The following is a 60948-nucleotide window of genomic DNA, read 5'->3' as shown; positions in this document are numbered from 1 at the left end:
CCAACACTAACATAAAAAATGATCTAATAATTTCATGTTTTAATGTGTTATATATATATGTAATGATATTTTTGTAAATTAATTATGAGCGATGCGGGTTTGGGGGCAAGTTTGGGGCGGGTATTAATAATATCATCCCCGATCCCAAACCTGACTTTAGCTATAAGGAAAACCCGAGTTGACCTAACCTCGACCTCGACCCCGGTCAACTTGAATTTTCCCCATCAAAATCGAGGTAGACCCCGTTGCCATGCCTAGAGGTTTCCACCCACCCCTTAGGAGGACTTGATGAAAATTGACTTTTGTCATCGAACCCGTGAGGATATGATTTGCTTAACACAGTATTGGTTAATGTGATATAATATTCCATAATGTGTAGAAGTTGAACTTGAATTATTTCGACAATACTAAAATTTAATTTTTGATAAAAATAATATTTGTTAAACTTTACTTATTTTTTAGTCAAATTCCATAATAGTCATAATTTTTTTTTTCGATGAACCAAATAATTAAGAAGAAAAAAAGCTACAAGACAATGTAAACAATCCTTTACAGAGAACAAAATAAATTAGGATTAACTAGTTTCTAAATTTTTTTAATATTTATTTTTTAATCCTTAAATAAAAATTTGACGAGTCAAGATTTCTCAATTTTTTTATTAAGATTTTTAATTTTTATGCTTTTGTTTGACAGGTCAAGACTCCTAAACTTTTAAAAATTTGTATTTTTACTTTCTAAACAAAAGTTTAAATTCATTATTTTTATTTATTTTATGTTATATTGTAACCTATTGTTAAGATAGATTTATATTTATATTAATAATTTAATTGTTTTTTATTAACAATTGTCAATATAATATCGATATAGTAATTTAATTTTTATTAAAGAATATATACTAAAAACACAGACAAGTCTATGAACAACTTAGTAAATAGATTTTTTTTAATTTAATGTTTTTCTTTTAAAAAATATGGTAGTAATAATATAAGAGATGATACCTACCAAAAAAATAAAAAACAGATGAAGAGAAGAGTGTTAGCTAGCGACAAAAAAAAACTTTTTTTAACATACTACTTATTAATTAAAATTTATGTAGGATTTACTAATTTAAAAATGAGCCTATCAAATAGAAAATTGGACTCGTATATATTTAATATAAACTATCTAATTTCATCAATAAAAAAAGGCATCTAGAAAAAAAATATATAAGCGTATTACTGATATTTCTCTTAACAGAGATTGGAACAAAGCTCATGCGAGTTAGCACCTTGACACCAAAAATCAAGGAAGATATTTGCTGAACTCACCTTGCATTTTTGTTGCCTCCATGCAGCACGGTATGAACAAATCTAACTGACCAAGCACGTACCAATCTTGAGAGCGAGAATGCATGCCTTTGACTAGCATACAAGAACATGTATGTGTAGGAAAGAGTAGGAGTACTGATTCAACTGCGAGATTATATAACACATAAAGAGAGATATAGTTACACCCATGAACATAAAAAAACAACACTTCACTATCTTAAAAAGAAAACATGTGTTTGATGACTTTTTTAAACATATTCCATGAATAGCCAAGGTTGGTGAGGGACAATAAATCATATATATGTACTAAAACTAAAGCATTCTAAAAATTAAAATTACAAATATATATTATTAATGGATGACTCTCCTATTAATTGTTTTTCGGATGAAGGGATATATGCCCCGAGAAAAACTCGTCCTATTGCAATGTTCCACAAAATGGAAAACGTAAAACATCAACCTCCTAAACTAGCAACCTAGTAGAAACCTTGTGCTATATATATACACACCAAAGCTCCCATATTGGCTAACAAACCTGAAACTGCATGGCATGGCGTTCCCTTTGGGAGCCCTCATGACCACCACACTATTGCTCTTTCTTGTTGCATTTTCACTAATTCCTAATGTCCATGCAACGATTAGGTCCTCATGGGGACATGCTGCTCATAACATGGTTGGAAGAGATAACAAGATAGTTGACCTCCACAAGCATCACCCCGTTTTTGGGCCTGGCCCTTGGAGGCAAGCTTATGCTACTTTCTATGAGGGAGGCTCTGGAACATTTGGTACGAAATCAATGCACAATCTTTAATGAATATTATCTGAAATTTTAATGCATGCCACCAACCTTTAATGAATATTATCTGAAATTTGAATGCATGTATGATTCGTTAATGAAGAAATATAACTTGATTGCATGCATGCAGGAGGAGCTTGTGGGTATGATGATGTGGTTAAAGATGGTTATGGGCTTGACACGGCAGCATTGAGCTCAGTTTTGTTCAAGCACGGTGAGGCATGTGGGGCATGTTACGAGATCAAATGTGTAAACTCTACTCAATGGTGTAAGCCAAAACCCTCTGTTTTTGTGACAGCAACCAACCTTTGCCCCCCCAATTATTCTCAACCAGGTGACAATGGAGGATGGTGCAACCCTCCACGCCAGCACTTTGATTTAGCCAAACCTGCTTATCTCAAAATTGCACAGTACAAGGCTGGCATCGTCCCAGTCCAATATCGCAGGTTACATACATAATTACACATATCATATACCTGAATGTTCATACATACCTTATTTGCATGCTACAAGTTAAATGGAATGGAATTAATAGCTTCAAATCAAATTCGAACAGTAATAAAGAAAACCCCAATACATAACATAATAAATAAGGGAGATTTTTATTTTTTTTCTAATACATAAAAATTAAATATCGATATAAAAAAATTTAGAAAAACTCACACACCATTGAATCAATTGAATTAAATCCCTTGATACTCAGGAGGAATATGAAAATTTTAAAAAGATTAGACGGTATGACCTTAGCTATAAGAAAAATATTAACAATACATTTTTTGATATTGTTTTTCTAAAACACTATTATTACTTAATTTATATCAATCCCACTGAACCTCGTGTAATTAGTACAACTTGTATGAATTTTAAATCAATAAAATAGTGTGACAAAAGCAAGGACGGATCCAATGGGGCAAGCATGGGTCTTCCTCCCTCCCCTCTTTTACGATCCTTCATGTATATATGGAAAAAAAATTACAAAAATAAATATTAATGAAAATGTATAAAAAAATAGGTTTTTGGGTTGATAGTTGATTAAAAAATTTATATCACTAGATCATATCTCTAATTTTACCCATAAAATTAAAAATAAATATTTTTATTTATTCATAATTATTTATCGAAAGCTAGGTATTTAAATAATTGTGTAAAAAAAATTGGTCCCCTCTCCTTTGAAAGAATCCTGGGTCCGTCCAAGAAAAAAGTATTAAGAAAATGTTATTAGCATTTTTATACTATAATATTTCACACAAAATTAAAATAAAATACAAATTAATTTTTATGACTACTTTTGAAGTGTCCTGATTTTCCTTTGAAAACATGCAGGGTACCATGCAAGAAGCAAGGGGGTATTCGGTTCACAATCACTGGGAATCCTTACTTCAACCTAGTAAAAGTGTGGAATGTGGGAGGAGCTGGGGACATCACAGAAGTACAGGTGAAGGGTGACAAGAAGCTGATCAATTGGACAAATTTGAAGCGAAATTGGGGTGAGAAATGGGAGACTAATGCCATGTTAGTGGGAGAGACATTGACTTTTAGGGTTAAAGCCAGTGATGGCAGGTACTCTACCTCTTCCAGTGTTGCCCCCAAGAATTGGCAGTTTGGTCAAACCTTTGAAGGCAAAAACTTCCCATAAATGCTTCTCTCTCCACTTTCGACCTTTGCTGCATATTCTTCTTGGTTTAGGCATTAATTAAAAAAAAATATTACTCCTACATCACATTTTTTAAGACATGTATGATGTATGAATAATATTTTTTTTTAATTTAATTAGAACAATTGATGTAAAAAGAAATAAATTGAACTTTATTCTTTTTCTTGTCTCCGGCTCCTTATTACTCACTATTTAGTTTTTTTTCCCTCCTCACGTTAGCGTTGAAAATAATTCGCGATAAATTTATTTAAACTTGCGAAAATACTTTGTAACTCTTATAAGTTCCTTTTAACTTATTTAATAAGTTTCTCGATGTAACTTATCAAAATACTAGAAGACACCATGCTTAAAAACACATCGCATGGTTGTGTGACAGTGCCTAGTAATTTATTAATTTTATTGGTTTAATTGCAAAATTTGTTCCCTATTTTTTTTTTATTTCACCAAATTGATCTCCCTATTTTTTAATGTCAATAAATCACATATATAAATATTTTAAAAAATAAAATATTCTATCATTTTATTTAATTACATATCTTTATTATATAAATTAATTCCTTAAAAAATTTGCATTGATTAAATAAAATTAAATATAAATAAAAATACTGTTATAATAAATAAAAATAATATTTTAATATAAATAAAAAAATATTATCATCAAATCACATATATAAATATTTTAAAAAATAATAAACTACTGTCATTTTATAAAATTATAATTTATGTAAAAAATATATATTAGAAATAAAATTTATATTATATCTTTATAGTGTAAAATAAGTTTTGAATAATGTGATAAAACACATAATATTATAAAAATAAAGTTTATATAAATATACATATTTTATATGCGAAAATAAAATTTAATCTTGTATTATATTTTAAAAGATAATATATAAGATTATAAAAATTAAACAAATTAAAAAAATAATATTTTGAATTTTAAAATATTTTCGCATAAACTTATATTAATAATATATTTTACACTAAACATTCAAATGGTCATGTAAATATAATGATAAAGGAGTGTACACTCTGAAGATTATGATTTTACTCATTTCTTAAGTATTTTATTTAGTTTTTATTTTTTTTTAAATATTAATTAACTTTTTAATCTAATTAACGTTTAAAATTTAATTGTCATCAGTTAAAATCAACACTTAGATTAAGATAATAAATTTTAAAATATAAAAAGACTCAGATAATAAATTAAAAAATAAGAAAACGGATTTGATGAAATGAACAAAATAATAGGACAAATTTTACCATTAAATCAATTTTATTTATCTGCAATCATATTCTTCCTTATAGCCACCCTAGTATATTATTTATCAAATTCATCCATTAGGGGAGACAGAGGAGAAAACTTGAAATACGAGCATGCACTAACATTACATGGGGAGAATTTTACTCACCGACAAGGTGAATAAATTATGAGAGAAAGTTGTATAATGTATTAAACTTATGTAAAATTTCTAATGTTACACAGATTACAACATAAAAAAGTAAGGACCTTTTCTGATCTACCCACATCAGTAAAATCGTATACTGTGAAAAAGCTCACTTTTCAAATGATGTCATCTTGACATCAAAAGATATAATAAGCCGCAGATTAAAACAGCAAAATTATCTGGTAAAAGGAATCGCGTTGACAAGGTCATAAAGCCTTTTCTGGTGATCCAAACTCTACTCGTCATTTTCTATTCGTTGAAGGTGATATTATGACAACTTTGCTCTGATTCTGCAGTTGCTTCATCAATCACTTCCAGTCGAGGCAAATTTCTCCACCGTGATTGAATACTCATGTCATTAACATAATCTAGTTCATAACCACGTCCAAATATACACGATACTTTATGTCTTCTTCTTCTTCCGTTTCACTTCCCCAGTATCAGACCTTTCTTCTAAACGTTTGGATTGTCGAGCACGTATCTCTAGCAGTTTTGATCTTGCATCATGAAAAAGAGCATCTGATCTTGAAGCCATCATTTGCTGAAAGATCATTTCAAAATTGAATCAGTGTGTCTATCAATGGTTAGTAACAGTTCTGCAGAAACTTTGATACAAACCTGAATATGATCCATGGCGGCAAGGTTAAAACCAAAGATGTCTTTCCATCCCTGGCACAAGGTTCAGAAACCAAATTGTCAATATGATACAGTCAAGTTTATCAGTTATTTATACTGAAAATAATGGAATAACAAATATTTAATTTAAAAATATAAATCCTTTGAGTAGGACTAATTGCCTAATTGGAAGAAAATATTCTCAAGCACTAAAGTAAAAGCTGAATAGTAGTGACATGATATATTAAATTTAAAAATTATCCAGCAACCTACTAGTTCAAATTGATAACAAAGTAGCAACCAAAGAAAGTATCATCAATTTCTCCAGATAGACCACACTCACGAACATGTTACACCTAAATAATTTATTAATTAATCCAAGACACCAGGGATTTTAGGATAATTATATTAAACACCTATTTTAAGTCTAGAACCTGCTTTCTGGAGCAAAGTTTTAATGTACCAAACATGACAAAGCTTCATAATCATTTAGAAAAACATAAAAGAAACACTAGCATATTTACCTTGACCCTTTCATGAAAAATGTCACTGAAAACAGTCAAGATAGGTCGGGCAGCTGGCGTGGTAAGAAGCTGGTTGTAATGTGTCTGCAACAGCAGCGTACCTATTCTGCAAACAAGCTCAACCTGCAATTATCAGGAAAACATAAATACTCATATCTAGTGGAAAAATCTGACTTTTAAGTAAATTTCTATACATCTGTTACTGATAAGTTAATTATCATCATCATTATTATGTCTGATAATGTAATTTGTCATAAATATATCCTGCTTGGTAATTAGAATACAAAGGACATATAAATATATGTGGGATAAAGGGGTGATAATAAGGAAAAGGAGCCTACAAGAGATTAACAAATACAACTTACTTCAGTACATGAGAAATTATGTGCATACAACTTTTGTTTTTGAAACAACTTTTTATTAGAAGTAAAGGATTACAAAGAGAACGAGTATAAGATTTTTGCAGACCAAGCAGCAAAAGAAAAGGAGATATATTCACAACAATATTTTAAAAAACGATCAAATTTTTAGGAGGCAGACAGAGTAACCTTATCAGAGTATGAAGTCCAGTCTTTCAAGTACGACAGAAGCTTCAAAGCATCTGAAAATGGTAAAGCCTGCATAAAGGAATGGTACAAATTAGACATAATGTTTACAATTAAAAAAAAGTTAGCTACCATTTTCTAGTGGTCGTACTTTTGCCACTTCTACATGAAAATAGTCAAGTATAGCTAATCTTTCTTTATATCCTTGAATTTTACATTTTGGGTCTGAGCATAAAAAGGAAGACAAACTACTTACACCTATGGTCATTCCACTAACACCAGATGCACTGATGCTCTTCTGTAAGCCATACAAATTATAGCTCACAAAATATTATATAAACAAGTATTATTTTGATAGAATTCCTAACTTTTAATCACAGTGAGTTTTGTAATAAATGTTAAATATACTGTTTTTGTGTTGAACACTTTAACTTTCACAAAAAATAGTAAAAACAATAAACTAAAAGAACTACCATAAATTTATATCAATTTAATTTAATTTTTTAAAATAAAGAACCCGTGAACTTTGTTTTGTTATAATGGTGACAATGAGGTTTGAACCTATAACCTGATGCAAACTATCCCAAGACATGAACTAAAATGTATAACTAGTCACAAGTTTAATAATATGTTTAATATAATTTTGATTAGATGAAAGAAAATATATTTGGTATTTGTTTGAAAGAGCTTATTTGAACTTATCTTATGACAACTTATTTCAATAAACACTATAGGATAGCTTATGAAAATAGCTTATATCTTATATGAAAACAGTTTAAGCTTATTTCCTCAACGATTACAAAACAACATACACAAGTGCTTCCATAATATGTACTTATTCAATAAATCTTTAATCATGCTGTTTATTTTATCAAAACGGGCCCTCGAGCCACTTGTTTGCCTCTATACAATCTTATAACTTATAAGCCAGATATGAGAAGCAGAAATATCATTATGCTCCAGGAAAAAATATATTAAACCAACTAGAGTTGATGAGAAAATTTAATCAAGTCAAAGTACCATAGAAAAGGTCAAAATTTAATTAACTTTCTGCATAAATGGTTGCATATAAAGGTAAATGGAACTAAGAAGTAAAAACTAACAGATGATAAATGAGACATGAAAAACTAAATTAACTAACTTTCATCGTAGGTCAGTGCTTATTCATAGGAATGATTTAGAAATGAGATTAACTTGATAACAATGAAAAATAAACTGTGCCCAAAGTCTGAAGTGCCTTATTATGCATGAGAACATAGAATAAAATTGCAAGTCCCAGCCATACCAATAATGTTTGCTCCAAATCATTGGAGTGAACATCTGAAAATGCACTTAGAACATAGTCAGAAGGTGAAAGCCCATTCATAAGCGGATTTGCTTGGAAAACAGCAACATTTCTGTTATTTTTCTCCTCCTGAATGCAAAATCAAATAATTAGCAACAACATTAGGCATTATTAAATAAAAGCTACAGGTCAGTCTTCCTTATCACTTTCTGTTACCTGTCACACTCAAGATGAATTGAACATATTTGCTGTAATCATCAATATTAACTGGATTTATTGAAATTCTAGGTTTTGATAGAACCCAAGGGTGTAATGTCATCCATGTAACTGGCCCTACCTAGTGGGATAAGGCTTTTATTGGAGTTGTTGTATGTATATTTCCAAGGCTAAAGTTGTTTACTTGTACATATAATTTGATAATTACTTGTGGAAATCAAGAGAGGAGATTCTTGTCTGGAAAACTGATTGAGATTAACACAAATAACTTGGTAAAAGTCCACAGGCTTCACATTGCTTAACGGAACAATTTGCTTGGCATTCATGGATAAAAGCAAGTGCATTATATTATGGAACGACTTCTGGTGGTCAAGTTATTAAAGTTCAACCAGAGGCTAGCATACTTGTTTAAAAATACATGTGTTTATGCATGGGTACCCATCTATTGTATATATGTATCTAACTAAGCAAACAAGTTTTCCAGATTCACTTTTGAGATAAAGCATCAGTTCAGATGACAGTTGCCATCTAAGAGGGAAAAAAATTGTAAACCTGATGTTCTGCAATACGCTTTTCTTCAGCTTCTGCAATGTCTAATCTCTCAATAATTAAGTCAGTTGCAGAAAGGGTTTCCTGGGTTTGTTTCCCAGCTAAAGCCACAGCTCCCTCTTCTGGTATTTCTTCCTTTGACACATACTTGTTTTCAAATGCATTGTCAATATCAGCCTCAAACATTTCCTCCAACCTTTTCTCCTTTTCTTCCTGCAATTGAAATGGTCTATCTTATTTCAATGAAGTAAATTTAATCTACGAAGAACAACATCCTATCAAAAGTATTCCTGTTATAAATTTGTAATTAGAGGAATTGTTCCTTTGTCCTGCATTTAACAAGTGCAGCCATCTCATACATGTTGTGTATACCTCAATGAAAAACTGCTCTTCAGTGCGATCCCAGAGGCGGATAGAACGATCATGAGATCCAGTGACGATAAAATCACCACGATTACTGACTGCAAGACACCAAATATCAGCATGATGTCCTTCAAGTGTCAAGAGCAGCTCAAATTTATCGGCATCCCAATATTTTACTAGGCGATCTTTCCCAACACTGAACACATAATGTGTCTTGGGAACAAATTGCACTGCCATAACACTGCCACATAAATCGCATTAGATACTTCAAATACAGATTCATCCAAGTTCCCCAATGAAGAAAAGAAATAAAGAAAGTTACAACTATCAAGAGAAACAGATTATATACCTGTCAGCATGCGCAAAGATGGATTTATGACAGTCACCAAAGTCCAAACCCCAGATCTTTATATTTTTATCTGCAGAGCCGGTTACAATTAAATCTCCATCTGATGAGATATCCATACACAGAACAGGCAGCTTGTGGCCATATAATGAAAGGAAGAATTTGAATGTGTCTGCAAAGTGAACCTGAAAAATGAATGAAATTATAATGAAAAAAAATGCTTGAAATAGTAAAATAGGGCTAATGCATAAACATGAGTGACCACAAGCTCATAGTGCAAAATCGTCAATTCAAACACTTGAACTGACACCTCCATGTGGATGTACACAGGCTAATATTATTAAAAAAATACATTTTTTAATTTTTATAAAAGTCAGCTTCGAATATAAAATAAAGGCTTAAAAATGTTTTTAGCCCCTATAAAAATGAGTGTGTTTCATTTTGGTCCCTGTAATTTTTTTTTTTGGATTTAATCCCTCTAAAATTTAAAATTATTGTTTTCAGTCCCTATAAAATGAGCAAATTTTGGTTTTGGTCCCTGTAAAATATTTTTCTTTGGATTTAATCCCTCAAAAATCTGAAATAACTATTTAGTCCCTAAAGTCTATTTTAAGGTAGATACTAGATAAATAGCATTTATTTTAGAGATCTAGAAAGTTTTTGAGGCATCACATGTTGATTATAGACACTAGTGTTACCTAGGATGGTCACTTGACCTTCCGCTAAACACATAAGCAGTTAATGAGTGTCACATAATAGTAGGGACAAAAATAAAATTTCAACTTTTAGAGGAAACAAAATCAAAGAAATTTTTTAATGAGGACTAAAATCAAAAACTTGCTAATTTTACCGGGACTAAAAATATATTTAAGCCTAAAATAAAATATTGAAAAAAATGCCTCATTATATCCAGTAAATTAATGTCTTGATATTCTTTTATGAGGTTAATTATCATGGGGGGAAAAGTGAATATACAAGAATATTGATATGATTATCAATTTAGATCTTTTATGTTACTCCTTTTTCATGTCGAGTCTCTCTGTGTATATGTGTGTGTCCAGTCTCCCAATGTTTGTGGTCATATAGAAATAATGCTAAAGTTCCCAGATCGCCCAAGATATGGTAAAGAATTTATGCTCTGTGAATATGCATTTTTGAGGTGAAACGAAAAATGACAATAAACAAAGTGAAACTTGCAAGTTTATTTTTGTTTTTGGAAACCAAAGATTATGAACTCAGACAAAATTAAGGCATCTAACCTTCACAGTACTATCCAAGAGAGCAACAGCAATATATTTAGCATCAGGGCTAATTGCAACCACAAGAGCATCATCATTCATTTTCATGGTACTGACATTTGACACTGTGAGTTGCTTAGCAGCCTGAAACAGAACAAATAAAGTTATTAAATAAGATATTGATATAATCATTTCTCTGAGATGATTTGACAGGCACTAAATTGGAACTAATTAGAGGACATATAAATAAAGCAAAAGAGATTGCAAAAGAGGGTGGGGGAGTACATGCATATAAATTCAGGGAAAAAAGAAAAAAGAATTGGAGAAAGCAAGAACATTGCCAGTTTAAACATTAAAAAGAATGTTCTGTCACCTTTCTAATGTAGGACCCCCAAAAAAGAAATTTATTAGAGAGGAAGTAGGTTAAGTGCATTTAAGTAGAAGAAAAGAGAGAAATTTTGATTTAATTTCTCTACTAATTGTTATAATGTTAGTTCAAGCTAATTTAGTGATAAATTTAGTATGAGAGCCAAAATGTGAAATATTATTAGTTTAAATTTCTTATATTTGTTGTGATCTAATGTGTTCATCTCCATTGTTATTAGTGTTCAGTAGCTTCAAACTATATATGTACATGCAAACAGTTGTGTTTACTGTTTATAAATTGATTATATGAATTAAATATAAAACAGAAAGACTAATACAGATAAGTTTCTCAATGAAATATTGCATCATTATAAACAAAATGACTTTTTTCTATTCAAATAAACAAAATGACTTCTAGATTCTTACCTATGCTTTATGTGCAGTGTAAAAGAAAACAAAATGTTAAAAATTTGAGTATTTTCTAAAAACAAACAATTTTCTTCATTAAGAAAAAAAAAGTGAATGATACGAAGGACACACTTGACCGGGTTTTTGCTTAATTTGGTACTCCCAAAACTTCACATCATGATCTGCACTTCCTGTGACAAAACCATTTTTATGTGGAAGGGCAGCAATTGAGCGAACGGAACCACCATGAGCTTCCATTACTTCAACACAAGTACCACTTCCAATGTCAATAATTTCTATGGTTCCATCTTTAGTTCCAACAAGTCCATACTTGTTGGTGGGAAGAATTAAACTGCACAGTCCATACCCAGAATCAATGGTCCTTAGGCAAGAGCCAGTACTTGGGTTCCAAATCTTTATAGCATTGTGACTGGTTGACATCAGAAAAGTGTTGTCTGAACTAAGCGTGACACTTCTAACATCAGAACGGTGCCCTTGGAGATCAATAGCAAGTGTTTTTTTGGTTTCCCCTTGTTCAATGGAGTAAAACTCAAGTAGATTATTGTTCAGGGACAACGCTAAACTAGCCAGTGAATTCTTCGGAGTGACTGGACAGAAAGAAATAGAGCATATCTTTTTGCCAGCTCTGATAGTATGCAACAGCTTAAAAACATCAGCCACAGTAACTGTGGGGTTACTTGTTTCCATGGGCCCATGAGTGACAGAAGAATCGTCTCCTTTGTTCTCATTATTCCTGTCTCCATTTTCTATTCCTTCCAAAGCTTCTTTACTATGTTTCTTCTCTTTCTTACGGTGAACCCTTCGTTTTGCTTTGCGCTTTGCTTCAGCATCATCCAATATGCGGTATATTTCTACCGTCTTTCCAGCAACTTGGCAAGCTAGCAGACTTCCAGACTTGTTGAACTGGACCGTTGCAACTCTATCCTTACTTTGCCGCTGAATTTCACCAAAATGCCTCAACACTTCCCATTTGTTTTGAACAGAAGATTCTTCACCGCCATTTACAGACTCCCCATCCACAGACTCATGCTTGATGGCATAAAAACGAAGTTCATTATCCGCAGAACCAGTGACCAGATATCTTTCATCCAGATCAACATCTAGGGACCATATTTCACTATGATGGCCACCAACAATTTGCATACAGTGCTGGGTATCAATATCCCACACTCTCAAGAACTTGTCTTTGGAGGAACTAACAAGCTTTTTCCCAGAACTCATGAAAACAACATCAGTCACCTGCCACAAATGAATGAGAAATACATATAGAAAAATTCTCAAGCTATGTTTGAGACAGAGGGTTTTGGAGGGAAAGGAAAAGTAACTGTCTCATTTCAGGTAAATGTTATTATTCTATAATCTAAGAAATTTTAGAATAAAATGAAGTAGATAATATATTATCACAAATCCTTCCATTATCCCCTTATTCACTTATTCAGATACTATACAACTCTTTTAAGGACGATAAACTTCTCAATTTAGAATTCACACAGGAAGAAGAAAATAAGAAGGTAAATTGTATTAAATTTCTCCCACTTCAACTCTTATATAAACTCTCCCATCTAACTTCTCTAAAGGTTGAGGTGCATAAGTTCATTTTCACTTATGAATGAAGTTTGATTCATTTTGCTTTTTATGTTCTTCTCCTACAAGTGTTTATTATGAATTTCGGCCAATCCAATGACAAAATAATCTACCTACTATCCAAAAGGAGCTAACCTACATTAACCAAATATATAACCAATATCAGAAGTTCAACTTCAACTGGAAGTTTTAACAGCAGAGAACCAAACCTGATCGCGGTGGCCGCGAAGGCGAAAGAGCCCAGTCTCGCCAACCACATCCCACAAAATGACATCATTATCCCTGCTACCAGAGGCGAGCAAGGAGCCAGCCTTGTTGTAACGAAGAGTAGTGACAGCTCCCTTGTGTCCATTCAACGTAGTCTCGCACGTTCCTTTATCGGAGTCCCAAATCCTTATGCTACCATCACCGTAACCACCAGCAATCTGCAACGCAACCATAAAAACCGTTTAAGGAAATCGCAAATTCACGTTTACACAATCGAGATTCGATGGTGATGGCGAAAATTACCAGGGAGGAAGGGGAGGAGGCAATGGAGGTGACGGAGGGAGAAGGACCGCGCGACGAAGAGGAAGGAGTTAGGGTTTTGGTGCAGAGGCCCTGCCGCACGTGCCAGACGCCAATTTTCTCGAGTGCCGGAGAGAGGAGGTGTTTGCCGGAGCTGTCGTATGAAATGTTGGAATCCACCGACGCTATCACCCCAAACGACGCCGCCGGCTCGTATCGGAGGTAGGCCTTCACCATTGTTGCTGCGGTGACTCTATCAGAGTCGAGAGGTTTAAGGGCAGGGTTTATGATACGAGGTTCTTCTTTTCTTTTCTCTTTTTTTAATTTTTTTTTATGTTGAGCCTGCGAAAACTTGGGCCTGCCCAAACTAGTAGTAGAGTTTCAAACTTAAAAAAAAATTAAAAAAAAAAATAAAAATATATATATATTTGATTTTACATTACAGGATTTTATAATTAATTTTGGGTGCGAAATTTATGATGAATTAAAATAATTTCGAATAAATTTTAAGTTGAATAAGAAATTTATACTAAATTTTATTTCTAATTTGAATTTATAATAAAATCATATCAGCATGACTCACATAATTTTAAAATCAAATTTATTAAAAATTAATTTTAATAATGTTCATTTAAACATATTCGGTGAAACCTTTGCTCATAGCATTTTTATTTTTATATATATGCACAAATTTAAAAATTGAATTAAAAATAATTATAATCTTAAACATCTTTTTCTTATTCGGTAGAAAGATAGATATCGAAGAGTTTATAATAATTTATACAAGATATATGAGTAATTATTATTTTGGAATGTGTCAATTGTGATAAAAAGAGTATTAATAAGGAATCATAAGATAACTTTAGATACATCACTTAAAAGAATGGAAAATTTGCTCCATCAATTTTGACCATTCAATCTTGGAGACTTTAAACGTGGTTTCCAAAATTGTAGTCATTTTATTTCTATTTTTCCATACATAATCTAAGGATGGAAAAGATTATTCAAAGTCTCTCGTTCCAATAAATACCGTCAAAGTCTAATACTACAAAAGAAATTAAGTGAAGTACTCTGAACACAAAGTATGGAAAGGTAATGGATGTGATGTTTCATGTCCAAATAAAAGTTAACCATTGTTAATGCCAAAAAGAAAGAGAGTTAACTATTGCTGCTTTCACTTCCATTGTGTTTAACATAAGTGATTTTTAATTGCATAATGTGCTTTTAAATGGGCTATTGGTCATTATTATATATGTGGTTTTAAATTATCAATCATGTTTGAATATATAATATGAAATTTAAACCATATTTGCAACTTAACAAATGATATAATAATGGTTTTTCTAGTACTCGTTTATTTTGAATTGTTAAGCGTAATTAAAATGTGTACTTAAATTAATTACAATAATAGATTTTGGGATAAAACATGTACTAAGCTATATACAAATTGATCATGAGATGTCACCAAATAGGTTGGTTTTGTTTGATTAATCGTCTGGTCTTGTTTTGTTTGATTATTGGTCTCTTCCTTCTTCGTTTTGTATTTTATTTTATTCATTTTGACACCAAATAAGTATTCAACATCAAAATCAATTATTCTTTTCATTCAAATCATTTATATTTTAAGGTAACATCAATATTTAAGAGGTACATTTTAATCTAGTATTTATTGAGTGTTGTTTATGTTCTTATTGATATGTAACTAATTGAAGGGGTTAAAATGTAACTTACATGAGAATAAAGATGTGATCAATTTGGTATTCTATCAGTAATATTGATTGACTTAATGAAAATTCCATAAATACTGGTTCTTAATTTAAGAGACCACAATCCAAAATAATTCATACTAACAAAACATAACTTGTAAGTTTGATTTAAACTAACACAACTTGCGGGGTATATATTGACTAGAGAGTATATGTCCTAATAGTATGCTTGCAACTTGCAAGACCCTTTGTCTAAGAAAATACTTGAACATAGTCTCAACTTCTAATTGCAGCAAAACATTTTTGAAAAATGCCTCCGCTCTTCAAACAATCCACAAATTACACTACCTTAAGGGGGGCCACTAACTTGATCACACGATGCATATCCCACAAGTTAACACAATACTAACTTGACAATATCTAGTGCTTATCATCATTAACATGAAAACATGCATATAACACCACTAACAAGGTTTGTAACAACGAATAGTAATAGACATATTACAAAGAATGTCATTTATTAATGAATAAAATAATGGTGTCAAATTATTTATGTTTAGTATATTTTTTATTTTAAAAAAATAAAACTATTAGTAGGTACATAAAATATGAAAAAAGCTTCATATTACCATCATAAGAGACAAAATTGATGCAACTATCAGCAGGAACTGAATGATCTTTTTGTTTAGTATATTCCTGGTTTCTGAAGTATGCAGCAAAGCCCTTGGATCTTATTTTGACACTGTACTATTCTATGAACAAGCAAATATTTGCCTAGAGATAATGCCCCACCCCCAATAAAATATGCTGTTATTAAAAGTAGTGAAACCTAATGGTTGTTTTGATGCCGATTTTTTTTTTTTTTTATGAAGTTTGCTCCAAAAAATTTAAGATGCATACATTTCTTCAAGCTTATGAATATTAGTGTTAATTGACATGATATATCTCAAGCTTGCAGCCTGATAAAATATAAGCCATATTTTTTCTAATGCACTGCAAAAAACTGAATATTTCCTCTTATACTTTTATGCAGGCAGATTGAAACAGACAGCAAATTTTTGGAAGCACAGCACATCATGGACTACAGCCTTCTTCTAAGTGTTCACTGTCGAGCTCCCCAGCATCTGCGTTCTCTCGTTTCACACAACCAAAGTAGAAGTGTGGATGGATTAGCAATGCTTGCAGAGGAAGGTGAATCTTTTGTCTCCTTTATTGACTTATATTATTGCTTTTTCTAGTACAACTTATAAACATGAACTGATCCGTTTAAAAACTTTGCTATGCTAATAATGATTTGGTAGACCCTCTGGAGGATGAAGTATCCTATCCACAAGGCCTTGTTCTAGTTCCTCGAGGAGCAGATGATGACAGTGTTGTTGTTGGCTCACACATGAGGGGTAGCCGGTTGCGAGCTTCATCTGCTGGTGACGAGGAGGTGGATCTACTTCTACCTGGTACAGCAAGGTATGGTTTCTTGATGTTCTTGGCTCGGTCGTTTCACCTTCAGGTTAAATAACTGTGTCCACATCTAGCGCTCAACCATGTCTGGAACAGAATTGTCAAAACGTCTGTGGTAAATAAAAAATTTAACTTTTAACACTATGCATAATTAATACTTCAAATTCTACGTATAATTAACACAGGTCCATAAGAGCATCTTTTACACTTTTGCTCCCTCCAACTTGACATTTCATAATAGCATCATCATTCTCTTCATTGTTTCCATTCTTTCTTCTCTCTTCCTTCACACTCACAATCATCTCCGTCCATCTTTGTTTCAAGATCATATAAGAAACAAAGTATAAGACTGAATAGAAAAAACTATTTGACTAAGCTGTAAAAACAGACTACGCATCAGACTGAACAGCCTAAATGCAGAAAAATGAGAAGGTTGTAAATTAGAAACCAGCAAATATAAATACACAAGCTATGAAAGCCCCTCACTGAGCAAAGTAAAAAGCACGCATGACTAAGTTAAAAAAGAAAGCATATTAGCCTACAATTACAGCCAGCTTTTTCTGAATATAAGCAACTTTCTAACAAACTTTACAAGCAATGACACAAACTACAAAGACACTAAAATATTTTATTATAACAGCTTGGAAAAATCTCAATTCTCAACAATCTCACACTCTCTCTCCATTTTCTCATTTGGGGTCTCTTCTTTCCCCCTCTCCAATGCTTCCTTGTATGACCCTTTTACACGACTCGACAATGAAATGTCATGAACCGCTTTATGTTCACATTCTGGTATCATAGGAGGAAAATTTTCCAAACTCTCATGGTTAATATCATCCGAGGAATCCATGGGAAGGTACCCTTCATTGCAACTCCTATCAACACCTATTGTTTTCTCGTTTACTCTTGAATTTTCATGTCCCCAATAGTTCAACGTGGAAACCAATCTGTTCAACCTTGAGATTACAAGGGTCAGTGCCCAATCCAAGAATGGCACTTGGTGGATTATTGTAGAAAACTTGTTCACCGCACCATCAAATTTTTCTGGCAGGAACACTATCATTAGCACAATTTCATCAACTATGTCGAACACGTGGGTTGAAGGGGGAAACAATTTCTCCGTAAATTTTTCAATTGCTAGAATGGCATCATCGATGAAGGAGAGAATTGTTAGCCATTGGATTTGCATGGCGTAGATAAAAGGGGTGGCAAATTTGGCTAAATTTGCTACCCTTCTCAATGTTGAACCTAATGGTCCATTGATATGTTGTGTTTTTTCTATGGCAATGTCAACAGTTGCTAAGATGGAGACTCCACTAGCATGTAATGGACGATGCCTTGAGTTCATTCTTGCGGTTGTCTTAGCCTTAGAATTCTGAAAATCTATATAAAAGAAATACACGAAAAGACAAAAAAAAAAACATTAGTATAAAATTTCATTATTAAATTTAATTGTCTCCGAACGTGAGATCATAAATTGGCTATTCATTTTCTTCAAATGGTCACATGTGTGTTACTGGTATCATGCAGACTACCAGATTATTGCTACATGATATGTTGGAGCCATTCATAAGAAGACCATATATTCTAATGATTAAAATTGTTCTTTTACACCATATGTTTTAATTATTACCACAATATAGCAGACTAATACGTATATTTTTTCTTTCCAAATTGTTGAGCAGACTCCAAATTCAGCTTGGTGTGAACATGCCATCAAGGGCAGAGCAGATTTCAGAAAAACAAGAAAAGCAAATGTTCCATGAGGTGTACGATGTGGTGCTGTACCTTGGTATCATTGACATATTGCAGAACTACAACATGACTAAGAGGATTGAACATGCATATAAATCTCTTCAGTTTGATTCATTGTCTATCTCAGCTGTAGACCCTACGTTCTACTCTCGTCGCTTCCTGGAATTTATTCAGAAGGTGTTTCCACCAAATGCAACGACAGGTTAATCAAGATGATTTAGGGGTTATATTTTAACCAGTAAGTTTATTTAGAAAGTGTGTATATTTGCACTTTTCATGCTTGCTCCAGAATTTTTATAGTGGGTGACCACGTGGGCACCTTGTTGATGGTGGTAATAGGAATCGAGTGAATAATGAGGTAAATAGATTTATCTCATGTAGAGTTATATATATATATATATATATATATATATATATATATATATATATATTATTGACTTAAGTTAAAGTTTTTAATAATCTTAACCAATTGTTCTAAAATATACTCTATTTTAAGAATATTATTTTGTGGATGTATGATTTGATACATTTTTTATCCGGTTCTTTTTTTTTCCAAGAATATGTTGATAGTAAAAGATATTATAGTTGTAAAAATTATATTATAAATAATAATAGAATAAAAAATTACATATATCAAAATTCTCTCACTCTTATAACTTATATGTGAATAAAATAAAAGATAAATATAACAAATAATATTAGGCTATTGGTTAAAGGATAAAAAATGAAAAGATTTTGTCGGAGTCTTACAAATAGTGAAATAAATATTTATTTATGATTTTATAGTTTTAAATGAAGTTTAATTAATAGTAAAAAATGTGTTAGAAAGAATATCTTACTAGAAACTATCTTATAAATATACCTTGATTATGATTTCTTATTATTTAAATTTTTAAATAAAAATTAAAAATAAAATAAATAAAATGTTTAATTGCATTTTTAACTATTCAAGTATCACAATTATGTGATTTTTGTCGCTCAAAGTTTCAATTGCACAAATTCTACATCAACTATCATATCATTAACACGTTATTTAGTGCCATGTCTTTAAAATTTATAACAAAAAATTAAAAAAAATTAAAATCACACAATTATGATATATAAAAATATGCAATTCTCATAATTGAAATCTAGGAAACCAAAATTATATAGTACTGATCAAATATATTATCAAGGAGTTTAGTTAATTTGATTTAACGTGTATAAACTGTTATAAATCTCATGATTTCTGGCTTTCATTCACATAAAAAAAAATCTAAATAAAAAGAAACAAAAGTAAAAGTAAAAGCAAATGGTGGGAGTGTCTTTGGGCTGGCGAATCGCGATGCTTTCTTGGCCTAAAAAGTGTGGAGTGGGGGCCAAATAATTGTTTAAACTGAGGCTAAGCTTGCATTCATAGCTGCCAAGATAATTGCGCATGAAATAAGGGCCAGGCATCGAAGAGATAAACTACATGATTTCATGTTCTGATGTTCATGCTGATCAATATATGTGATGAAAACAATCTATTTTCTATGCAGAATAAATGCGTAGCAATATTGGGCAACACATACCGCTATACGTCAAAATAATATAGCCATCAAAACATGGGGCATCACTTAATAAATGATTAATCGATTTTTTTTTAAGTAGACGTCGTCATTTGCCATGCCAAGAGTGTTTTCTAGTTGTAGCAAGCAATCCACCATCATTACGAGCTTCCATAATTATAATTAACGTCTTTTCTTAAAAACTAAAATAAATAGATATGAAGGATGGAAATTCCAGTTAAGACTTAAGAGTGATGATATCTATGAAAAATATTTACATAAATCTAGAAGCTAGTCATATTATTATTTAATAAATAATGATTAATTAATCCATGATCAGTTACTATGATCTATCATTATCATTTTTATTGTTCACAAATAATCAATCATTATCAAAGATATAATTGACCTAATTCATTGAATTTAAGATTTTTTTTGGTGAAACAATATTTAAGTTTATTAGGTTTATACTAGTATTTTTGAATACTCGTACTGGGTAATTAGTCACAATCAGCTTAAGTAGCTTCATAAAAGGCGTGCCTATTTTAATATGGTTTAATGGTCCTATAATTTATAGGAATAAATTAAATTGAAGGGTAACTTTATGTTAGTAATATCACATTTATAGTCTTTGATATTTGTGTTTTTCTTTCTTTGATTTTATTTTATATTTTTTAAGAAAATCCATATAAAATTCTTAAAAGGAGAACCTGATCAGTCTTTTTTCAATTCTAGAGAACAAATCCAAAAATAATATCTAGCTCATAAATACTTATCCATCTAAACAGTCTATGAGGATAGAAAGTGTTCTCCAAAGGAAACATTTTTGGTTTAAAATATGCAATGATGGAGGGGAATAGACCTCTTACCCAATGTCAACAATGGAAGTTTCGTGTTGACATGAAATGGGCCATTCGTATTGGTGCCATCCCGTTTTGATAGCTACACTCCAGCTCATGTCTTGGCCAGGGGTTCAGCAACTGGGGTACACAAAGTACACATGAAGACCCATACAATCACAGATCTAACATCTTAAGTCAGTGAATTATAAAAAATAAAATCAGTTGGTTTAATTATAGAAATAGAAATAAAATAAAATATAAAAATATAAAATTTTATTTACAAATTCAATAAATTTTAAAAAATGACGGGTATAAGTGTACACCCTCATAAGTCCGCCACTGGACCTATATCCATAGTTGTTTCGTTTCCTGTGTAAAGAAAGCATATCCCATCTCAATTCTCAATTCTCAATTCACTACCTAAACTTGTGAGGATGTATGTCATTCTTGCATTCCGTGTTGGATTCGTATTATAACACGAATTAGATCAATCTTAAAATATGATACTGTATGTAATGAACATGTTATTAGAAATGAATACGGTTCATGTGTAGTGTAGGTAAAAAAATAACATTATATGGGTTTAGAGTGAAACAATATATAAGGTTTCTTATGTAATATTTATAAGTATACATACCTTAAAAAAAAGACACATAATTTCATAAAATTGACATTTTATAACAAAAAATATTATTATCTATCATCTATAAAATAAAACATACAAATTATCATAAAAAAAGTAATTTGTTGAAGTAATTCGAGATACAAAATCATTAATGATGAATTGATGATATTATTACCATCAACATCATAAAATCATTAATTAAGTATACGAATCATCATCCGATTGTTGTCTGTCATTTTACAAAATAAAATATGCAAAAAGTTATCATAAAAAGTGTTTTTTTTTTTACATTTCAGGATGCAAAATTATTAACGATAATGTTAACATAAAAAAACCAATTAACCTTCTGTGGTGACATTAATGATCTTAAGTAGGATTTTTTTAATCCTAAATATAAAAAACTTAAGTTGATATGTTCCGACCGCAAGTACATATAGTAGAATTATTTAAGCGCAATCTACAATTTTAACAAACTCAAGAGTTTGGATAACTTGCATTAATTTAGTGGGCAGAGTCATTTGCAACTCTTTACATTTAGAGGAAAGATTATCCAAATCAACATCCAATAAATCACTATAAGAAGAGGTAAAGTGATAATTAACACAATATCTTTCAGTTGATCATCATTTAATGACTTTAACGTTTTTGAACCAAATAAAAATTTAAAAGATACTTTCAAATGTCTTTAATTGCTATGGAAAAACCGTGGAGGTTGAATGTGAATATGCATTTGATTTTTTTTTTAACTTAATGCTTAGATGAGTTGAAATTTGAGAATTGAAAGGATTGTAAAAACAAGGAAGATCAAGTTGAAGCATCATTGTTAAATTGGGAAGTTGAAGACTTTTTTTTTATCCCTCCTCACATTAAAATTGTCTAGACTTTTTTTTTTGGCCCCCTTGCAACCATAGATCCTGGATCATCTTTCGTCAAAACTACTCTCGGAGAGGTTAAGTTTAAAGAAATTTTGAACTCGAGAACAAAAAAAGGTCAGGTTGGTTTTCTTCAATTTGTAAGCGTTAACTCAATTCTTGACTTAACTTGTTTGTCTTCGATTTGGATAGGGTGGAAAATAGATGTTTTATCTTAAAAGTTCTATATAAAAAAGAATAAATGAAACTAAAAATTAGAAAATTTTATTTATTACTTTTTTTGTAAGAATTTTATATTTAGTATAGTCGGATTGGATCAGATGCAAATTTTCTAAATTTGATATCCGACTATGTTTTTAAACCAATTGAATCCATTAACCCTACTTAATTTGGGTTACATCAGGGTGGTCACAAAATAAATAAAATAAAAAAATATTACAATGAATTATCATTGTTGCCTACTAGTCACATCTTATAACATGCTTGTGTTCGCGTTTAATTTTCGTTGTACGAATTCCTAAATCACATTACAAAAAACAATTTATTAGTTGGTGCAAACACAAGCACTATTACACCTAGATAAGTAGATATGAATCTAAATTATAAAATATCTGGGTTTGCAGATTTGACAGATGGGACGAGCACACCCATATTAAAAGGAGAAAGAAGCATGATAATGGTAGATTGTGGAATGGGCGTAGAAAAGTATACAATCAGATTACGAAAGAATAAGGCATCAATTATGGTAGTGTATGGATTTATGTACAAGTTCTACGGTACTGTAAAAAACTTGAATTTTCAAGGGAGAGGAGGCAGTACGAGAATGAAAGGCATCAATAATCAATTATGGTGTTTTAAGATAAACAACTAATTAGTTATAGTAGTTGGCAGCTATCACATCCTTTATTTTAAGAGATTTATTTAATACAACAAAACTATAAAAAAAATTTATAAACTAAAGAAAAATAAAAATGAATAATAGAGATAAATAACAAAGAAAAAAATTACATCAATTCTAATTTCAATATGAGTATCCATCCAAACCAACCTTAGAACCAAATTCGGTTAGCGGGCGAAGTTAAATCTTTGTCATCCTAACGTATACCAACCGTTATAGAATTATTCCAACATAATAGATAGAGTGAAATTAGATTTGATTTTTTTTAATAATATTTTAATTTGAGACTCATGAATAAAAAAATATAATTAATTAAAAGAGATTTTTTTTAAAAATAAATTCTCCGACATAATAAATATTTTACATTAATATCATGATAAAAAAAATGATACTTTTAAAGTTCAAAGTCTTTAAGTATATAATAATGTTAAATATTTGAAGAAGAAAAAATTGCCCATTCTTACAAACAAAATTTTCCACTATAAAAATACATGTGATTCCATATCATTAAGGGGAAGTTTTTATAGTGAAAAAAAAAATCATACATAAAAAAGTCGATTCCGGGATAAAATAAGTTTGGTTAATCTTGATATGTTTTCTGCAAATTAAAAATGTATATAAAATATATAATTAAAACTTTCCATTTCCTTTGGAAAGTTGAATTCCTACTATTTTCTTGAAAATGCTTTTGTGGGAAAGTTAGATAAAATTAATTTTTGAAAATGATAATTTTCTGACAATCTTTTTTATTAATTACATACCAAACATGATAATTATAATTTTTTTTAAAAAAATTCCTTCTACTAATTAGTAAGGATCTCATTCCTCAAATAAACAGGGGTTACGACCAAAAAAAAAATCAATAAAGGTTTAAGGTGGAAGAAACATAGGCATGGTAACTAAAAGCCAACAGAAAAAAGCAGCTAGTTTGAAGATTTAATCGAAACCCAAGCCGGGGTAGAACTTGAATAGCATAGCAGGCAGCACTGCTTTGAGAGTAAACGACAGCAATCAGTACCTTGCACGTGGGGCATGGAGTTTGGACATGGGACAAGACCCTCGCATGAAGTTGGGAACTCAACATATTATTATACACTACACGTATCATATCACAAAACAGAAAAAGAAAAGAATAAATACGTTGTTGGTGTGTGGGGGGTGTGAGCTTAGGACAAGTGATTGTGCCTGAACTCAGCCAAAGGGAGAAAGTGTGCCCTTTTATCTTCTTTCTCTCTCTCTTTACACTTTAACACACCAAATAAATGAAAGGCGTAGCCTTGCCTAGCCCAACCCCATAAGCCTCTTTCTTTTTCTCTCTCTCACTTGCATACGTTCCTTTCACTGTACTTTTTGACACACACGTAACACATTCATCAGAGGAAGAGAGAATGAGTTCATCCTCAGGTCAGAGCAGTGGCTATGATCTCTCTTTCAAGATCTTGTTGATCGGAGATTCCGGTGTGGGAAAAAGTAGCCTACTAGTCAGCTTTATTTCAAGTTCTGTTGAAGATCTTTCCCCCACCATTGGTAATTGTAATTCATTCATTACATTCATGATTCAACCCCCTATTTTCTTTTCTTCTATTTTTTTTTTCTAGTTTTGTTATTTCTATGTTCAACCTTTGCATGCTTTGAATTTAGCTGTCGCACTTGTTTTTCTTATACATTGTTTGCAACCAAATGGTGTCTCTGTCTCATGCTTGTCGATCTATTGTTTAAAGTGACGCTGATGAAGTTTTGAGTGTTGAATTTGTGATTTTTTTTTCAAATTATTGTCAGTTTAAAAGTTGCTTTACATTTCAGGTTCATCCAAGTTCTTCTATGTTTTACTTTGCTTTCATGATTGAATCTCTTGGTCTTTGGTTATTGACTCTGCCTAGGACTTGTGTAGGATTGACTGGTCTTTTGTTATGGTTCTTTTATGCCACTAGAACTAACCAGAAATTGAATTTATGTTCCTCTTGTATTGTCTATGCTGTTTGTCTGACTTGAGTTTTGATATGATCTGATGTCGTTTCTATAATATGTAGGTGTTGATTTTAAGATCAAAACGCTCACAGTGGGTGGCAAGAGATTGAAATTGACGATTTGGGATACTGGTAATATAGAGTCAAAATCTTGTGCTTTCAGTTCTTAAAATTAGACCTTTTGTTCAATGATTCAATCCCAGCAGCATGTGATTCGAATAGATGCAATAAAATGTCTCTGATAGTGTTTTGGTTATTCATTGACCAAAATGACTAATTTAAGTGGTATATTGACTTAAAATAACATTACATCTGTTGCAGCTGGGCAGGAAAGGTTCAGGACTCTAAACAGTTCTTACTATAGAAAAGCACAAGGAATCATTCTCGGTATGCTAACTTTATGTGTACATAAGAATGTAGGATTGTTTTATTCATCCCCAACAGAGACTTCTCTAGAATTTCTTTAGGGAGAAATTTGTGTTTGCAACTAATATTGAACTCTGTTTTAGCATTATACTTCCATCGATGCTCTTCATATTTGTTATTCAAGTGTGATGCCTGACAAAGATGGACTAAAATTAAGCAATTGCAAGGAATTATAACATTTATTACTAACCTTTGTTTCAAGGTATGCTTTTGATGTTTTATGTTAAATGTTTGAAGTAAAATAAATTCTGCAATTTTATCAATTGTTAGATAGGTTTTACATTAGCAACTAGGGAAACAAGGCCTTTCTCAAGTACATCCCCTGTTGCTTTATCTTTTTGGTAGTAAAATGGTTCTTGCCATTGTCTTTCGTGTCCCTTTTATGGCATGAAGAATTTCTTTTACATATTTTCTTGGGGCTGAAGGTGGCCTTCTGAAAGCATAATTTTGTAATATAGTTAAGATGGATAAAGCATGTATTTGAATTATTGCTAATTAACATATTTTAAATTTTAATAATTTCTACTTATAGAGTGCTTCATTTTCTTCACTTTTAGTTTATGATGTCACAAGGAGAGAAACCTTTACAAACTTATCAGAAGTGTGGTCTAAGGAAGTGGAACTCTACTCAACTAATCAGGATTGTGTGAAGATACTAGTTGGAAATAAAGTTGATAGAGTAAGTTTTATGCTCCAGTATTGGGCCTGAATATATGACCAAAGGCAATGAATTTGTAATTGTCATGAAATGTTCCTCATTGAAATAGTTGAAAATTCAAATCTTATGATTCTTATCTGCATTAAGACAATGAAGCAAAATTCAAGTTTTGTCTTTCCATCTGAAGCAAATTAAGACATTGTCTAGCTTATCAAAGCTCCATACTATTTTGCCACTATAATCTATCTGATGACGTTCATCAGAAAACTGGATCCTTGCATTATCAGCCAGATTAGAGCAAAATAGAGTCCTGACACTTTCACTGCATACTCATAGTAGCATTTGTTTTTGAACTCAATGTCAATTCAGTGAATTATGAATATCTGGATTGTTACATGCATGCACTTTATGCAGCACTGTCATCTGGAACCTTCCCTATTGTCAGAGCAACCTAATTAAGCCAGCAATTAACAATTTAATGGACATTCTGAAACTGATGAAGGGCCTTGTGGAGATATATGAACTATGACATTGACATTGTCTTGCATTGATGTCATTTCCCAATGCATATAGCATAGGTTAAGATTATAAGATGCTTAAATTTATCAAAATAATAATAAAAAAATATAGACCCCCCAACTTTCTAGGATTCCTAGGAATGAATCCTCTCACATGAGATTTTCACATGACAGGCAGCACTGTCCCCATAATTTTTACGGTTCATTAATTTCTTAATGACTTATTTCTCTATTTCTAGGATACTGAAAGGGCTGTGAGCAGGGAAGAGGGTTTAGCACTTGCTAAAGATTTGGGGTGTTTGCTTCTTGAATGTAGTGCCAAAACAAGGGAAAATGTGGAGCAGTGCTTTGAGGAACTTGCTCTAAAGGTACAGTTTTTAGAAGTTTGCTTCAGTGCTGTTTATGTCTTGTACATAAGACAACTTTCCAATTAACTGACAGTAGGGTCATGAATTCACCCAAGCTTAAACATTTGCTTCAAAAATATAATATTTCAAATGAAGAAGTTGTGTGAAGTTTAGGTGTTTTAGCTAGTAATTCTTGGGCTTACATTAACAGATGTTGATGCAGAAGTTCCTACCTAATATTTGCTTCAGTTATCAGTAAGAATAGACATAATAATGAAGAGTGAGTACGTTATCTGGTTTTATGAAATTAGGTTAATATTCTAAAAAAAGTTTCATTATTGATTATAGGAAATAATTATTACTTGGAAAATATAAGACATGATATTTTGAATGAGTGAATCGTTTGCTGTGTTTTGTTTTTCCTATCATGACCAATATGGCATCATTTTGTAGATAATGGAAGCTCCTAGTCTTTTGGAAGAAGGATCAACAGCAGTTAAAAGGAGTGTTTTAAAACCAAAACAAGAATCCCAAGCATCCCAAAATGGTGGTTGTTGCTCTTAAATTGATACTTGCTGGCGTGGACATTGAATCTTCTTAACTAGCAATCTTGGACAAATCTTGTATATGTAAGCTTCTTCCTTAGTTTCTTCTGCCATTGTCTTTTGATTGCTTAATTACTTGTATTACCGGAAGGAGGAATTGGCAACAATGGTGTCTATTAGCTTGTGTAAATTTGTTTGCCTATGAATGACTGTATCATTTATGTGTTGCTCCCAAGTCACAAGTCAATCCTGATACTACAACTACAGTTTCATACAATTTTCTATTGCGCACACTACACCTAACTAATCCGACAATTTGGTTAACCCCATTGAAAGGAAAAATGAAAGTATATAAGCTAGAATTTTATTTTACTCCAAAGTACTATTTAAAGCTCTACTTAACATAACCAGCTTTTGGAGATTGGCATTGCAATGTAGGACATGACCCGCACAGACTTGGTACTTGTAAACCGAGTAATGATTACTTGTGCAATCATGTACTCACAAACTATACAGATGGCTTTGTCAAAGAATACAGTGCTGCCCCACTTACAGTTATAATATAGTCTGCGATGTTATCAGTACATGTTTGAGAATATGTTGTGGAAATATCATTACAAATTTGTACGCAACTTTTTGTTGTATAAATACAAGTGTGGCTGCCAAATTCCTTGCAAACTATTGTGTCGGTGTCCCAACTTCTACCTTACTTTGAAATATTTATTGCACTTGAAAATTTAAATACAACCGCATCAGTGAGATTATGCAAGAAGCATCTCACAGCTCAATCTGATGTTGCCAGCAAAATATCTAACATACTGCATAATTAGTCTAACTAGACAAAATGAAACTATATAATTTTTTTCCTAAACATGTCCTGCTACATCCAATTTTTTAGATCCTTATAAGTTTCTTCCTCAATAGAAAATTACTAGTTTGCATCTGCAAATTGTATACAACACTATATTCCATAATGCCAGGAAAACATATGATGATTTGTCAGTACCTGCCAGAATTCATAAGCTGCAGCATGCATACATGCTGGTTTCAGGGTCGATGTTATTGAGGAAATTGAGCCTCTGGGTGGATCAGGTTTACTGATCTTTATGGTTTGAGACTATATAATAAGTTAAGAAATCAAAAGTAGTATAGAAAGTCAATCAAGTACTTGTATAAGAAAATGCAGGAAGGCAAACATGTACCTCTGATTTTTGGATCACACTAAGATTTGTGTTACCTTTAAATTTGTTTTGGCACTCTATTCAGAAAAGTTTCAATCACAGTGCAGAAAAAAAATGTCCAAAGAGGAGCATACTGCCATGTTCAAACTTCATCTAACTAAGTATGCAACAGGAACAGTAGCTAAAATCTGTTGAGGTATTAAAGATATCAAGATATGCTATTTTTAACAAATTTCACTCATTTGCTTTTTGCTCTCATCCACGGCAACCTTGATGTCCCCAATTTCTTTGTCTACAATGACAGCAATAAAATTTAAGAATTTCACGCAAACTATCCAAATTTTCTCTCATTATACCTCCTAGTGAGTTTTACTTTGATAACCTCAATATTTGCGAAATTATAGAGTTTTATCTTAAAGAGATTTATGAAGTATTGATAGGACCTCAACAAGAGTACTGGACCGGAACAAATAATAATTAAAACGAGTTAAATCTGACTATTGTTTTCACTGCTTATGGCATGTTTATAGACGGATCCCCTTACCATGTTGAGCATTTTGTTTCAAAAAAGAGTCTTAACATCTTGAATTTTCTATATTTTAGTACCAACTTTAGTATTATATTTTAATCACCCATTTCATCATTATTCTACTACTATAGAGCTTTGAATTTTTTGTATTGTCCTTTATTTGTGTAATCTAATCTTTCTTCTTTTTCTTTTTTCCGCCCACTATAGTTGGGAAAATTTATTTTTACAATTTTAATTTTCATCTCCTTTTCATATAATTTTAAATATTTTAAATTTATATTTATATTTGTTAAAAATATAAAAAATTATAACTATCATTACTAGTTGAATAATAATAATAAAAAAGGAATAAACAATTTGATAATTGCTCCCCTTTGTATCTACTATGGCTCCGTCTCTGGTTCTTAGGGATCAAAGTATGATCTAGAATTTACCAAGCGTAATTTTAATTGGAAACAAAAAGGATAATTTATGACTGATTGGTTTGAAGAAAAATAAGAATTAAAATTTATAGAAAACAGAAAGATTTACTTTTGGGTTTAATATTTTAATACGTTAGAATGCAAGAAATTGGTTTAATGCAATGGGAGAAAACATTAAGATTAGGGTTCATTATATTTCACCTAGAATTTGTAATTTCTAATTTGAGTTTTTAGTTTAATTTCTCGCTATGTCTATCGGGTTTTCTAATTCATTCAACAATTAAACCTTCATCCATAATTCACCACCTTAATTCCTTATGTGAAACTGAATATATAAGAATAAGCATTAAGATTAGAAATTTGAGGTTGTCGTTAGGCACGCATTACTTGGGCACCTATATAGCCTCTGCTTGAAAAATTGGGTAGTCTCGGTCTTCTTAGAACTCATCCTAGGCAGTCAACGCTCTGTTTGTGTTTGAAACACTGCATTTTGGTCTCTTTTCTTGGTTATTTTACACTTACTCTCTTCCCTTATTTATTACCCAACATAGAAACCTAAGAAAAAGAGAGATATAAAAGTAGAATTCTAACTAGCTAAATTTTGGAAAAGTAAACTAGATGGTTTCTTCTACTTTGACACGTACATTTTTTTTTAATGATCAATCTACGTCTAAATTTGCAATAAATGGCTTAAATCTTCTTTAAAATCTCAGAAAAAATACATATTACATGGAATTATCTCACATGCTCCGTCGAAGGTGATGCTATGATCGAAATTCAAGTCATGTGCATCAGTTTGTGAATGCATATTTTCATGGGGTTATTTGGTATACCTAAACAATCTTGTGTTGACATTTTTTGTCCAAGCAACAACTATATTTTGGTGTTGTCAATTCACTATCCAACAAGGAAACGCCTCTTTTTTTTTTTTTTTTTAAATGCCATGTTAAAACTTAAAACTATTTAAAGCCTTACATTTTTAGTTTCTACTTTCTCACAAATAAATGGCTTCACAAGAACCTAGCATGTAACTTTAAGTAGCAAAGTTTGTGGTACGCGTTCCATGTCCACACGTTTCAAAAATATAAAAACTTGTATTCAACATTCTCATCTCACCTAACCAATAAAAAAATGCCAAGGGTCTAGCTACTTCTCAAAACAAACACCTTGCAAACAAAATTGCACCTGATCGAATAGAAATGCTAGCAAATACCCACCTAAACACAAAATTCTCCAACTTAAGTGAATCAATGATATTGATGAATGAAAGCTATTTATTCATTCACAACATAATAACTCTAAAAATAATTGTGTAATAGCGATTAGTCACAAATCAAGTTCAGAAAGAAAACGTTGTCAATTACTTTAATTTTCAAACAAATATTACTACCGTTGACGACGCTGAAGAACAGGGGAGTGAGACTTCACACTGGACTGAAAACGAAAAAAATATATAATAGGTAATATGATGAGATAAAAAAAAAGTGTTTATCTGATATCTAAAAATTATCCCTCTTAAAATGCATCTAATTAACCTAATTTTGGATAAATTTTTATATGTTTAGTTTGACATAAAAAAAATAATTCTACACCTAAAGTTGATTTTGAATTGAAGTATTTAAAAGTAACTTGTGTTAGATAAAAACAAACTATACAAACTCTTACTACCAACTTATTTTTAAAATAAAAATACTTAAACACAAATCATTTTATTTCAAAATCAAGAATAAAAAATATATACACTTAACTGAAGCATTGACTGTGGAGAAACATGTAACAACACAAAATAAAAGAGTAACATTTATTAAATTAATCAAGTTACCATAAAAGCCAATGTTAACTTATGTCCTATTAATTGGTTAAGGAAAGTAAATCGAAAAAGATTTTCAAATACACTTTCATATAATTTTCAATGAATTTTTCTCTTTTAATTTCTTATTAAGACGAGCGATAAACTGAAGGAATAAGGCAAGTTTTGACTGAAACAGCTAATTAGTACACATTGATTCGATGACTCAAGTTCTGTCAGTTAGGCAATGGCTTTGCTTGCCATAGGGTTTTTTCGCTTTCCGTTGATGAGTTTGATGGAACTTATCTTTCTACCACATTCATATATAACTGCAGCTTTATTCTCTTTTGCTTTAATATTTTCCCTACTGATCTCTCTCTCTCTCTCTCTCAGTTTTCTCACATGCATGACGGTGGTGTGTGTGATCGACTTAAAAAAGGACCAATGAACATTAAATACCAAAAACTAGCTAGAATGATAATTAAGATAAAAGAAATGAATAAAATTAATTGCGAATCACATATTTACATCCCCACTAATTGAATAAATTCGAATTGGATTGTGTACCATAATATGAATGGAAAGAATCAGCAATTAATTGTGTACATACAAGGCTAAAAACAATAATAAAGGTCAATACTAAAAACAGATGGATGAGAAGTTCTCGGAGAGGCTAATTTATAGGAAAAAAGACAGACTTGAACTTTAGTAATGGCAATCCACCAAAGAAGTTGCTGAGAAGACAATAACTTTTTCTTTGGCCTGAAAAGGAAACAAGTTGGATTCTCTGAGATGATCATCCTCAGGTGCCGGAAGATTCAAGTCCAAGTTCAAAACATCTTTGTGTTTCTTGGCTTCCGGAACTTTAGGGCTTCCATCACCACCATTTGCAATATTAATTGCCCCAATAATAGGTGCACTCAGAAAATTTCTATGCTTTCTCATGTGTCCCCCCAACGCTTGCCCAGATGAAAATTCTGCCCCACATATGGAACACTCATGAACTTTAGCTTTAGCATTAATAGTACTCCTAATGCTGCTGCTATTATTATACAAAGCCGTTGATAATTGTAAGGTGAGGGGGGTGCTTGTGGGGTCACAATAATCATCATGATTATGATTATTATTATTATTATCGACTTCATAATTCACAAAAGTAGTTGCAACTCCTTGCTTTTCTTCTGCACTTGCCTTGGAATATTTCTTGTGGCTGGCTCTGTGGCCACCAAGGGCTTGAAATGAAGGGAAGCATCGGTTACAAGTCTTGCACTCGTAAAGGTATAACCCTCCCTTGTTGGTGCGTGAGGGTTTTGGAGTATTGTTGTGACCTTGAGCTAAGAGAATCAAACAATTTGCCATGTCCTCCTCTTCGTTCCTTGATTCATTTGAGGTTGTTGGAATATCAAAACCTACGGAGTTGTCGGTGCTGCTTCTTCCTAAACTGGAACATGTTGTTGACATGGTTAACCTAAGTGGGGATGGAAGCCTTTGTCGCTTGGTGCGCTTGCCCTTGATGATTTGCATGTAATCCTTGCACACCGCATGTAATTCCTCTTGCTTTTGCATGGTAAAGAGAGAATGGAAGAAGCAATGAAGAGAGTGGAAGCTGATGTAAATAATGGCACCTCTAATAGCTAGTAACGTATTTTGGGTTTGCCAGAGTTGCGTTTCCAAACTTGGAAGTCTTATATTACAGGTGTGAAGTGAAGAAAGAGAGAGAGAAAGATGCAATGTCAAGCATGAGGAGGCGAGGAAACGAGTGAGATTCGGTTGGCTTTGAAGCAAACCCATTACTTTTTCGCAACGATTCCTTCCTGGAGGATTGGTTTGCAAGCCTGGAACCACTCACAATTTCCAAACTTTCACCTCTCCTTTTATTAGCTTTTCCTTCTTAGATTGTGTATATATATATATATATATATATATATATATATATATATATATATATATATATATGTTTGCTCTTAATTTTTAGCTTCCTTTACTTCAAGCAATACATCTTAATTTAACTAATTCTAACCTCATTTTAACTAACAACCAATCACTTCCAAGTGTAGGATTATTTTTATGGGTAGAACACAATCCTTAATTAATTATTTCGAGTTGTAATACGAGATTATCTGCTATTAATTCATCATTCGAGCTATAGCTGCCATGCTATTACATGATTGATTATTTATGGGTATATAATATAATCAAGACGGCCATAAACACGATCCAAATACCATGGGTATAAAAATAAGCTTACGTGTGCGTAGTAGTATAAATTGAAGTTATTTTCATATTATAATTTTTTTTTATCAGATGATTTTTTTTTCCTTCAAAAACTACTGAACTAAAAGTTCATATTTATCTCTCTTTTTTCCTTTTACTTTTTATGTTAATTTTATTGATATATCTTAAAATTAACATAAATAAATATAAAGTTTTCAATCAAGCATGAGGAAATCATGACTATATCAAGTATGTATTTACTTGCATCATTAAAAATATTTATAAAAAATTACACCTATTATAAGTAACAAGAAATTGTGAAACATGAATAATTATTTTATTTAATAACAAGACATATTAGCAACATTGTTGCTCAGAATTCGCTCTCTTATATACATTCACGCGATTTTAATTAGTTGTGCCAATGGAAGTTATGGAAGAACCATACATCTCTTAAGAAAATTATCATGTATTGAAAAGAAAAGAAATGTTAGGTTGTGTGTGTGTTTATCAGAGTGCAGCTAACTGTTTGGTGAAAGAGCTTCGATATGCCACCTGACTTAAGTAATATTAATTAACAACACTATATATTTATCAAAATTTTACACTTGCACTGCTTAACAATTCTTTAAAAAATATAAAATTAAGCATGACTCATTTCGTTTTTTTTTTTTTTTTGGTAATGAGAGAGAACATAGAACCAATAAAGGAAAAAAATTACACCCTTGAAAAACTGCACTCCCCTAGCATCAGTCAGGAGATGTTGTTTCAGACCAAGTAGAGGGGATTCCAATTCTAGTATCGCACTTCCAGAATTCTAACTCATTCTAGCAAGGAAATCAGTACAAGCATTGCCTTCTCTCAAGGTATACTTAAGTTGGAGTCGCCATCAACTCTTGAACACTAGCTATAATAGTTGCGTATTGATGCCTACTATTAAGGTGTTACAATTTTTTATATATTTGAAAATTAAATTTGTATTTTTTATTTTTCAGAAATTAATTTGTCATCGTTTTATATTTTTTGGGATAAAAATAAATATTTATCTAATATTTAATGATATCATATACTTTATATATATATATATATATATATATATATTAAATAGTATATTGTCAGTCAAAATAAATTAATGTAACAAAAATCAATTTATACTAATAATTTAATATTCGTTAGAAATTTATGCTGACAAAGACAACCTCAATGCCTAACCTTTAGCAAATGGCTTCTTCTTTTTTTTTGGTAATGCATGGAAAAGTAAGTAATTAACATCATTCCAGAAGAATGATTTTCCTTGAGAAGGGAAAGAAATGAATGAAGAAAAGTAAAGAATAAGGAGTAGTACAGATGGAGGTTGCTGCGGCGGTGGTGTAGAGGTTCCTTGGTGTAACGTATAGACTATAGAGTATGAGAAGATAAGGAGTTCAGAGTGGTAGGGGAAGATAGATGAGATTCTTAGCGTAAGGAATTCTAATGAAAGGGGCTTTGAGTTTGAGAGAGGCACGTAAAGGGTCTCCGCCAGAAATTCAGCATCAAGTTTAGGTTTTTGTTGCTGGTATTGTTAGTGCCTCAAAGCAAAGCATCTACCTCAGTACGTGCACATTAATCTTAATAAAACTCTTGTTAATTATTGTGGATTTAATTATTAATCAATCAAAGCAAGAAAAATACCTATATGTAGCCGCACTAATTCTCCACCTTCTCGTATCTAATTAGAATATATATATATATATATATATATCATCAATATATGTTGCTTTGACAAGAGACAAAGCGACTCTGTTGCCGATCACCAGAACACCGTGTAATCCAATAGATCTCATTTGTTGTCACACCCATCCACTAATTAATAGTTTGTGTCAAACACGCTATAAACACCCTACATACCCATTGATTCTGTTTTCAGTATCATATGAAAATTTACAGTGTAAATTTAGCTGGAAAATTTTTGTTCATTGGGAGGAAAATTATTGAATAGTCAAATATTTTTTTTTTAATTCAAGAGGAAAAGTTAATAAAACTTAGTTATGTGTGTCATATGTATATTGGTCAAGATCAAGGACACATATCCAGATTTAATAATTTCTTAGAGGGTTGAACATGTATATGATATTGTAATTCAGATGAACAAACCGCATCACCAGCCATTTGAATCGTTGACACGAACGAAGGTATCGATTGTTACCTTTATAATTAATAGAAAACATTCTTTTGGTTGTGTATACAGATAAAAACACCAGGACTAGCATGGTCAATTAATTAGCTAAATAGACAGCAGCACTACATATTTACATGCATCTGACCTTTAATATATTCTGTGAAATCTGCATTTATACAATTTAAGATCTTTTTTTTTTGTTGACAGAACACAATTCTAGATCTTAAGAAGCATGATACTTGAAACTAAAAAAAAGGGCTAATTGAAAGTTGAAAGTAATGGAGCAGGAGTACTCAAAGCAATCAAGGAAATTAAAGATTCAAAAAGAACGTGCCCCAGCACAGAAACTTTAAGCAGGTTCTAGCCAACGAGACTGCTATAATTAATTATAGCTCTGAACAAGTCCATGCAAAGTAATATATTATAGTTATCAGGTGTGGTTGGAGTAGGAGACAAAACTTTGGTGATCTTTTTATCCTCACTTTCTTCCTGCGACTTCATTTTCCACAACAATCGCGATATGGCAAAACTACTACTCTTGTGTATTGCTTTTTTCTAGAAGCAACAGTAGTTAAGGCGTCCGTTAATGTCGTCTAGCTTTAGGACTAAACATTTAAGACTATTTTTTTTTCTTCAATTTGGAGACAAAAAAAAATAGATTTATCCAAAATTTTAAGGACGGGAAACATAATTAAGTCCTTTTGAAACTGATCGATTTAAAATTTAGCTAAGCAAACACATTTTAGGAGCGAACTAAGACCCTGTTTTTGGAGTTTTTAGTTTTAAGTTTTTAAAATTTTAAAAACTATAACCAGTTTTGAATTTTAAATTTGTGGCTTTAGTTTTGATGATATTAAGTTTAAAAACTTATCGTCAATCTTACAATTTTTCTTTAAAATTTTAATAAAAAAGTGTGAGACCAAATCCACCTAAAAAGTGTGAGACCAAGTTTTAAAAAGTCTATGATAATAAGAGGACCCGAAATGAGGGTATAATAGAATAAAAAAGAATTAAGTTTTTAATTAGCTTTTGAGAGCTATGCGCTTGTATCAAGTTATGACCAAATCCACCTAAAAAGGTCTAGATTTATTGTGCACTTAAAATTTGAAGCTCAAAATCCTACATTTCATCTTGGTTAGTCAATTGTTAGTTGAAGACATGTCATAAGCCTTTAGGTGGAATCATAAGATCTAGACTCAATTTCAGCTTTTAAGATTTTTTTGCGAGCTAAGCCTAAATCAGATTTTAAAATTTGAGGTAAAAGGCCTATATTTAATTCATGATCAACACTTCTGTATTTTATTAAACAATTTCAGATTAGGTTAGTCTTAAACTATAACGGGTCGGGACAAACGCTCAAATTCAATTTAGACATCTAAAATGAAGTTTAACCTCAGTGAAAGTCTAATTTATATAAGTTATTTGTGTGTTAAGCCTAAATAAGACTAAAAAGTTTCATATTTAACTCATGCTTAAATTTTAAAGTTGAAACCTAATATTTCATCAAGCGATCATGTCATGCTTGTCACAACTATAGCAGGTCCAGCCAAAGAAATCACTACCTTCTAAAATGAGACTCAAGTATGTGAAAGCTTGAATTGTATGAATTTTTTGTGGGGTAAGCTCATATTGAGATTTGATTAGATCTAGTTAAAAAGATCATATTAAATTTATGCTCACAAATTGAAAGCTAAGTCATATATTGATTTGAGTTGGGCTATTTAATAGCGGAATTGAAAGGGATGAGAAACTTCTAAAAAGTTGAAACTAGAACTAGAATTTTTATTTTTCTATTTTCAAAATTTAGTTAAAATGGCATTGAAATTCGTTTAAAAAGTATTTCAACCCAATTTTATTCAAACAGATGAAACGGTTTTATTGCTTATAAATCTTCAACATCTGGTACGGACTCTAATAAGTTCCTTCCCCAATTTCCAATGGATTAGTAAGTATTTGTATATTGTGTAGCACTTTAACAGGTGAAAGGACAGGCAACTCAGCAATTAAAGACATGGATAGTTCTCCAAAGATAACGACTTTATGCCAACTCCACCCAACATTCATCAATTTAGTCCTTCTTCTTTGCTTCTTTTTGTCACTATTTGCGTGGGAGACTGAAAGAAAATAGAAAAATGAATTCAAAAACAATCAAATATGGTACCAACTACGGGTTTATGGATGGAACACTTTAAGGTATCGAAACCTGCCGATAAAAAAAAAGTACCGAAATCAATTTAATTTTGGTCCTTTTCATTTAATATTTTATCATTAAAACTAACGATTTTTCCTCCAATACAGGAACCAAAAAGTATTTGAAAATAAAAAAATAAAGATTTAAATGCAATTATGATCTCATTATTTGTTTCAATCCATAATTTTGATCCTTCCATTATAAAATTGAAACATTTGATCTTTTTATTTTAAAAAATTTATTATTTTAATTCTTCTATTTTAAAATAAGACATTTAGTCGATCTTTTATTTTAAAAAATTTATAATTTTGATCAAATTCTCAAATTTGTCTATATTTTATTTCTTTTGGTTTGACCTAATTGAACCTTAAATTTAACATATTCATTTAAAATATTCTCAAGAAATGATATGATTTAAAAAATAAAAACAATAGAATGTAGGAAAAATTAAATATTAAACTAAAATTATAAATTTTCTAAAATACGGATCCAAAATTATGAATTTTTTAAAATATAAGAAACAAATGTTTGTATTTTGAAATAAGGGGACCAAAATTTGAGATTTTTTAAAATAGGAAGACCAAATGTTTGAATTGTGAATTGAGTAAAATAAAGAGATCAAAATTACATTTAACCCTAAAATAATTTTTTAAAATTGAGAAATAAAACCAAAATTAAAAATACCATTAACTCCTTTTTTTTTTTCTTTAAGGAAGAGAAACGGGATCTGATAAAATATTGAGGGGGTACCTTTTCGGTTCGTAGAACATCTGGGCTATATATCCAAAAATAAACAAAGATGTTCGATCATGAAAATGACTTTTCTAAATACACCACGGGCATATTATTTGTGCACCCAACATTAAAATAAAATTCTAAAAATATCTTTAAGTGTTCTTTATTTTTACAGATTACATAATCTGTATAACTCATACAGATTACATGATCCGTAAGTATTTTTTTAAAATTTTAATAAATTAATTTTTTAATAGTAAATATTTTTTGTATTTCTAAAAAAAGTATACAGATTAAATAATTCATATGAGTTATATCAAAATTAATTATCACAAAATTTATTATTTAAATTTACATGTGCATTGAATATATATTAGAAATTTTTAGTGTTATATATAACAACATTATTTATTTTATAACATAATTCAACTATTAGTTTAGTTGGTTAGAGTGTCATGTTAATAACTTGAAAGTCACAAGTTTAACTCTTGCTTGAATCATTAATTTTAAATTAATTTGTAAAATATATTTTTAAATTTTTTTTAAAAAAAAAAAACTTATAAATTAGACTCATACGGATCACTTAATCTATAAGTCGCATATGGATTAGTTGATCTGAATTCTTTTATGGAAGGATAAAATGGAAAATTTACAAAAATTATTAGGTGTACCAACAAATTTCCGTGGTTGTATATAATAATGCCGTCATGAAAAGTATACATGAGCCCAATGTTGTTGTCCGGTAAAAGAGGCTAATGCACGGCTACCATAGTTGCAAAAGGGATAAATTCTTGATGTGCTCAAAATGTAAACATTATCGATCTTTTTTTTTTACGATAACATTAAAATATTTATAAATAAAAAATTATGAAAATAATATATCCTAAATTATATAATTTATTTATAACTTTATACTTAATTTTAAAATTTATGACTTTATATAATATAATTTTACACTGTCATATAATCATAAATCAATTAAGAAAATTTAACTCAATTGATTAAAAAGAATGTATAAATTATTATAAATCCTTAATAATATGTTGGATTTCTACATATAAAAAAATCACAAATCATTATTTATATAATTTTTAAAATAATTTCATAAAAATAAAATTTATTATCCATGATGAGTTTGATAAGATGCGAGTGTACACTTTAGGGTGCATAACATTTTTTTATATTAATAATGCACTTTGTTTGTATTATATTTTTTCCTTAAACTTGGTAATTTATTATTATTTAATGATAATAATAATATTTTCTTTTATATATTTTATTTTTTATTTATATTCCAAATTTGAAATTTTAAAATGCCCATATAGTATAAAGGAAAAAAATTATAAAGAAAAAAAAAATTAACAAAAATGAAATGCATGATAGCATATCTTACAAATTGATATGATTAGCTAAGACTATATATATTCTTTAAAAAAAATCGCTAAACAAAGTAGCAAAACAACTGTTCAACCATCTTTGACTTTTGTGTAAAAAAAGTTTTTGAATCTTGAATTATTTTCAGAAATAAAGGACATTTTAATTAAACAAAATTTTAAATTTATATTTAAAACCATCACATTATCTTTTAGTGCAAACCAACTGTTTTTACAAATAACTTTATTCCCCTTTTGTAATTTTACTTTTTTATACATAAACTAAATAAATTATCTTGAAATCATATTTCTTTATTGGGTCTCAAAAGAAAAGTTTAAAACATTATCTAAATCTTTTTATTAAGGAGCTATGTGAGAATCACATTAATGGATTAGTTGAATGAACATCACATCTTGTTTATTACTTATATTATTTGTTAACTTATTCATTCTCTCTTGTTATGACATTTCTTTCTCACTTTTGACACTCCCAACAATCAGGACAGGAGGGTCCCGTCGGAGTGAATAAAACCCAATTGTTCATAGAACAATGATATTGCCATGTTTGACCCGTAAGAAACGCACATAATACCTTAAGATCCTTGTACATTTTGGGAGAATGAACCTCATCACAAAAAGTGTATGGTCGTGACTTGTGAGGACCTCACTTGAATGTGTTTTTTTTTAAGTAATAAGAACTTACATGTTATCTCAAAAGTTACGTATACTTGTATAAAAGAAGTTATAACTTTAATTAAAAATGCTAAACTCTTGGTATGTAACTTTTTTAAGTTGAACAAAAACATTGTTATAAAAACAAACTACATGGCAGAGTCAATTACACACGAACTTAACTTGGTGTTACACCCTAGATAATTTCACAATAATACAAAACAAACAGCATAAGACCCCACAAATCCAAACAATATCTTGAACATGTAGCACACGAGACATGGTGCCCTTGTTGCCCTAGATTCATAATGTGAGTGTGGCCGACCATTCATCCTGGACCAGGAACCTGACCCTGACACACAGCCACTCTCTTGAGTTTGATGTTGCAACTTAATTGTAAGAACTCGATCACAAGAAACCAACCACACGCCACTACGTAAATCACTTTCTTTTGCAAGCCACAGCCATTTTAAACATGTTTATAATTCTAGCTTATGTTTGATGATGGAATGTGTGTGGTTCAGAATAATCTTCGCCCTGTGAAAATATGGGGCCCTTATTAACCAAAGACTTTTTTTTATTTATTTCGGCCGAATGAATTGACAGCTGAATGTGGTGACATGTTTCTGTAAACTTATTTCCCTTTCTTGACGATATGCAACCCCAATATGATAACGACACAATTTCAGGCTTTTAGCAATATAAGATTTATAAAAACATCTTGCTAATATTGTTTTATGCCGATGATATTATTTATGTATGCAAACCGAAATCGACCTATTGGAGGGTTACTTATCAGTATTAATTAATAACAGTTTCACAGGAAAATAAAAATATTGTTGCTTTTCGGTAATCACTTAGCTATTTAAATTTTATCAGAATGAAATGCAGACAAAACCACATATAAACGACAAGGTCAAAACATTCTATTATATTGATGATTAGGTGGAACAGAGCATATGAGCGGTTGTAATTTTCAAATTTCATTATAGTGGAATAAACCCATACGACATTTTTTTTTCTCATCTAATTAGCGTACGGCTTTGGTTTCCATAATAATACATAAATAGATGATAGATGTAACAACGTTGTCTTCTTTGTTCTCACGCTACAATTTAAATACACAGCCCGCGGCCGGTGGAAAATGGGGACACTTCTGTTTGCCCCACAAATTAATTTTCGATTCTCTACAACAAACGCAAATCGACTTTTCTGCCTCTTTTTTTTTTACAAGGTTGTTCTGGATATTTTTTAATGAAAAATTATTTTAAAAAACAAGAAGGTATAATGAGTGTTTATTTTTTAAAATTAAAATGAATTTATGAATGTATTGTTTAATAGTTTTTTTCTTATTTAACTTCTTCAAAAACTAATTTTAACTTCAATTTTTCTTCTCCTATAAAAATTCGTGTTGAGAAATTAACTAAATCCTAAACTTATCTTTCTTACAAATTAGCAAAACCAATGTAAAACAATGATTAGTTCATCAAAAGATCTAGAAGTCACATATCAGGTCTTCATGAAATCCAAACACGTTAAACTACATTTTACGTCTGCAGTGACATGGTTAATATAGTAGTAGTCTTCATGCACTAAAGAAACAGAGGTTCAATGAAATACTCTAAAGCTTGAGTTTGAAATTTTGATCCCGAACTTAATCCACTCTTCTTCTTCTTCTTTTTATCTGGTTCGGTCATAGTCTGATTTGATTTTATCTACAAAACTCAAATTTTACTAGGTTTGAGTTTTATTTTTAGAGCCTGATTTCAATATAGACTTCTTTTATCCTAATCTTCTATATATAATCCGTATCCCGCATAGGAAGAAAAATCAAATGAGAAGAGAAAAAAGAAAAATTAACCTTTTTTTTCTTCCTAATCTTCAGAAAACATTTTTTTCCTTTCTTTTATTCTCTTAACATAAATTTCAAATTTTTCTCTATACTTTTTCTCTATATACCAAACATAGGCAAATGAACCAAAAGGATCTTATTTAGTCAGTTAAGTATGATGTATGAGTTATAATTTTTTTGTACGTATTATCGGTTCCTACAGATAAACAAAATAGAAGCAAGTGATCTATTTGACCCTAAAAGATTAGTATTTTTTTTAAAAAAAAGAATTAGTAAGTTTGTTAAATCTTCTTTTCTCTCGTATGAATGTAAATGCATGATCTATTTCTTGTAGATGAAGATGATCTTGTAATATAGCAGATTAATAAAGTTTTATTGGAAATGAGTTGCAAGATATAAAATGATTTAAAACTATCTTAACTTTATTTTGAGAATTGTTATTATTATTTCAACTTTCATTGTATATATTTCAATTTATTTATAGCTTATTTTTTATCTTTAAAGATTTGTATAATAAATGGTAAAAAAATAATAAGTTTTATCTGTTATTACAAAAATCTTTGAAACAATTGTTTTTATTTTAAAAAATTACTCTATAAATTCTTGAAAATTAAATTAAATAATATGACATTTTATAATTAGAAAAAAAATTATCATTTTGAAATCAAATTATTCCTTCATGCTTCTTTTTAATTTCTTGGGTTGAAATAAAATAATATGGACAAATTTTTGGATTATGTATTTTATTATTATTAATTTTTAATTAGCTACTTATTCCAAATGTTAAGTTAGTTTGAGACCAATGAAATAAATTTTATGCTGTCACTAAAAAATAAGTCATTAAATTTAATTGCGCAAAATTTAGTTAGAATTTTACTCATTTTCTTAATTTTGATGTTGAGTACTTGGGTTTAGGCAATAAAGAAGGAAAGTGTAGAGATTAAAATGACTTAAAAAAATAGACCAAATGCATTGTTTGAAGCACCACCAAAGTGTTGGTTTGTCAAGATTATTTGGCATCGGGATACTTCAAGGGAAGAGTCTTAGGGCGTTGGTGCCCCCAATCAAGTAAATTGGGTAACCTCACATGGCCATGAAGCACCTTATGTCACGGTACTAGGTGTCATTTTTAGCTCCTTTAATTTACAATTTCATAGGGAATTACACACTCTTTTTTAAAAAGCTTAAGAAATTTGCTCCCATTTAAAATTGTGTCAAAATTAAGGATCTTTTTGCTACATTTTTTAAACAATCAAAACACATTGCTCTTTAACTTTTTTTAATTTGAATTTTTATGGGTTATAAGAAGAACAAGTTTTTTCATAAAAGACTTTTCATTAAAAACTCATAATTAGCACCTAACCTATTTGTAGATAGGTCCATATTTCACTACTAGTCAACACTATTATAAGTATTATTTAATTCAAATCTCTTTATAGACTCGGTTGGAGTATTATTTGACTTGTTTCTCCAAACAACATTCTAAGTATTATTTACCAACAAGCCTCTTCAACTCACAACCAAGTATTCTTTGAATCAAACTTATTTGTTTTATTACTATTTTTGCTAAGAAAAGGTAAAGAATAAAGTTCAATGACTATTTGTCATTGACAAGATGAATGTACAAATGTAATTCAAGTGTTTTATTTTTTACACTTGAAGAATTTGCAAGTAAAACATGTGAAAAAATAATGTCATAGATCACAGATAAGTCGAGCAAAAGGTTATTTTTTCTTGAATTCTCTAATATTCATAGGCAAGTTGGAAGTCTGTATTATAAGATGGTTAAGATTTCATTGTTTTAGCTCAAGGAAATACAAGTGTTGGTGCATTAAATGAAACATTTAATGTCTTTCACTAACTAGTCATTTTACTAAGACAAAGTAAAATGTTCATTTTCCTTTTTTTTTTTTTGTATTGGCATCATCAACATAGAACAAAACTCTTTTTGTTTAGAAAAGTATACTATTATACGTTATATTGCAGTTATCACATCTTTTAATGAAGTAGTTTAGAATCATTTGACTTTATTAAAGACTTCCTATGAGATTTTTTTGATACACTTTTAAGTTGATGAGGACATTGCTTCTTATCTTTATTTTCGAAAGAAGAGTACAACTATATACATATATACAAGCATATTTGTAGGATGATGCAATTGTATGTAAAAACAACACACTTTGTTTATCATCCTAGTAAGATGATTGATTCATCTTGTTTGTTTAAACATGCATATGTTACAAACTATAAAACTTATTTCTTTTTTGTTTAATAAAAAATTAGGAATAGTTTAAATGCATACTTTATTCTAACCATAAATTGAAAAAACTTGACAAATAAACTTCATTTTTTAAATAAACCTTGGACAATAGACCTTCCAATAATACAAGTCATCCCAATTATGTTAACATCGCTTGAGCTAAAAAAAATATATTCCAAAAAAGATAAAAGAGAAATACAAAAGATATGAGGAGCAAACCAAACCCATAAAGAACAAACTATGTGAATCTATAGTTTGGGAGACTTAATATGTTGTTATACTGCGCAGCTGAAACAAAATGTGGGACAGAATCCCAACAAAAATTTGAAAAGCTATGAGCAAGAGAGGAAAGAGTGTCAACAAACAACAAAAAGGTTTTGATCTAATGTAAGTGACCACCTCTTATAAAATAAAAAATCATGGTTTAAAATTTGGTTGAGAATGACATTCAAATTTATACTGTATTTCAAACAGAATTATTTTCTGTATAGAGTATTTGCGAAAAAATAAAACTATAAGCATATATTATGTTATACTGTACATTACTTATTATATGATGTACATATCTATCTGATTTAATTTTGAGAGCCAAAATTTTTGAAGCTCACCTGCCGCGCCGCGCCTTTTGGCCAGTGATAGAGTAGCGCCCCAACTCACGTGATGGCCCACTCAGTACAGCTGTATTTGCTGCTTCTCAGTATTGCATTCACCAATCATCTTCTGCCTTCCTCCACGCCAATGCCACCTTCTCTCTCTCTCTCATATCTCTACTGTCTACTGTGTTTCATCTTAAGATATTAATCATTTTTTTTTAAATTAACACATTTGATTATCTTATTTTTAAAAATTTATAATTTTACTTTTCTTATTTTAAAATAAAGACATTTAATTTTGTAATTTTATTTTAAAAAATTTATAATTTTAATCAAATTTTTCATTTTATTTCTTTTCTTTCGATCCAATTAATTCTTAAATCTAGCATATTCATTTAAAATATTATTAAGAAATAATTTAATTAACTATAAAGTAAGAAATAAAATATAAATAAAATTAAAAATTAAATAAAAATTATAAATTTTTTAAAATACAAGAATTAAAATTGTAAATTTTTTAAAATATGGAGATTAAATATTTATATTTTAAAATAGAAAATAAAAATTTAAAATTTTTTAAAATAGAAAAATCAAATGTCTCAATTTTAAAATAAAAAAATCAAAATTACATATCGAATAAAATAAAATAAAATAAAAATCAAAATTACATTTAAGACTATTTTTAATCATTTCAAGAAATCTTCATTTAAAAATTATTATATCTAAGAACTTAAATTTTTTTTTCCACCCAAGATCATAATGTATCAATATGTTGTGTTATGATTAGAGATAACTTTTTCCTTGATATGAATTTTGTGTATGAAAAAAAATGCACATCTTGAGTTAAATTTCTTAAATAAATATCAATATATCAATAAATTAGCAGAGAAAAATCCAGTTCATCCAAAACACATCGATCATAACGTACGGTAACAATTAAATAATACAACATTATAGCGGCAGTGAAATGAAATGAGCGATGCGATTTCGTATTTATTTTGGTTCTAGATGAGAAAAAAGCTAGGTTGGTGAGTGATGCCATTGCAAATGGTTTTGTGGTGCCTTTTTGGACGGTTACACTGTAAGTGACCAGAGACAAAGACAAAGACAACGTTGTGTGGTGGTCCTAAGCTCTTCCCGATCTCCACATTCCCACCCTGTTTCTTCTTTAATATATATTTCATGTGCCACCGGCTGGCTCATTTTTTAATTTTTAGTCACTGTCGTTGTATTCTATTAGGTTAATTGAATAATTGTTTGTATTAGCACGTTGACGTACATAAATTATACATAAATCGCTGTTATGCGAGCGCTAAATCAATCTCAGCCACACAACTTCTCCTGCAAACACCTAATCATTTGATAAACTACACTTTGTGCGTCTGACAAAATCATAGAATATGATGTTGGTTTTGTTTCGGCTAAGTGAGAACTACAACTTGCTCTTTTGTTTCGTGAATTATAAGAAGAGGTTTGGACTTTGGAGCCCATGGGTGGACCATTTCTTTTCTCAGTTTGCTTTCACCATATAGGCAGAGAGATTCACTAATAAAAATCAAACAGAGAATTAAAGCTGGCATATGCTACCGGATGTCCTTAAAGTTTATTTGGTTTTCTGGGTGTCCAACATAACATTAATAGTCTATCAAAATTTAAAGACTAATCTCTCGTTTATAAAATTTTACTTAAAGAATTATATGTTTAAAAGACTTATTATCTTCGACCATACTATGTTGATTTATCCTTAATGTCTTGGTATATTTAATTGAAGGGAAGAAAACACAATAAGGACATACTTTCTTCTATTTAGTTTGATAAAAATTGACAAAATTTGATTGCGGAAAAATAAAAATTCTTCTTTCTATTCAAATTTCAAAATTCTCTCTCTATTTTTTTTCACATACCAATCATACCCTCATATATATATATATATATATGAAATATTAAATTACACTATATAATTTTGATAATTATTACAAAATTTTATAACTTTTAACGGAATAATATTTAAAATCTATCATCACATAGATTACATATATAAAAATTTATATTAATCTAAAATTATTTGTTATCTCGTTCATATAGATTAAAATTAATGTAATATAAATATTTTAAAATATATTAAAATATTAATGATCATTTAATTATTTAATTATTTTTTAATTTTAATAAAATTTAACATAAATAATATTTTTAATATATAAATATAATTTAACGGATAAATTAATATAAATTATATTTTCATATGAAATTATAAAAATAATATAATAATTATCAAAATTATTCTTGAGATAGGACATAAATACTTTTAGCACCGAAAGATATTGATATTTCCTTTATTGGTTGCGTCACGCAAATCATGCAGGCACAAAAGTCTCAAAGGAAGAAAAGAACTGAATTTTGTAGTACCAAAATGGCAAAATGTAGCAATGAGTAATTGATGGGGCTGTAGCCTAAATAATTGAGTTTTGACGATATATCAAATTAAAAAACATCAGTATCATGGCCTGATTATAAATCAACTGTGAAGAGCTTGAACAGGTCTAATAGATTCATTAATTAGCAAATCATATTGCGTAACTTCATTAGCAATATTTTGTTTGAATTTGACCTGCAGCCTTATCTGGGTTTACATATAATCCACTCATTGTTTATAATATCGAATACCAGCCACTAAAATGATCGCATGATTTGGTGAAGATGTTTAAAAATATGAAAAGCGGTGCTGGCCTTTAGTAAAAATATGAATAAAGTCAATATAAAAGCATTAATGATATGCAATTTCCTTTTCTAATTAGTAAGATACAAATCTTCTGGTACACTCCCAAAATGATAATTTCTTTTGAATATTTCTAATTAATAGTTTAAACTATGTCTGTGATTATGTAAATTAATTGAGCAAATTTTGATTTCATCTATAAAACATTTTTTATTTAGATTTTATACCTCTAAAATTTTAAATAATTATTTTTACAGTAAATTTAGTGAATTTTTGTTTTGGTTTCTATATAAAAAAAAAATCTTTAGTTTTCATCCATCTAAAATTTGCACTCATTATTTTTCATCCCTACCATTTTCATCTTAAGAAAAATAAACATCATTTATTTTAGAGCTTTAGTTAATTATAGAAATCATGTCTTGACATCACAATACATGTACATTATCAGGTACTAATTAACTATAATGACTGTGTCCTTCTATTTGATACATAAGCAATTAATCAAATATGATGATAAGGACTAAAAGTATTTACTTTATTTTTTTTAAAGAATGAAAACTAAACAAAATCTTTTACAATAATTAAAAATAATTTCTATTATAAATTTTGGTTGATCTTTTTTATAAGATTTCTTTTTAATAACATTTTTTCTATTTATAAGATAAAAAGACTCTTTATTTAAACAGACTATTTGTGATTTTTTTTTCTTTCTTTTCTTTCTAATTATATTTCTTACCTATATTGCATAATGTTTATGTTCACAATATTAAATCTTAAACCTTATATATAAAAACTACTAGGGTCCATCTAATGATAAGGAGTTTGAGTAATTTACATAAGATTTTGGTTTCTAACATTTTAAACACATTTTATACATGGAAAAAAATATTAATTCTTGTTTACTAACCACCTCAACATAGACTTTAAAGCTTTATTCATGATAAATAAATAAAATTAAAGTGGAAAATTTAAATGACTGAATGTATAGTCCAATTATATTGTTTGAAATTTTTTATAGTGTGTTTCAAAATTGGTTGAAAATATTGTAAATGGAAAGTCTCACCTTCCCAAACAGTAAGCGTAAAAGGAACAGAGAAGATGGATTGATGTTTAGTTCAATTAAATGAAATTTTAAATTTATACTTATTATATATTTGAATTTCCATTAAAACAACTCAAACAAACATTCATCTTAATCCATGCACTCGTACACCTTTTCTTTTTCATTCATCTGACTTGAAATTTGTGCAAATCATAGACTAAACACAGAGTTAGTCTTCCAACAAGTATAAACATGGCTCCCAAGAATTGTAGTACACAAAGCCAGTGTACCTATAAATATGAATAGTATTATATTTTCTTATAATTAATCTTCTTAATATTTTCTAAAGAAAATATTGAATAAAATATTTTTTTTTTAAATTCCAAAAATATAAATATTCAATACCTTTTTATTTAATAAATAGAATAATAATAAAAGTATAGTAAAAAATTAAAAATATTCTTATTTTGTTTATATTTGCTGAATAATTTGGATACAAAAAAGCATTGAATTTGTTTTAACTCTCTTAGTGGGTATCTGATTATTTTAATTTCAGAAAACAATTACTACCATTTAAATTTTGTACTTTTTTTGGAAGCTCTTAAAAAATAATTAATTATTTCTCAAAATTCTCCGAAACATTTACAAACCAAGATTAAGATTATAAATAAGAAAAAAAGAGCAACATTAACATTTAGGTATAAAATATTTCGATGATAACGTATTTAATCAGATGATAATGCAATCATCAACAACTAGTGTTTGTGACAAAGTTGGCAAATCATATGCATAATATATAGTCCAAATTCGTTTGTATACTTTTCATCAATAGGGAAACTCACGATACACACGATACAATGCATCCAATGCTCATTTTGCAAGTTTTTAACTTTTATTACGATTTTAGTTCCAATCCAACTAACATTGTGGCGGCTTTAATTATCCTAACTAGAATAAAAGCCGTAGAAATTATTATTACTACTACTGTAATTAAATTGAGGAAATAAAGCCTGGCAAAATAATGAGCATAATACGCCAAAATTCAACTGAACTTTCCACTTCTTTTTTTTTAATACAGAATGAACTTTTTCAGTTTTGTTGAAGGAATGAAGCTTAAAAAGCTTGTTTTGTACATGATTGAAGGGTTGAAGTTGTTGAGGGTAGATAAGATGCCTCGAAACAGAAAATAGCAGTGATTCCAGGTGCACGCAAAATAACTAAATTGAGGGGATCAGCTAAACTAATCCAAACCAGGGATCATAGCGGGAGATTAATTTTAATAATTTTATTAGAATGCATTTGGATAGAAAATTTTAATCGAGAAAAGTAATTTATCAGATGATTTAAATTTCTTTGATTTAAAATTCACTGTTTAGATATTTTTTTTACAAAGAATTTAAATTTTTGAAATTTTAAAACAAAATTTTAAACAACTAAAAATATAGAATTTTAATTTTCTTCTAAAATGTAAAAAAATTGAAATTCTCTTATTGACAAAAAACTCTCTAAAATGTTTCCTTATTTTCATTATAACCTTCATTCTCAATTCCAACTAAAGTTCTAAAATCTCATCATCGAACTCACTTTTTATCGTCCACACAATTTTAATTTTTTTTATTTAAACATAAAATTTTGAAAATAATTTTTTTAAAAAAATAATTAAAATTTTTAAAATTTAAAATTCCTAAATTCCTTCCTATAAACACACTCTTAATCTCTTTATTAAGATCTTTTTTTCATATAAAGTTAAACTTTATGCAAAATCTCATATTTTCTTTTCTGAGAACAAAAAAGCTACTTTACATGCAACATTTAAATTTAAAATAAACAAGTACACTTTACCCACGTGTCAGTCGCGGTCTTGTAATAATAGCTGCTTTTTCCGGTGGGTCACTGACAGAGTCACAGTGCTTATCCCCTTATCTCATTCATTATATTATGATGAATTATGCCCTTATAATTATAGATTAACTACTATACTTTGCAGTTATAAACTTATACTAATTCACAATTTTGCACACGCGATATAATATAAAACTCTACAGCTATCGTCATTCACAACTTAAAAAAGATAATTAAATATTAGAGTGCAATTGCTCACTCTCTTTCTCTCTCGGAACTATCCAGATACACTTATCAGTGCCTACGTGGCTCTTATCCATCCCGGACACGTGTCACTCCTGGGACGGCTCTCGCCGAAACGCTTCGCTGTCTTAGGAACAACTAATAGTGGTGTGGGGATATATACTCCATTTTTTTTTTCGTAAATAATCATTTTATTCTTTTATGTGTAATTTATTAACAAATTTATCTTTTAAAGATAAAAATATAAAATTTAGTCACTGTGTAAAAAGTGTGACAAATATATTCCGTCATTAATTTTTGTATGTCACCATTAATAAAATAATTTAGGTGACACGAATGACAAATTTGTTACTGAAATGATCGACAACAACGTGGATGGTTAACATAGGAGCATATATTTGTCATAATATTTTTTTTACTATTTGTCCTGAAAGATAAAAATGCAAAATTTAATTTCCAATTGCGACAAATATATATGGACGTTAATAATATATTATTATTATTATTATTATTATTATTATTATTATTATTATTATTATTATTATTATTATGTATTTGTAATTGAGTGCTCTTATTTATTTAGTACTTATGCAATATATTTTTAAAATCACCTTTTAATATATATATTTTTATTATTTTGATTTCCTTTTCAAACCTTAATCTTTGTTATTAAATTTTTTTTATTTTATATCTTATAAATTTATTAAATTTTTACTAAATTTCTCACTTTTAATCTTTAAAATTATTCCATATCCTAATTCCAACTTAAGTACCTTTATATTTAGATTAAAAATAATATGTCGAGAGTTTTGAGTAAAAAAATATAACTAGTCGTGAGATCAAATTTATTTATTTTAAAAAAAGAATTTAATCAACTATTTTTTTTTAAGAAAAGTCTAACAATCAGATATAATTATCATACTTTTTACACACTTTCAAGAACTTAATTTTATACTTTCATCTTTTAGAGACATGTTTATTATTGAATTACATGTTGAAAAAAAAATGGTTATTTAATTTTTTTTGTTTGATGATTATGTAAGAGAAGGAAAGTTGTTGAATTATAATTCATGTTAATATAATGATCATATAAGGAAAAAGAATTTATTATAACATCAGATATAATTGTCATACTTTTTATACACTTTTAAATTTAATTTTATATTTTCATCCTTTAAAGACATGTTTATTATTGAATTACATGTTGAGAAAAAAAATGGTTATTTCGTTTTTTTTTGTTTGATGATTACGTAGGACAAGGAAAGTTGTTGAATTATAATTCATGTTAATATAATGATCATATAAGGAAAAAGAATTTATTATATATGATATGTTATAATTAAATAAAAATATAATTTTTTTATTCATAAATATAAAAACTAAAAAGGAAAAACAATTAACAATTTGAAATGAAGAACATGTCACAGCCTGTCACCAAATAGGATTCTTTCTTTTCCGGCTTGGTGTTTTTGAAAAACTTGATTCCTGACATTTTTGGAAGCATTGCACATATTTTTTTCCAAACATGAAAATAGAAATAACCGGGAACCGGGTACAGCCGGTGGAATCCGAGGCATGTCCGTCTTCGGTCACGGTATATAAGAAGCAACGAAGCGAAAACGAATAACAGCGAAACAGAGAGTGATTTCAGTGAGTGATCGGTGTTCACTTGATCTCATCATAATCGTCAGCGTCAATTGAAGAAGATGCCGATCAGAAACATCGCCGTCGGAAGGCCTGAAGAGGCGACTCACCCCGACACGTTGAAGGCGGCTTTGGCTGAGTTCATCTCAACCTTCATCTTCGTGTTCGCCGGCTCAGGCTCCGGCATCGCCTACAACAAGCTCACCGACAACGGCGCTGCCACCCCTGCCGGCCTCATCTCCGCCTCCATCGCCCATGCATTCGCCCTCTTCGTCGCCGTCTCCGTCGGCGCCAACATCTCCGGCGGCCACGTCAACCCCGCCGTCACCTTCGGCGCCTTCGTCGGCGGCAACATCACCTTCCTCCGCGGCATCGTCTACGTCATCGCCCAGCTCCTCGGCTCCATCGTCGCCTCCCTCCTCCTGGCCTTCGTCACCGCCTCCGTAAGACCGTTATTACCTATCTTTATTTTAATCAATTAATTAACGAACTATAATAACTAATAGTTAGAGTTTGTTCTGGTGTTACGCATCGCAGACTGTTCCAGCATTCGGACTCTCCGCTGGAGTTGGAGTTGGCAACGCCTTGGTGTTGGAGATCGTGATGACCTTCGGTCTGGTGTACACGGTCTACGCAACTGCCATTGACCCCAAGAAGGGTAATTTGGGAATTATTGCTCCCATCGCCATTGGTTTCATTGTCGGCGCTAACATTTTGTTGGGTGGGGCCTTCTCTGGAGCGGCCATGAACCCCGCTGTGACATTTGGGCCTGCTGTCGTGAGCTGGACCTGGACCAACCACTGGATCTACTGGGCCGGGCCTCTCATCGGTGGTGGAATCGCTGGCCTTGTTTACGAGGTTGTCTTTATCAGCCACACCCACGAGCAGCTTCCCACCACTGACTACTAGAGGGGGGGAAATGAAAATAAAAAAAAAAAAATTGTGTATTATTGAATTTCTCTGGAATCTTCTTCTGTGTATGGTTTTCCTTCCTTGTGTTTTCTTCCTAATTCACTTTCGAGGGTTGTACTTGTTCCTTTCGTCTTAAATCCTTGGATGGTTGATGATCATGAAGTTCTCTTTAAAGTTAAATTATTATCATTTTGTGCATGCTCTCTCTCTCTCACTTGGTCCACAACAATTGAATTGAATGTAGTATCATTATTCGGGTCTGGTTGGTTGTACCATTTCACTAGTACTTCTTACTTTTTCCTGCATCCTCTCTCGATTAGAATTAAAATATTTCTTTCTTTTCTGAAGTTTATGAATGATTATACTTGTGATTTTTGTGACCAGTGTGTTCATAGCATATTGGTTAAATATTTATTAAAAATCATAATCAATATAATTTCATGCATGTCAATAAAATTTTTAATTCCTTAATCAATATTTTAAAAATATTAGTTAGCATTTAACCAAAGAATAAAATATATTAAAAGTATAAAACGGTTAATCTTGCTATGCGACAAAATGTCCTAATTATAGAATCGCTCGAGCACATGCTACGAGTGGGTCCACCAGTGTGGATGGGTAATTGTAATTCACTTCCCTAATGAAGACAAATTAAATGCGAGGAAGAATGAATGTAGAACGTTGATAGAGAATGGACTGAACAAGATTGAAGCATATCATATAGCTATGCACCTCTTATTGGTTGTATTTCTGTGCTAATTAAATTACAAACAAGTGAACACGTGTTTGAGAGTAACTAGTATGTGTGTTCAAGTTCGGGAATGCATCCTTTAGAGGTTTCAATTCGAAACATTGAATATATAATAATATAAGAATTGGATAGACGCAAGATTTTTATATGATAACATTAAGTGAAAACTGTATGTATGACAATATGATATTCATTTAGATTCAAATTATCACTGTACTGCTTTATTTCCCCCTGTATCATTGCCAAGAAAATAGTTGAGAATACTAGATGATTTGTAAAGATATTGTTTTCCTATTTGGAGAATGGAGAGCCATGGTTAAATTGGGATAAAATAAAATAAATGGCATGCAGCAAGTTGTGATAGAAATGGTTTTGGTGGTTTTGTCTTAAATATGGGTATAGATAGATGGGATGTTGATGGATCTAATTCATGAGATGGGCTGTTATGCACATAGCATACTAATGATGAGATGGCCAGGCGGCATGGCACGTGAAAGAAAGCGTTGGAAAGACTAGTATCCAAACCAAACAGGCCTTTCACTTTATGCATTGGACATTGTCATATCGTCCTGTGCTAGCCACTTTTTGCTTGTGGAAATGGGGCTATGGTCCACACCCTTTAACAGTTAATCAACATAATTAGAAACATAAATCTCTCGTTATTATCGCCATCTAGTGTCCTTAGAATATTTATTAAAAAAATAAAAATATATATATTTGTAATAAATAAATATCATAGAAAAGTGTAAAAAAATTTTATAGATAACATAGTTTTGTGTATCTCATTAAAATCTTTCTTTCTTTAATTTGTTAACCAAAATCCTAAAGACACTAATCAATATTTGTTGTTCATATTGAGTTAAAACGGTACGTTTTACCAAAAAGAAAAATACTTTTCGGCTAGAATGCTTTAGAATAAATTGGCATTAATATTGATTTTAGATATAGAGAAACATGCAGTCAAAAAAGATGTATCGAAACATATGCAATGTAATGAAAAGGGTATGTGGACATATACCGCTAATAGCCTAATAGTGAGTACACTTGCAGTGTGAGATGTACATAAACTATTGCAAGTTACACAAACTATAAGCACACCTCTTACTATTATTGAGATATTCTATTTTTTTTTTTACAATTACCATTTAGATTGACGTTTATCCCATTTGAAAGCATTTTTTTAAATATAAATAAATTCTTATCATAATTGCCACAACCTACCCACGTTAGATGTTGATTTAAATACTTACGGAAATTTTTTCATGACTATTTTATGTCTATCAGAAATGAGTTATAGTACAAAAATGAAGAAGAGTGGTTGAAGCTTATCCTTTCCCGTGACGTATGAAGTTTATAAATATATTTAAGCTGCCTTTCACTTGACTTTTGAGACCTTATTGCGTATCGGTTTGGTAAACGAGCAGTTCCACATAAAATTACCATAGCTAAGCTTTAGAGTGAAAATCCATTAATTTAGAACAGTGAGAATCACATATTACAACTTACAGCTAATAGCTAGCGGCACCTTCTAACCTCTTTCATTCAATTCAATCGTAAATCATATCGTGGCACATAACAATATCATGTGCAAAAGGGAAGTGCAAATTAAGGGCCAGTCTGTTTGAGTATTTAATAAAATAAGTAATTTTTCATTTAATTAATATCTAATTTCATTCTACTTAAAAAAATAGATAAGATTTATTTCTTAAAATAAAAAAATTAAATAAACTCATCCTATGACTTTACATATGACTAACCACGTTAATTAATGTTAATCATTCGGGGGTTCTGTGTAATTCTGGCTTTTGCTCTGTTACAATAATGAATAAGACGGAACCCTAGATCACTATAGATTGTAGGGTCCCTTGTTCTTGGGTTTCACATGCAAGGTAAATTGACAAATATAGAAAGGAAAAAAAATACCAATGTCAATAATTCATTGGTGGTGTTCGTGATTTCCGGTTGCTTTATTGTGTTACGATCAAAGCATCCTGTCTGCTCTATCGCTTTTTGTTTCTTGCTTGCCCCAAAAGACAGCTGTTCATTTTGTTTGGAATATTAAGTAATTTGACGTTTAAAAGTAAATTTTGTACTATTAAATCCACAAATAGAGTTCTACTTTTTTTTTTCTTGTTGTGCAAAAAATTGAATTAGGCTATAAACACGATAAGGTACATCATATTACTATAAGTTAATAACTAATTCGCGAAATAACTTTATTTAATTTGCAGAATTGCTTTTTGAATGGGCTCAATATAGTTGCTGGGTCTCCTCTGACAAGAAATATAAAATACTCCGTAGGCCTTGTAATAATTAGAGTGCCTTCCCACTGAGTTAATAATAAACTTACGTCGGCAAAAATATATTCTTCAACTTCATCTAATCATTCATACTTTATTTATTTCCATTTTTTTAGCACATTTTTTTCCACAAAATTTTACATGGTATAGTTGCACCCACTACTTATCTGAAAGTACAACCAACATCCTCTGTCATAGTTTCGTCGTAAGTTGGTACCATGAGTAAATTGCACAGAATTTTTTTTTAAGAAATGATTTATAATGAATAGACTTAGTATTTTTTTTGGAAAAAATGTAGATTATATTAAACCCAAAATGATACAATAATAAATGAGACATACCCTATAATTAAAGAAAATCAAAAATCTCCCAAATAGAAGAAAACCTATATCAAATGAATAGACTTAGTATTGTTTTTAAGTGTATGTGTCTATTATAGGTGTGTGCGTGTGCTACGGACATAGGCCTTGAATAATGCACCATTTTACTACTTGCACCACTTTACCCCAGCTAACAGCAAACAGTTATGTTGATTTTATTATGTAATCAAAACTGCTAATTTTCTCAGCAATAGCATTCAAAAAGGCATAAAAAGCCTAATTTTACTTCATATGATGCTACTTTTCAGCAAGCAGTATGAGTAAAAACATACTGTAAACTAACCAAATAATGTTCCCACTAAAGAGTAAAGATAAAAATACCCGTGTGGGAATACGAAAAGTAAATAAGGACAGAGATCCGCTACTATTTACGGATAGACATAAAATCTAAAAGAAAAATACATGTGGGGAACGATGGGAAAATGGATGCAATGCAATTGAAAAAAACTTCAAGATTGATTTGCCGGATTTATTGAGCCCTATTGCCATCTCCATGGCAGAATCTCCATCCAGCATCTTCTCACAATTACACATTATACATTTTTGGTGATCTTTACACATTATACATTACATAAATATTATTTATTCTTAAAATAAATTTGTTAGCCCCACTCACATGTCATGCATATGGTGTTCCTTTTTACCACCAAATGTTAATTATTAAAAAAAAAAATTCAAACCCTCCATCACTCTCTTCTACCCACCAATTCAATCTTATAATTTTGCTTTTGTACTTATTTAAGCACCTTGTGTTTGAGAAAGAAGAATATTAATGACAAATATTTTTTTTAAAATTATGACAGACTGGTTATTAATTAAATTAACTGTATTCTTTATTATTGATGAATTAGATAATTGCATCTAATTAAATTATTTTTTATGGTACCTTAAATGAAAAATATTAAATCTAAGATTCAATTAGAAAAAAAAAACATACAAAATTGAAAATTAAACTAAAATTACAAAATTTTCAGAACAAAGTCAAAATACCCCAGCATAATTAGTAAATCATTGAACAATTAAGCATGTTAATTAAATTTTGATCTCCTAAATGTAAAAAAAAATCGTTAATAAAAGAAATAAATTCAGTTTGATGACTTTTACACTTTAAAAGAAAGAATTAACCTCAGTTGGAAGAAATTCTTCCTAAAAAAATGCATGTAAAACTTCACAATAACTTCCATATTTAGAAAGTGAACAAACATACAAGGTGCATTTTTAGTCACAAAAATTCTGGACCCCGTCAGTGACGGTGACAATCAAAAGCAAAAAATAAAAAATACAGGATTTAAAATTTGACGATATAAAAAACAACAATAATCCAGAAACATTTATTATTTATTGCTTTCTACCATCTCTGCATCTCTAATTGCTGTAAAAACACTGGCTCTTTGGAAAACTCAGAGGATGCAATTCCTACTGATTGCAAAGAAATTGACGCAGTAATTTTGATAATAAAAACCAATCTGTTATTGTACACCCATATTATTGCCACATTTAAGACTAGCCCGTCTTTATATCCTTAATGCTCTCTTATTGCCAAAATCACAATATGTAATCAAGTTCAAGCCGCAACTTTCTTGGATGTGACTGAATTGACAATGGTAGCAAACTCAGGACCCTGCACCTCAACAAGATCAACTTGTCAAGTATATGTAACTAATAACCTGAGTTCCTTAACTCATGCTTTGCTCACTTTGGTCAAACAAATTTTGAAGAAACCATGTACCTTTAATGAAGCACCTCCAACGAGAAATCCATCAATATCTTCTTGCTTTGCTAGCTCAGCACTGTTCCCTCCATTTACAGACCCTGAAAACAGATAAATTTAATGTTTGGGTATCGATGTTGCCGTGATGGAAAAAATTTACATAAAAATGAGACTTATAATCTCAAGTGGTCAAATATACTGAACCTAAACTAACATTTTGCAATCGACATGGTCAGGGACAATCTTTATGTTAACAAGATATTTGTGCATGTATAAGTTTACTCCTATCAAGTATATCAGCTATCAAATAAATGGCAAGCAATTCATTGCTTGTAAGAGTACATTTTTTTTGTGTGTGTGTAAAATCTATAATCCTCTAAAATTCCATTAAATTCAACTATCATAAGTGGGCCAATCATTCCCTATATACCATAATGAAAAATGAATCATTCCCTTGGTACCTATAGTACGTATCTTAAGAAAGATCATGCATGGAAAATAGCGAGAGTGGTTGCAAAAGTTGTTTACTCTGCTGAAGAAATACACAAACACGACATTAACTAAAAAGACATGCAACCGTATTAAGTGGTATCTTAAATTTCCACAACACCGTAATAAGTTCACAATGCAACTATAGGTAAAATAAACAATTTACCTCCATAAATAATTCGCGTTTTAGATGCAACTTCATCAGGGACATTCTTTTTTAGCCAATCTCGAACAGCTACATGTACTTCCTGAGCTTGCTGGGGAGTGGCCACTTTGCCCGTTCCAATAGCCCATACAGGTTCATATGCAATAACAATGTTGTCCCAGCTAGGAACTGCATCTGTAAATAATGGCAAACGATGTAATGCAATCAACCACCAAATCCTTCCCCTTTTGTTTCTTCTAAATCAAAAGAAAACGAATTTTAAATGGATTATATAAGAAACATAACTTCCACTACCTGCATAAGCCTTCAATTGCTGAAAACAAACATCAAAAGTTTTTCCAGCTTCCCTTTCTTCTAACAATTCTCCAATGCATGCAATCACTCCAAGACCTTGGCTCAAAGCATAGGCAGCTTTCTTTCCTATAAACTGGAATTGACAATGTTCAGTTAATATCTTAAATATTTAGCATCTCTTGCAAATATACTAATCATATTCTCTAGCAAAGCTACTGTAGAAAAATGATGTCTGGATTTGCTTTACCTCATCATTTTCTCCAATAATATGTCTTCGCTCAGAATGTCCAAGAACAACCCACTTGCATCCAAGATCTTTTAGTTGTTCCGCGCTAAAGAGTCAGGTTTTAATAACTAAGTGACTGAATTAACTCATTAAATTGTAGTATAACATTTGGTTCAAACATCAGAATCACATCAAGAACAACACGAAGGAGAATGTCAACATAGAAAAAGAAGGTATCTACAATCGTCCAACTAGCCAAACACTATAAAATCAAAATATAAAGAGAAACCTTAGATCAATTAACACTTGAAAGGAAAGTGTGAGCTAACCTGATTTCTC

The 60948-nt window shown here is 30.4% G+C and overlaps 7 protein-coding genes across 7 annotated transcripts in view; 3 read left to right on the top strand and 4 right to left on the bottom strand.

Moving 5' to 3' along the window:
- The first annotated feature begins 1857 nt into the window (after positions 1-1857).
- LOC100800424 (expansin-A9) lies at positions 1858-3785 on the top strand. The gene is made up of 3 exons (XM_003553517.5): positions 1858-2092; positions 2234-2549; positions 3427-3785. Exons 1-3 carry the CDS (start codon positions 1858-1860, stop codon positions 3737-3739), a joined length of 864 nt encoding a protein of 287 aa, XP_003553565.1. The 3' UTR covers positions 3740-3785.
- A 1335-nt stretch (positions 3786-5120) lies between these two features.
- On the bottom strand, positions 5121-14080 carry LOC100775810 (WD repeat-containing protein 3). The gene is made up of 12 exons (XM_003554353.5): positions 13779-14080; positions 13478-13693; positions 11796-12923; positions 10911-11033; positions 9655-9836; positions 9315-9546; positions 8946-9155; positions 8178-8306; positions 6896-6964; positions 6348-6470; positions 5827-5877; positions 5121-5749 (listed from the first exon to the last, which is right to left on the bottom strand). The coding sequence occupies exons 1-12, from the start codon at positions 14010-14012 to the stop codon at positions 5612-5614; spliced, it is 2835 nt and encodes a 944-aa protein (XP_003554401.1). The 5' UTR covers positions 14013-14080; the 3' UTR covers positions 5121-5611.
- Positions 14081-17591: 3511 nt separating this feature from the next.
- Positions 17592-18428, bottom strand: LOC102669902 (uncharacterized). Its single transcript, XM_006605176.1, has 2 exons — positions 18404-18428; positions 17592-18322 (listed from the first exon to the last, which is right to left on the bottom strand). The coding sequence occupies exons 1-2, from the start codon at positions 18426-18428 to the stop codon at positions 17592-17594; spliced, it is 756 nt and encodes a 251-aa protein (XP_006605239.1).
- A 6150-nt stretch (positions 18429-24578) lies between these two features.
- Positions 24579-28163, top strand: LOC100527726 (ras-related protein RABC2a-like protein). Its single transcript, NM_001249569.2, has 6 exons — positions 24579-24987; positions 25491-25559; positions 25749-25814; positions 26411-26532; positions 27269-27397; positions 27830-28163. The coding sequence occupies exons 1-6, from the start codon at positions 24849-24851 to the stop codon at positions 27938-27940; spliced, it is 636 nt and encodes a 211-aa protein (NP_001236498.2). The 5' UTR covers positions 24579-24848; the 3' UTR covers positions 27941-28163.
- Positions 28164-32371: 4208 nt separating this feature from the next.
- ZFP6 (C2H2-type zinc finger protein 6) lies at positions 32372-33538 on the bottom strand. Its single transcript, NM_001317536.2, has one exon. The coding sequence runs from the start codon at positions 33406-33408 to the stop codon at positions 32548-32550; it is 861 nt and encodes a 286-aa protein (NP_001304465.2). The 5' UTR covers positions 33409-33538; the 3' UTR covers positions 32372-32547.
- A 19824-nt stretch (positions 33539-53362) lies between these two features.
- LOC100527509 (aquaporin TIP1-8) lies at positions 53363-54697 on the top strand. Its single transcript, NM_001250133.2, has 2 exons — positions 53363-53823; positions 53918-54697. Exons 1-2 carry the CDS (start codon positions 53443-53445, stop codon positions 54287-54289), a joined length of 753 nt encoding a protein of 250 aa, NP_001237062.2. The 5' UTR covers positions 53363-53442; the 3' UTR covers positions 54290-54697.
- Positions 54698-59040: 4343 nt separating this feature from the next.
- LOC100819824 (triosephosphate isomerase, chloroplastic) overlaps positions 59041-60948 on the bottom strand; it is a 4280-nt gene continuing 2372 nt past the window's right edge. Inside the window, exons 4-9 of the mRNA XM_003554351.5 lie at positions 60939-60948; positions 60631-60715; positions 60384-60516; positions 60090-60263; positions 59453-59535; positions 59041-59344 (exon numbers count right to left, since the gene is read on the bottom strand). The exon at positions 60939-60948 is cut by the window's right edge and continues 114 nt beyond it. Of these exons, the coding sequence (XP_003554399.1) occupies positions 59288-59344; positions 59453-59535; positions 60090-60263; positions 60384-60516; positions 60631-60715; positions 60939-60948 (542 nt within the window). The 3' untranslated portion in view covers positions 59041-59287. The remainder of the gene's footprint in view (positions 59345-59452; positions 59536-60089; positions 60264-60383; positions 60517-60630; positions 60716-60938) is intronic.

Source organism: Glycine max, chromosome 19, assembly GCF_000004515.6.
Source record: "Glycine max cultivar Williams 82 chromosome 19, Glycine_max_v4.0, whole genome shotgun sequence".
NCBI lineage: Eukaryota > Viridiplantae > Streptophyta > Magnoliopsida > Fabales > Fabaceae > Glycine > Glycine max.
The sequence above is the reverse complement of the archived record's forward strand: the minus strand, read 5'-3'. Positions and strand labels throughout refer to the sequence as shown.

Excerpts from the sequence above, each read along its gene's own strand:
- LOC102669902 (XM_006605176.1), bottom strand. The coding sequence starts at position 18,428 with ATGAATAGCCAATTTATGATCTCAC. Across the intron at positions 18,323-18,403 it reads TAGCCAATTTATGATCTCAC|ATTTTCAGAATTCTAAGGCT; the intron begins GTTCGGAGACAA and ends TCTTTTATATAG.
- LOC100800424 (XM_003553517.5), top strand. The coding sequence starts at position 1,858 with ATGGCGTTCCCTTTGGGAGCCCTCATGACCACCACACTATTGCTCTTT. Across the intron at positions 2,093-2,233 it reads GGGAGGCTCTGGAACATTTG|GAGGAGCTTGTGGGTATGAT; the intron begins GTACGAAATCAA and ends GCATGCATGCAG. Across the intron at positions 2,550-3,426 it reads GTCCCAGTCCAATATCGCAG|GGTACCATGCAAGAAGCAAG; the intron begins GTTACATACATA and ends GAAAACATGCAG.
- ZFP6 (NM_001317536.2), bottom strand. The coding sequence starts at position 33,408 with ATGCAAAAGCAAGAGGAATTACATGCGGTGTGCAAGGATTACATGCAA.
- LOC100527509 (NM_001250133.2), top strand. The coding sequence starts at position 53,443 with ATGCCGATCAGAAACATCGCCGTCGGAAGGCCTGAAGAGGCGACTCAC. Across the intron at positions 53,824-53,917 it reads TGGCCTTCGTCACCGCCTCC|ACTGTTCCAGCATTCGGACT; the intron begins GTAAGACCGTTA and ends TACGCATCGCAG.
- LOC100527726 (NM_001249569.2), top strand. The coding sequence starts at position 24,849 with ATGAGTTCATCCTCAGGTCAGAGCAGTGGCTATGATCTCTCTTTCAAG. Across the intron at positions 25,815-26,410 it reads AGCACAAGGAATCATTCTCG|TTTATGATGTCACAAGGAGA; the intron begins GTATGCTAACTT and ends CTTCACTTTTAG. Across the intron at positions 27,398-27,829 it reads TTGAGGAACTTGCTCTAAAG|ATAATGGAAGCTCCTAGTCT; the intron begins GTACAGTTTTTA and ends ATCATTTTGTAG.
- LOC100775810 (XM_003554353.5), bottom strand. The coding sequence starts at position 14,012 with ATGGTGAAGGCCTACCTCCGATACGAGCCGGCGGCGTCGTTTGGGGTG. Across the intron at positions 12,924-13,477 it reads TTCGCGGCCACCGCGATCAG|GTGACTGATGTTGTTTTCAT; the intron begins GTTTGGTTCTCT and ends CATTTGTGGCAG. Across the intron at positions 9,837-10,910 it reads TCTTGGATAGTACTGTGAAG|GTTCACTTTGCAGACACATT; the intron begins GTTAGATGCCTT and ends TTCATTTTTCAG.